Source organism: Hevea brasiliensis, chromosome 17 (genome assembly GCF_030052815.1).
Source record: "Hevea brasiliensis isolate MT/VB/25A 57/8 chromosome 17, ASM3005281v1, whole genome shotgun sequence".
Classification (NCBI taxonomy): Eukaryota; Viridiplantae; Streptophyta; class Magnoliopsida; order Malpighiales; family Euphorbiaceae; genus Hevea; species Hevea brasiliensis.
In genome coordinates, this window is record NC_079509.1 from 14,343,817 (window position 1) to 14,404,764 (window position 60,948).

A 60,948-nucleotide genomic window follows, 5' to 3' on the forward strand; every position below is an offset into this window, starting at 1 on the left:
AAGAAATGAAGAAATAATGGAAATGTAAGCTAAAGGGGTAGAAAAACCCAAAGAAATTGCGTAGGATCTCTGCAGAAAAGTGCGTAAACGTGATCCTTGCTTTCGGAAGAAGATGCAGAAGATGCTCCTCCCTTTCCCTCTTTCTATCTTTCTAAAAATGCCTCCCTTGCTCTCTATGGAAAGAAAGTGATAAAGGGCACTTTATATAGGCAAGGGGACTGTTCTAGAATGGGTAAAAGGGGGAAGGATCCAGAGAAAGTGAGGTAAAAAGGCTGGAGCAACGGAAATGCCACGTCAACAATTTTCCAGTAAAAACGACATAAGCCGAGTCAGTTGTGTCGCGGGTTGTGTCGCCGCCTCGGCGTGAATATTCGACGATCGACACAACCTCGCGACATAAGCTAATCGGTTGTCAGGCCGCAGTTGTGTCGCTTCTACCATTTTTAACTCAACTTCAAAATTTTTGCAATTCGATTTTAATCTCCTCCAAATGGCTACTCTGATCAAAATACATCAAATTTCTCCAAATTTATCCTACAAAACAAATGAATTCCAAAAATTAAACTAAGAAAAGTGAAAATTGCAAAATTGACTAAATATATACTAATATCTAAAATAATAGCTATGAATAAGGGTAAATTATGTGCAAAAATTACTCCTAAATGATGATCTAAAATGCATGCATCAAATTCCCCCATACTCAAACTCTTGCTTGTCCTCAAGCAAAATTTCATTAAAACTCATTTGGAAGGGAATAGAATCAGTCTTTGAAAACACAAAATTCACTAATCCAAACTACCAACTTACCTCTAGCCACCAACATTCCAAATTCCCACCAGCAAAAGCACAAAGAATGAAGCAAGCACTCTCAACTATTACAGAATAGCTAAGAATTAACCAATCAACCCAAGCAACAAATACCAACCAGCTACAAGAGTCAATTGTGCCAAAACAAACCTAAATGAAATAGATAGCCAATGCGTCTCAAATAGATGGTGAGTAATGTATGAAAGATTATATTGCCAAACCCATATGCAAGCATAAAAGATCTAACTCTACTAATGTAACAAGCATTTTTCAAAGAATCATTAGGTCTTTTTAAGGGTTGTAATGGGGTCAAATAGGGTAAGATTGTGGTTAACAAAGAAAGGGAATAAGGTAAACAAAATATGAGAATAATATTAATCATGAAACTCAAAGTGCATCCAATTTTTTCTTTTTTTTTTTTTTTTTTTTTAAATCAAATATTTTTTTATTTTTTTATTTTTTATAATACTAATTTTTTTTATCAAGAGGAAAGAAATTCACAATGAATCTTAAGTGCTAACACAATAAAGGGACTACTTTTATAATATATTTTTTTATTTTGTATGTGTCCCTATTTCACGTCACACCCAAAATTACCTTTGGGATATTTTGGTGACCTTTTCAACTTTTCACAATTACTCTAGCACTTTTCAAGATGTTTCAATCCTCCGAGATTTTTTTTTATTTATTTATTTTATGCACTTAATTGCTAAAATATTATTCTCATAGATAGGTGGTAGTGTTTAGGTTTAATGGCTAGGTAAATGATTTGGGTTCCAAAGAAATTAGGGAATTAAGGTTCAAGGGGGTTTTGCAAGGGTTGAAATGAAATTAAGGTAGGTTAAGGCTAAATGTGAGGTTTAAAATATGAAGGAATGCCTAAATCATATTCTTATCAAATGCAAGTTAAAAATTTCGCTTTGAAAGATCTAAGATGCTTGTTCTAGGAATGGTGAGACGACAATGACCATTTTCTTTCTTAAAGGTTTTATCCAGACACTCAAAACTCAAAATAATTAATCAGAATCTATATACCTAGATGAATGTATTAATTTTCAGCTATTAAGTAAGAGAAAGAATAATGCTTAAGACTTTGTACCCAGCTGGAACTTTCATTCCACTAACCATCTAAAGGCAAGTTGGTTTGCTTGAATAAGTGGCTTATGGAATTCAAAGACTGGTTTAAAAATCCAAAAATTTTAAATGAAATGCATGAGTGTAAATGTCAAGTCAACCTATATGCAACTAAATATGCGTAACTAAGTATATGAGGCTATATGCAAGTGTATGTATGTGAATATGTACAAGTATGAAGTAATGAGTGTGTCGCTATATGCAAATGAAAAAGAAAAATAATTTTTGCAAGGAAAAATAATTTTTGCAAAAAATTTACCCTCTCCCCCATACTCAGAATGAACATTGTCCTCAATGTTAAAAATGTGCAAGGAATGGGATAATTTGGCTATATGTGCATAGAGAAATTATTACCCTGTTGCATAAGCGATAGCACAACTTGTGTTGAAAGTGACACAAGCTGAGATAAGAAGTGTTACCTCATTGAAGTGCAGCCAATTTAATTAGGTAAAATTTGGATTTCACAGCACTCATTGCAAAAGAAATAACAATGGAATCCATTAAATCGATTAATCTCAAAAATTTGGAATAGGGAAGTTAAGCGCAGATAATATAATTATCAAGTGTAAATTTTAAAGCGAGTGAGCAATGTACTAAAAACATAAAAGAAAAATGTATGTTATGAGGAACTAAAAAAACTGAATAAGTAAATGGTTAAAATAAAAACAACACAAGCAAAATATTAACAAGTTCAAAATACTAATTAACGAAATTAAAGACATGAAATGTAAATGGAGAATAAAAGCTGGTCAGTCGGGTATGAGAAGTCCTTTGCCCTTGCCATGTTGTGACGGTGGTGGTGCTTGTGGTGGCTGCTGGCCCATTCCGGTGAAGAGAATTTTTATTCCAAAAGGGTGCCCAGCGAACACAAGCGGCGACACAAGCAAAACCTTGCTATGTTAAAACGCCCAATTTGACTAAATTTCATAGCACCTAAAAAAAATTGAAACAAATTAGATTTCAAATGATTAAACCTTCATAACATGAATTCTAATTGTTCAACCTGTTATGTTTATTAAATACTTACACAAAATAATTTTTCAAAGCACCAATTCACACACCCATTTTCAAATAATTTTCTTGTTAAACCAAGATGTTAAAATTTGGAAAAATTTTCTCTTAAAATTAACCAAAAGGGCAATGAATCCAGCAATATGAACCAGCAAATACTCAACAAAAGAGAGATAAAAATTATAAGTGAACAAATTAAAAACCTAAAATTTAAAGCTAAATAAAATTTTTATTGCTCATTTGCTTGCAATGCATTGCATCCCATCTGCACAAGGAAATTAGAACAATGTTAAATTCAATCTAATATATATAAAAAAAAAAAAAAAAAAAAGAAAAGAAAAAGTTATGCACAAAAATGCTAAGTTTAGGTCTTTAGCTTGACCATACTCACTCAAGATGTTATGGAGAATGAGAGAGATAGCAAGTTGCTATCTTCTCGATTGGCTCACCAACTGAATAGTGCCTCAACCTTTGCCCATTTACCTTGAAATTACAGTTTTTCACCAAAATTTCAACAAGACCATGGGGGAAAACTTTCACAATTTTAAATGGGCCGACCACCTTGATTTTAATTTTCTGGAAAAAATTTCAACCTTGAATTGAATAAGAGAACCAAATCTCCTTTCTTAAAGTCCTTTTTCTTGATATGCTTATCATGCCATTTTTGTTCTTTCTTTATAGATCCTAGCATTTTCATAAGCATCAAGTCTCAATTCTTCTAACTCATCAAGTTGCAAAAGTCTTTTGTGTCCAAAGAAAGCTTGTAAATCAAAATTGATTGCTCTTATGGCCCAATGGCCCAATAAGCTTTATGTTCTAACTCTAGCAAATGGCATGATTTCCAAAACTAACCTATAAGGTGTAGTTCCTATGGGGTTTTAAATGCTGTTCTATATGCCCAAAGAGTGTCATCTAATTTAAGGGACCAATCAATCTTTTCTGGACTTATTGACAGTTTTCTCCAAGATTTGCTTGATTTCTCTATTTGTGATTTCTACTTGGCCATTTGTTTGAGGGTGATATGGTGTGGCAATCCTATGCTTTACCCCATATTTTCTCATCAATTTTTCAAATTGGTGGTTGCAAAATGGCTACCACCATCACTAATTACGTGGGGCACCAAACTGGTCAAAACAAATTTTTCGTAAATTTCACCACAACTTTGCATCATTGGTAGGTGTAGCAATAGCTTCTACCCATTTAGATACATAGTCTACCCTACCAAGATATATTTATTCCCATAAGAAGATGGAAATGGCCCCATGAAATCAATTCCCCACACATCAAATAATTCAACTTCTAATATAGACTGTTGAGGCATCTCATCTCTCTTGGAAATGTTGCCTACCCTTTGGCACCTATCACACCTGCTTACAAAGTCTCTCACATGTTTAAATATTTTAGGCCAATAGAAACCTGATGTTAAGACCTTTTCAACAGTTTTTGAGACACTAAAATGACCACCATATTCAGAGGAATGACAATGGTAAATAACATCATGCATTTCTTCCTCTGGTATACATCTCCTAATTATTCCATCATTACATCTTCTAAACAAAGAGGTTCTTCCAGAATAAAATTTAACATCATGCAAGAATCTTTTCTTTTCTTAAGATAAATCAGTGGCAAGACACCACAAGACAAGAAATTCACAATATCAAAGAAACCATGGAAGTGCAGAATTCAACACATACAATTGCTCATTCATGAAAAACTCATCAATTGGCACAATTTCATCATCTTTATTTTCAGTTTTTATCCTAGAAAGGTGATCAGCCACCACATTCTCAACACCCTTTTTATCTCTTATTTCCAAATCAAATTCTTGAAGTAACAATATCCATCTAATCAACCTAGATTTAGCTTCTTTCTTGCTCATCTTATACTTATACAATAAATTCTCATGTTAAAAATTTTATCATTTACGTGGCAAAGAGACAAATAATGATGAGGAAAAAATACTTTATCAGAATAATACAATGAAATTTATTAAGTTGTGGCATAATTTACTCATTTCGCTTCAAAATTAAATGGCAAGTTCAAAGTATTCACATCAGATGGTGTTTCCAGGCTCTCTTGGATCAAAAAAAATTTATCATTTCAATTGTCAAATAGACACATGCGGGATTTGTTTGTTGATCAACATGGTTTATCAATAAAAACAAAGAAACTCATCAGCAAATCAAAATATTCAAAAATGAAAAAAAAAAATCAAAAAAAATGAATTTGTTAATTTTTAAAGAAAAAAAATGAAATAAATAACAAATTAAGGTAAGATTTTGAAAAAAATCCTGAAACTCCCTTAATGGTTGGAAACTTGATTTTTTACCAATTTTTTTTTTTAGTTTTATTTTTTTAATTCTATTTTTTTCTAGTTCAATTTTCCCTAAATTTGCTTATTAAAAATCTTTCCTCCATTTAATTTCATTATCATTAAAATCACACATCTTTTCACAATTAAATTTAGAACAATCAAGATTCAAATTATATGAATCAAAAAATCAGCAATAAGATCCATATATAAAAATATATGAATGAATCATTGAAAATATAAAATATCCAAAAAAAAAAAATTCCATGATACATTCTGTACATTCAAAATAACACATGTGAATGGCAATGGAACCTCTAAAGAAAATAAAGGTGCCATGATGATGGAAGGTTAGATTTTTGGGATCATCATCAAAGGTTTTTGGTAACAAAGAAAAATACCCATTGAATCTGTAACAAAATATGCTAATAAGGAAAGGTAATTTTTCTTTTTTCTTGTAGCATTAAAAAACTTTCCATAATCTTTGCACAATTTGATCTTGTTCCTACTTATTGATTTCTATATTATCTTTGTCTCATTTCTTATAGTTTCATTATTCTCATTTTTGTATCAATTATCAACCCTACTTTTTATTTTTAACAATTCAGAATTCCTCATTTTTTTCAACTCACCTATTATGTTAAAATTCACCTACCATAAAATGCTTTAAATTTTCAATTTTATTTTTCAAACAATTTTTTTATTCAATCTTCTCATTAGATTTTGAGTCAATCTCTATTTTATCTCAATGTTTCAAAATCTTATAACAATCTCAAAACTCTTCTTATTCCTATATTTTATCAAAATTATAATACAAATTTAATCTAACTATTAAAAAAAAACTCAATTTAAATATCAAAAAATAATTCAAACAATACATAATTATAACTTGGGAAATGAATTTTGGAGATATCCAAAAAGATAGAGGTTGGAAGGAAGCTGAAGAATGATGGGTGTTTGATATCCTCTGCCTTTACTCCTCCAAATGTTGAATTCTTTGATTGGCTTGTGAGCTTTTGGAAGTTTCAAGTGTTGTGGTTTGTGGCTTGCAAAATGTGTGGTTTATCATCAATATTGTTTTCATGGGCTCATCAATAATCAATATCATCTCATGGAATTCTTCATCTTCTGATTTTAATGTGATTTTCTTCTTGTTGCTTTTTCAAAACAAACTTCAAATCAAGTCTCAAGATCTTTTTTTCTTCTTTTTCATCTTCATTCTCTGAATGATATTTGAATATCTGATAAAGATCCTATCCCATTCATTCATCTCAAGTCCTGCCACACACATTAATGCTTCTCTTGACAATGCACCACTCTTCAAGTGATTTTTGTTCTTCTTTAACTCTCAATTAGATTGTTCAAATGACAATTCCCAAAATTGATAGATTTTTCAACCTTTTTATAGGCAATTTACAAGATTGCCTTCACAAGATTTATGAATGTGATCTTTGATGAAAGATACATGTTCATGGGCTTCATCTCTCAATTTGTAACTTCTCATATATTGAAAGAGTTTTGATATTACGAGAGGCATTAGATAATTCTTAGCTCCAAAGGGTTGCCATCACCAATTTGACAAGGGATTAAGGGATGGAAACGAACTGAGTTTTTTTTGCTGCTTTTCAGCAGCAAGGAACTGTAAAAGCAATCATTGCACTCTTTGCTCCTTTTCTCTTCTTAATCTGGTGCCATTCTACTGTATTTGGGATCTTTGGGGAAATCTTGGGCATTTGTATGGCATTTCTTCCTTTGGTTGTATGATGATTCTCCCTTTCATACAACTTCTTTAGCACTTTTTAATTTGTTGAGGAGCTCTTGGTCATTGTATGAGTGAGGGTGCTTGATTCATCTTCTGGTAGTTTTGTAGTTCTCCTGTGGTTTCTCTTTTTTCTTTTTTTCTTTTTCTTTTTTTTTTTTTTTTTTCTTTTTGTTTTTCTTTTTCTCTTTCTCTCTCTTTTTTTTTTTCTTCTTTTTGCTCTCTTGTTGTTTCTCTTCTTTTGCTCCTTACCTGTGTTTTCTTCTTGTTTGTTCTCTTCTTTCATTTGGTATGTTGGTTCTTTGTGATCTACTTTAGTGTTTTTTGTGACATGTCTTTGTGGTTGATGCTTGATGTTGCTCTTCATGTTCTGTGATGCATTTGTGATTCATGTGCTTGTTTGGTTTGTGTCATTTGCTCCTCAATCTGGCTCCTTTTCTTTAATCATCAGGGTGGCTTGTTAATGCTCTCCAAGGGATTGGTTAAGTTCATGTTGTGGAAGGAAGTGGTGAAGGCTTGTGCTGTTGCGTTGTTCTGGTTGGTGAGTTCTGCATTGTGAGAGGTCTGGAATGCTGAAATGGTCTGAGAGCTTTGCGCTGTTGTTTCATGCTGTTTTTTGTGTTGTTGTTGCTTTGTTGAGTTTCATGTTTTTTCCATTCATTGTGTTCATGTTGAGCAATGCACATTAGCATAAGTTAATAATCATCATAACTCAAAATCTCTAAGCAGAGAAGCAAGCTCAAATCAAGCAATCATCACTTGTCTTGTAGTTGTTCCGTCTAGGCAACTTGTTTGCATCTTGTTGGGTTCGTTGGTTTGTAGTTTGTAAAAAAAGTGTGTTCAAATTTTTAAATCAAGTCTCAGCAGTTGTTTTATAGTTTCCAGTCAGATCCTTCCATCTCAGAATTCAACAGTTTCATTAATAGTGTTTCATGCTTTGTTTAGCAAGAGCAGATCATCATTAGTTCATAGCATCATTTATTCTTGCATTCTTCCTTGTTGAATCCCTCATATCTGATCTCTTATTTCTCTTGTTTCAATCTCCCTTTTTTTGAAATCTATCAAATTTATCAATTTGGTAACTCATCCGTAGGATCAAACTTTGGATTCAAGTTCCTAAATTCATCCCAAGTCATCATCCATTTTTTTAGATTAAAACCACAAATAAGCTACCATCAAGTTCTCAATCAGTGGAAAAAATTAAGCAACCATCAAGAAGAATGAAGCCTAAAAATAAGCTATATAGCATTGAAATAGAGTGAAAAAATTATCATACCAATCCAAAATTTAAAAAAAAAAGAATGAGGATAAGAAAGTGTGAATAACAAAATTGACCATTCAAATTGTGTACCACATATCATCAAAAAAATTTCTTCAATCAAGAATGAGGATTTTCAAGTGGCTAATATGCAATTGTCAATAGAAAATTTTTTAAAATTCACAATTTGATTTATTTGATAATTACCTTTTTTATAGTAAATTCCTCAGCTCAAAATTTCACATCTTCCAATTATCTCTTCCAATAGCTCTCTTTTGATTCTATTTAGATTATTTTTAAAGATTCATTTTCTTTTTTGCAATTTCTTTTTATTATCTCTCCAATTTTTCTATTTTGATTCTCCATATTTTCTTTTGTCTCTCCTCCATTACAACTTTCTTCTCTCTTCTTTTTTTTTTGTTTTCTTTTAAACTATTTTGGCTGTCTAATTTTTTTTTTTCATTTTTAAAATTAATTTAAAAACTTTTTGTCTTCGCTTTCTAAAGCTCAATTAAACTTGAAAAAAAAAATCAAAAATAACAAGAACAATAAAAAAAATAAAAAATAAAAATTTTAAAAAAAAAAATTAAAACAAAATAAAAAAAAAAAAAAAAAAAAATAAACAAAAACAATAAAAAAAAAAAAATTAAAAATAAAAACAAAATTAAAGTCCATTTTAAATATTAAAAAAAAAATAAAGATTTAGAAATTGATTTAAATAAAAAAATGTATAAAAGAATTAAAAATGATAAAAATAAAATTATAAAAAAAAAAAAAATTAAAAAAAAAAAAAAAAAAAAAAAAAAAAAAATTTAAAAAAATTAAAAATTAAAAATATTAAAATAAAATTTAATAAAAAACAATTATAAAAAAAAATTAAATTTAAAAGATTATTAAAAATAAATTAAAAAATAAATAAATTAATAATTAAATAAAATTAAAAATAAAAATAAAGTAATTATGAAATTAATTTAAATTAAATTTAAAAAAATTGAGATTTATAAGATTTGGATTAAAAAAAATTTGAAAAATTAATTGATTTAAAGGATTTATGATATTGTTAAATTAAAATAAATCAAATAAAAGATTTAATTCAACATGTTGATTTTGATCAATTAATTAATTTATTTAATTTTTTTTTGAAAAACCAAAAAAATTCTTTTTTTTTTAAATATTTAAGAAAATTACTGTTTTTCAAATCATCAAAAAAAAAATTATCCAATTAATTAATGATTTAATAAATTTAATTAAAGCCAAATATTTCTTTCACCAACAAAAAAAAGTCAATTAAAAGAAATTTATTCCCCATCTGATTATTCCTAAGTCCATTAAATGATTAATAATTAAAATTTAAAAATTATATTATCAAGTCTATCAAAATAACTTAATCAGCAATACCAAAATATATCAAATAAAAACTAAAAATAAGCAAAAAATATTCAAAATCAAAAAAACAGCAAAAAACAAAATAAAAAAATAAAATATCAAAATCTAAAAAAATAAAAATCAAAAGAAAAACCCAAAAAAATAAAATAAAATCCAAATGAAATGATGAAGAAAATCATAAATGATCAAAAAAATGAATAAAACCTAAAACCAGAAATGAATAAAAAAAAAAGATGCTCCAAGATAAATCTTTCTCGCAGAAGAAAAAAAGCCTTGAAGATCTGCTAGAAAAGAAAAAAAAAGTAATTAAAACAAAATTGGAAGAAGGAAAAAAAAGATAGATAAAAGATTTTCTATCTAACTAGTGAAAAAGGTGAATGCTGGTAAGGGGTCAGGTCGATAAGAATAAAGTGCATACAAAATAAAGGCAGGTGGGCGCGCCTTATTTTCCCTAGAAAGGGCATAGTGATAAAAATCTTTTGTCGTTTGTGTCGGCGTTAATACTCAATAAGCCAATAATTGCGAGCATATGCCATAAAATCAAAATACATTAAATTTGTCTGTATCCCTTTTACAAATACAATCAATTCGACACATTTTTTGTTTAATCTAAAATCAATTAATTGATTTAATATAATAAAAAAAAGAAAACCATTTTATTAAAAACAAAAAAAATAAAATAAAAAATTTTAAATAAAAAAAATAAAAAATAAAAAAATCAAAAATTAATATAAATAAAATAATAAAAAATTGATACTTATAAATTAAAAATTAAATTAAAAAATATAAATAATAAAAAATTAAAAATTTAATATTATATATACAAAATAATGAAATTGACTTAAAAAATAATTAATAATTAATAACCAAAAAATGAATCAAAAATATACTAAAATAAAATAAATCTAATAAATGAATAATAAAATGAAAAATGAAATAGTGAAGACAGAATTATAAATAAAAAAAATTCTTAATAAAAGAAGATATCTAAAAAAAAATAAAAAAGTTAAAGAAAATATTGATTAAGATATAAAATAATAGAGAAGTGTGATAAAAGAAAATGAATTTTAATAAAAATAATTATGTCTATATTCTTAAGAAATATATAATAAAAAATAATTAAAGAAGAAAAAATAAAAAAAATTAAAATAATTACAAAAAAATGACGAAATGAAAATGAATAAAAAAATAAATTAAAGAATTTATTTATAAACAAAAAGAAATTAAAAATTAAATAAAAAAAGAGAAAAAAAAAAAATTCAAAAAAAAATTTAAAAATTTATAAATAAAAATTAGTTCAAACATAATAAATGGAAAAATTCAAAATAAATCTCAAAAAAGAAGTTGAAAATTAAAATAAAAATAAAAAAAAAAAATTCAAAAAAAAAAATTCTCACTTAAAAACCATAGTAAGATAAAGATTAAAAGAAAAAAAAGAAAGAAAAAAAAATAAAAATTGAAAGTAAACAAAAAAAATAAATCTCTCTATTCAAATTTTCCACTCAAAAAAAGTTATTGAGTAATTATAACTATAAATAAAATTGAAAAAAATAAATCAAAAAAAAACTTGAAAAATTTTAATTAAAGAAATTTAGGTAGAAGAATTAAGTTGAATTTGTGAATTTATTGAAAGAAAGTTTGTTAATTTATGAATTAAATAGATAAAATAAAAATTAGTAACTTTTAAATGAAAAATTATTAGTTTACACTTTGAATTTTAAAAATAAAAAAAAAAAAATTTGAGTGTGATTTTGGAATGTTAATTGAATTGAAGGTAGAAAAGTGTTGAATTAAATATAGAAATTAGATAAGAGTGTGATAAGTTGTAATTAATAAAAATTAAAGCAAGTTAATTTAAAATTTGGGAAATTTTAGGTTATTACAATTTGGAGTTCTTTTGATTTGAAAAAAAACTAAATTTGAATGGTTAATTGGGATTGAAGACTTTTTGTGGGAATGAAAAATTACAAATAATACACAATTAATTGGTGATGTGAAAATGCAATCAAATAATTGTACAAGACGTGTTGAATTTGAATTAATTTCAAAAATGATGCTAAAATAACTATGATGGCATGACTAAAACTAAAAACCATATTTTCATTTAACATTAAATAACAACCAATAGACAAATAAAATTTGTCTATTCATTAATTTGAAACTTGACAGAAATACAAAATAATTATTCATATAATTTGAATGCCAAGAAATGTTATTTAATAAAATATACCAACTAAAATTAATGAGAATTGTTCACAAAGATTTTGATATAAAATTCATATATGTTCAAATAGCTATAATCAAAACACAACTACAATCAAGAAATATGAAAAAAGATTAAAATCTAATGCATAACATAATATTACATGAACCCTTGGAATTTAAGCCAAAATTTGAAAAAAATAAAAGCAAACTAAAAAATTGAAAAATAAATTTACAAACGCATAAGATAATTAAAAACAAAATTGAAATCCTAATTATAAAAAAATTGTACAAAAAGACCAAAAAGAAAAAACAAAAAGGAATAGAAATTGAAAATTAAAATAGCCAAATTTTAAGAAATACAAATTTAGAACAGGTTGAAATAAAATAATGCAAATTTTGAAAAAATTGAAAAATTAAAAAATGATAAGAATAAAAATTGAAATTATTTTTTATATGAAACAAAATAAAAAAGATTATAAAAAAAATAATTATTTTATAAGTGAATATGAAAATTAATTAAGAAATTGAAAAAAATTAGTATTTTTGAAATTTAAAAATTTATTGATTAATTTAAAAAATTTTAAAATAATTATTAAAAATTTAGAAATAAAATTTTAATAATTATGATATAAAAAATATATGTGTTTATTTATTGAATTTAAAATAAATTTTTTTTAAATTTTTATTTAAATGAATAATTTTAAATTATGGTACTAAAATTGATGATTAAATGAATTTTTTGTGTAAATATGAAATTTAATGAATACTGAATGATTTGTTTTAATTTAATTAATAAAATTTAAATATTTTTGATGTTGTTTTAATTGTATGAAATTTTTTGAAGTGTAACTTAATGTGTGTTATGAGGAATTGTTTTTGTTTAAAATTGAATTGTTTAAATTTATTTTGAAGAAGAAATGTTTGAATACAGCTGTGTAATAAATAGATTCTGATAATAGATATTGATCTGTATTTATTTGAGTTTTTTTTTTGATGTTTTGTTGAACTTAGAAATGAATAAAGTTTAATAAAAATTGTTTTTACCATTGTTGTATAGGTGATGAGCATACTAATTCAAATGTGATGTTTTTCCATTCTGAATTGGATTTTTGACTTGATTTTATGATTTTGTTTTATTATCGTGTTTTTTTAATATAATTTTTTTAGTTGATATGAATTTGTTTTTTGATGTTGTTGAATAGAATGAGCTAGACGATTAATTTTGATTCTTTCTTGAGTAATTTTTTTTTGTATAATTTGTTTGGATTGTATTAGATTGTATAATTTTTAATTTTTTTAGATTGTTGTTTATTTTGGTTTAGTGAAATGGATGTAATTTTGTAAATTACATTTATTTTATGTTCAGTTTAGTGTAATATTATTTTTTTGATTTTGATTTGTAAGTTCATGTTTAATTTATGAATTATTTTGTATTCTTGTTTAATTGAATTTAATGGATTTTTTTTATTTATGAATGTAATTAAATTGTTTTGTGATTGTTTTAATATATTTTGAAAATAAATTGTTTTAATTTGATTTAGAATTGGAGTTTCTATAAAATTATTATTTTTTTTTAAAATTAATGGATTGAATTATTATTGATTTTAAAAAAAAATAAAGTTTTCAATGAAATTTAAAATTATTAATTGGAAAAATTTTTATAAATAATTTGTAAATTAATTTATTTTGATAATTAATTTTTTATGAAATTATGTAAGAAATTTTTGTTTTTTAATTTTTTATTGGAAAAAGTGAAATTTTTTTCTAAACAAATAGCAAAAAATTATTATTCCTTCAAAAATATGAGAAAATTTTAATGTAAAAATTTTATCTTTCAAAAAGTAAGAAAATTGTTTTAAAATCTCTTGTAGTATATTTAATGGATTATCGGTAGACGGAGTCGATAATTCATTAGGTATACTACGAGATCATGTTATGCCTTACAGAGGGGTAAGGTGTAACATGTTTTAGTGGTATCAAAGCAAATTTTTAAAGTATGTTTTGACTTATGAATTTGTATTTTTTCTTTGATAAGTACAATTGCTCAATGTCCTTATTTGATACATACAGTGCATTACATTATAAATATGAACTAACGGAGAGAAATCTCATTGTGTTATTTGTCTAGAAGATATCCTACCCCCAATTTGAAATGGAAGAAGGGGACCGCTCAGTTGAGCAATCTGTAGAGGCTGAGGCACGAGAGGAAGCCCCAGCTCTTCAAAATGTAAGTGGTTCAGTGGCACCGGCCCCACAAATGCTGCAGTTTCCTGCACAATTTGCCCAGCAGATGGTGGCTATGTTCCAACAGATGGCTAGAAGTGTGCCTGCTCAAGCTCCACTTCAGTCACCTGCGGTGCAACCTCAGGCTCCAGTCAGACAATATGACAAGCTATTGAAATATGGGGCTATAGAATTCAAGGGTACAGTAGACCCTCTAGAGGCAAGGCAATGGCTAGAGAGAATGGACAGAGTATTTAAGAAACTGCACTGTCCAGATGAATTGAAGTTTGAGTATTCATTGTCTTTGCTGCAAGGGGATGCCTCTGATTGGTGGAAGACCATCCCCCATAGCTTGGTGTAACCTCCAGTACTGACCTGGGACGACTTCATCATAGAGTTTAGACAGAAATATGTCCCAAATGCATATGTAGATCAGAAATTGCAAGAATTTTTAAGTCTGAAGCAAGGCAATAAATCAGTGACAGAGTATGAAAGGGAGTTCTCTCGCTTAAGCCACTATGTAGGGGGTCTCTTATCTGCCAGTAGAGAAAGATATAAAAGTTTTGAAGCCGGCTTGAAACCCAGTCTGAAGATGCAAGTGGTTGGATTCAAACATAATAACTTCTTTGAGCTCATCTCTCAAGCACTTGAGTTAGAAAGAATTGAGTCAGAAGGGGCACCAGTGAAAGAGAAAACAAAAAAGATAGAGAAATCAGAAAAAGAAAAAAGTGGAAAGGCAGTGGATTAAAGTTCCAGTGGCAATACTGGAAAAAGAAAGAAATTTGGGGGATCAAGCAGAGGTGGAAGGTCTGGTAGAGATAGATTTTCTGGACAAAGACCCCCTTGGTCCAGTCAGTAGACGTCTAGGAGTTCTCACCCTCCCTGCCCTTGTGAGACATGTAGCAAGACCCATAGTGGTGTTTGTTATTAGGCTATAGGAGCTTGTTTTAACTGTGGAGGCACGGGCCATCTTGCTAAGGACTGCACCAGTGCCCGTAGATTTGGGCCAGCTCCTACCACTGCAGAAGGATCCATTTAGAGTTCTGCTACCAGAGGTTCACAACCAGTTAGCAGAGGAAGAGGCAGAGGTAGAGGTAATGCTTTTGGCAGTTAGGGTACCATTAACCAATCAGAACAAGGGAGTGCTCCGGCCAGAGTTTACACAATGAGACAGCTGGAAGAAGCTGAGACTTTCGATATTGTAGCTGGTACTTTCTCTATCTCTGATCAGGATGTCTTTGTGTTGTTTGATCCGAGTCCAACCCATTCGTATGTTAGTGCTAGCATTGTCAGTTCTCTTGCTGTTCGGTGTGCCAAAATGGGTTTTAAGGTGCTAGTAACAATTCCGTTAGGACAAGAGGACAGAGTCAACAAAATGTATAGAGATTGTCCTTTGGTGAACCAATGACATATTTTTCTATCAGATTTGATTGAAATGCCCTTCAGAGATTATAATATCATCTTGGGCATGGATTGGTTAGCCAAGCATCATGCAATGATTGACTGTAGACTGAAGATAGTCATTTTTGTCTCCCTCTGTACGATGATGTGGCAATACACGGAGAGAGACAGTTATTGCCATCAAACATCATTTTGGCTACACTAGCTAAGAAGATGATCAGAAAAGAGTGTGAAACATACTTAGCACATGTGATAGACATCCAAGTGGGGAGTCCAGCATTGAGGGACATCCCTACAGTATGTGACTTTCCGGATGTGTTTCCTGATGAGTTGCCAGGATTACCTCTGGAAAGAGAGGTGCAGTTTGAGATTGATGTCATGCCTGGTATGGATGCAATCTCCATAACACCATACAGAATGGCACCAGCAGAATTGAAATAGTTGAAAGTGTATTTGCAAGAGTTGCTTGATAAGAGTATTATCCGCCCTAGTGTGTCATCTTAGGGAGCGCCAGTGTTGTTTGTTAAGAAGAAGGATGGCACTCTCCGCTTATGTATTGACTACCGGCAGTTGAATAAGGTGACAATAAAAAACAGATATCCATTGCCCCACATTGATGACTTGTTTGATCAATTGAGGGGTACAGCTGTGTTCTCCAAAATTAACCTGAGATCGGGTTATTATTAGTTGAAGGTGCAAGAGCAGAGTATCCCTAAAACTGCCTTTAGAACTCGATATGGCCATTATGAGTTCTTAGTCATGCCATTCGGATTAACTAATACTCCAGCTACATTTATGGATCCGATGAACACTATCTTCAGACCATACCTCGATCAGTTTGTGGTGGTATTCATAGATGATCGAGGAGCACAGAGGAGCATGATAGACATCTGCGGATTGTACTGCAGACTTTGAGGGAGAAATAGCTATATGCAAAATTGTCAAAGTGTGAATTTTGGCTAAAGGAAATTTCCTTCTTGGGGCACATAGTATCGGCAGAAGGCATTAAGGTAGATCCCAGCAAGATAGAAGCTGTCCTTAATTGGAAGCCACCCAGAAATGTTACAGAAATTCGCAGTTTTCTGGGTTTAGCTGAATACTACCGTCGATTTGTGAAGGGGTTCTCTATGTTAACTTCTCCATTGATCAAACTACTTCGGAAAAAAGTGAAATTTCAGTGGACATATCAATGTCAGCAGAGTTTTGATGAGTTGAAGAGGTGTTTGACTGAAGCTCCAGTCTTTACTTTACCTATCCTAAGTAAAGAATACATAGTTTACAGTGATGCTTCTCACAATGGGTTAGGCTGTGTATTGATGCAAGATCGGAATGTTATTGCCTATGCATCACACCAACTGAAATCGCATGAGAGGAATTATCCGACACACAACTTAGAGCTAGCAGCTATTGTTTTTACTCTTAAGATCTGGAGACACTATTTGTATAGGGAAAAGTGTTACATCTACACAGATTATAAGAGTTTGAAGTATTTAGGCACCTAGAAGGAGTTGAATTTGAGACAGAGGAGATGGTTAGAGTTGATAAAAGACTATGATTGTCTGATAGACTATCAGCCAGGGAAAGCTAATGTGGTGGCTGACGCCTTAAGTCGCAAGACTATGACAAGTCTAAGAGTTTCTCCTTTGTCTATGGTACATGAGTTGAGAGCATTGCATGCCAGCTTGGAGATTAATGATGAGAGGCAGACAGCAGTTGCATGGCATGTACAACCAGTGTTGATTAATCATATCAGAATGGCTACTCATAATGATCAGAAAAATCAAAAGCTATTAGAAAAAGTCATATAGGGCCAGAAACCAGAATTCTCAGTAAGAAATGATGGTCTACTGCTACACCAGGACAGAACATGCATTCCTAATGACGTTGACTTGAGACAGATTATTATGAAGGAAGCACATGAATCTCCTTTTGTTATGCACCCTGGTGGTACTAAAATGTACAGAGGGCTGAAGGAGCATTACTGGTGGATGGGTATGAAAAGGGATGTAGCAGAATTTGTTTCCAAATACCTAACTTGTCAACAAGTGAAGGCAGAGCATCAAGTACCAGCTGGTTTATTACATCCATTACCAGTACCGGAATGGAAATGGGAACGACTAATGATGGATTTTGTGATGGGACTTCCGAGGACACAGAAGAGCCATGATGCAGTATGGGTTATAGTTGACAGATTGACCAAGTCTGCTCATTTTCTGCCAGTCCAAATGTACTATAGCCTGGAAAGATTGGCCAAGCTATACATTGATGAGATAGTGAGATTGCACAGAGTGCCAGTATCAATTGTATTAGACAGAGACCCTAGGTTCACTTCTAGATTCTGGGGTAGTCTACAGAGAGCCCTAGGAATCAGATTGAACTTCAGTATGACATTCCACCCACAGACAGATGGCCAGTCTGAGAGGGTAATTCAGATCTTGGAGGACATGCTACGGGCTTGTGTGATTGAGTTTAAGGGCAATTGGGGCACAAACTTGCCTCTGATTGAGTCTGCTTATAACAACAGCTACCAATCAAGCATTGGGATGCCTCCATATGAAGCTTTGTATGATAGAAAATGTAGAACCCCATTGTGTTGGGATGAAGTGGGTGAAAGAAAGATGATTGGGCCCGAAATTATTCAGCAGACTGAGGAGAAAATCAAATTGATCAGAGATCGACTTAAGGCTATATCAGACTGTCAGAAGTCCTATATTGATCTGAAGAGAAGGGATATTGAGTATACAGTAGGTGAGAAAGTATTTCTCAAGGTTTCCCCTTGGAAAAAAATTATGAGATTTGGCAGAAAGAGGAAACTAAGTCGTCGTTTCATCAGGCCATATGAGGTTCTGGAAAGAGTGGCTCCTTTGGCATACCGTTTGGCACTACCTCCAGAGTTAGAGAAGATACATAACGTCTTCCATGTGTCCATGTTGAGGAGGTACAGATCTGACCCATCTCATGTGTTACCAGTGGAAGAAACTGAAGTAAATTCAGACCTCACATATGAAGAAGAACCCATAGAGATTCTGGTTTATGAGGTAAAGCAGCTACAGAACAAGCAAATACCATTGGTAAAAGTGCTGTGGAACCATCATTCGGGCCAAAAAGCTACTTGGGAACGAGAGGAGGATATGAGGAGACAACACCTACAACTGTTCAGAGACTAATACCAGGTAAAATTTTGAGACGAAATTTATTTTAAGGGGGGGAGAATTGTAATACCCCTATTTGCATAGCCTGGTATATTTCACTGTCCAGTGAACGGTGTTGGTCAGGACAATTAAGGGGATTAGAATCACATCTAAGATACCTAGATAAGCCCTGAATACAAATAATTAGTAATTGTCAGATAGTTAAGTATAAATAAGAAAAACAGAACACAAAATGTTAAATGAGCCGGGAGTCACAGCGATGGGTGACCTTCCAGTTAAGTGACTATGAGGTCAGTCTTAACCTGAATTCTGAACCGGAAAATGTGATGCTGCGGTCCTTAAGACTATTGCGAACCTAGTGGAAAAGAGAAAATCATAGAAAAGAATTGTTAACCAGGTCAAATAATTAGGTCAGGGATTCGGAAGAAATATTGAATAACTAACAAACCGAGTCAGACTGGCGAATGGCAAATTGGTCAATTCACCCCTAGAGGTGACTCCTGACCTAACTGTCTAATAAAATCAGAGAAATGAAAATTTCAAAATATAGAATTAAATTAAAGAACTATGGAAAAATAAAGGAAAAAGGAAAGGATTTATGACCTCATTGTGGTAACATCATATATGATGTCAAAAATCAATTTAATTTCTTTAATTTTTGACTAAGTCAAAAAGCTAGATAATTATGCAAAATCAAATAAAAAAAAAAGACAAAAAGTGTGTCTTCCTCACCCATTTGCCGTCCCTCATCTATCTCTCTCATATTCTCACCATGGAAGCTTGATTTTCAAGCTCTCTAAACCCCCAAATTAGCCATAAATCCCCCAAAATCTCCACTAAAACCTTGTTATTACAAGTAGACAAGAAGATTGAAGAAGAAAAAGAAAGGAGAAATTGAAAGAATTGGTGAATTATAAATCAAAGAACTGAGGTTAGTGTTCTTTCTTCACTCTCTCTTTGAATTTATGTTAAGTAGCTAAGTTACACTTGGAATTAACAAATAATTGAAACAAATCAAGTGTGTGGGATTCTTGTGAATTTTGGCCAGCATATAGGAGGAGTGAAATTTCTTGAACTTGATGAAATTGAAGGGTTAAGTGAGTTGAATTAAGTATATAGATTAAAAATATACACTTTGATTTCATTAAAGTGAATAAAAATTAGAATTAGGGTTCTTGAGTGTTGAAATTGGGAGAAAAATTACAAGAAATGGTTAATTGGTGCAATTGACCCTAATTGAAGTGAGAAATGGTCAATTGGGACCATTTGTGATATGTTTGAATAGCTAGAAACCAAGTGCAATTCAGATTGATTAGGGTCACTATTCTGACAGCTTGACCTAGGTCTCTTTCAGGGACTAAAACTAAAAATTTACCAACCCAATTGGTGTGAGGCCAATTGGGAATAAAAATAGACACATAATGGCACATTTTTCATTCAGGAACCATGCCCAAAAAATGACATTAACATAGTAAATAATTAGGTCAAACCCGGGTATAGTGCACTGTCACTGTACCAAAATGACCAAATGAATGTTTATTCATTTGGCCATAACTTGGGCTATACAGTGGCATTGGAAAGGTATGATCTAGCACTACAACTTTCATGAAGAACACCAACCCAAATTCTGCCCATAACCCAATCATTTTGCCACTTAAATTCAGTGGTCCAAAATTGCCAGAACCAAATTAGATGCCTAGAAATCTAAGTTAGACTAATCTGGCCAGCCATGTCCAAATGGCCATATCTTTCACCACAAAACTTCAAATGTAGTAATTCGAAAAGGGAATTAAAGATAAGACAATAAGGAACAACTTTTATGAAGAACACTTAGCTAAATTCCCATAAAAACTTGACTAATGGAACAGTGCAAAATAGGACACTAAATCTGAAAATTTGAAATTGTACTTAGGAGACCTAAAAATTGAAGGAGCAACTAAAACCAACAAATTTGGTAATCAAAATGTGGTATGTGGGTAAAATTGAAATTCTCATACCTATTAAGCATAAAGAAAGTCAACGTTTTGACTTGAATAGTAACCCCGAAATGTAAATTTTAAAGAACATTAAATTAAGCGTATTAGAGCTAGAAATAAATAGATGTGAATTTGTTATTGGATTTATTATAAGTTGTGATACTGAAACACTGTGAAATTTTATGTTTCAATTGAAAAGAATATCGGAAAATAACCCGAGACATCGAGTCAAGGCCTAGAGGCAACTCGCACGAGGTTTGTGCACAACATAAAATTTTTCTATAAATTCTCTTTGACAATTTGTTTTGATGAATAAATTATGATTTATCTTTATTGCAAATTTATGACTGAAATGAATATTATGCTTTTGACCTAAATTATTAGAAATTTAATTGTATGTGTTTGAATTGTCAATAAATGTTTAGTAAAATGTTAATATAGTTTTGAAACCACAGTGTCATGACCATATATCTGAATGCCTCACTAGCATGCCTAGTGGGAGGAATTAATTTTGAATTTTGATTCTCTCTCTGGCTGAAGTGTTGAGGTGTGTGCCAGTAGAGGAAGAAATTGAATGGAAACCCATAGATTGAGCTAGCTAGCCTTGAGATTCCTCATAAGCCTCTGGCTATTGAGATGAACATTGTACTGATGGCATGATATAACTGTGTATTTTTATGAAATTATTTTGTGACTTCCGAAATTAGAAGGTTTGACTAAAAGTATAAATTGTGTTTTGTATCTATTTTTCCTTTTCAGTACCATAATTGAATAAATGTGATTTGATTTACACATAAAATTGTATTTCTGTTATGTTGTGCACCACTGAGTCATTATACTCAGCGATAGCTTTTCATTACTGTCGCAGATAGAGAGACTAGTAGAGCAACGGAGTGAGCTGCTGAGGATTTCAGAGTTACTTCTGGACCTTTTGTCGGGTATAATTTTATACCCTGATTGTACATGTTTATTTTGATGTAATTGACTGTATGTACATTTGTAAATTGGTCATGAGCAGTTGTACAGATTTTGTAATAATATTATTTTGGATTTTTTTATGTAATTTAGACTGATGAATGTAAATTAATGTTTCTTGAATGGAATGTAAATGAAAACTATTCAGTATTATTTTTGAAATATTTGAATTGGAAATTGATTTAAATTGTGGAGATTGGGGAAAATTATGTTGACTTGAGTTTTAATGGTGGTTGAGATTAGTTGAAGTGATATATTTGAAAGTATTTTCTACAGGTAAAATTTTTTGTTTTTCTCAATTACTGACGGCACTCTGCCGAAATTTTCTAAAAATTGCGAAAAAATAAAAATGAACAAAAACTTTATCAAATTTTTAAACTTCAATTAAATGTTTTTAATGCCTGCTAGAAAAGCTCGCCACTTTCAAAAAGTAAGAAAATTATTTTTAAAATCTCTTGTAGTATATTTAATGGGTTATCGGTAGATGGAGTCGGTAATTCATTAGGTATACTACAGGATCATGTTATGCCTTACAAAGGGGTAAGGTGTGACATGATTAATATAAAATTTTATGTAGAAATTAAAGTATGAGATAGCCTATATCTCTTCTAATTTTTATATTAAAAAATAATATTAAAAGCTATGTGCTATGTCTTTTTTTTTTTTTAATGATATGTTAGGAGCTAAGAAGTAATCTTGGTCGAGTATATAAGATTAAAATTGAGATTCTAATGTTTCTTTTTCTTTTGAAAATTTTTTATCTATATAAAAAAAAATTGATGCTAGCATATATTCTACTTTAGAACTTTATTGGGCAAGTTGAATTCGTAATGGATAAATTAGATGTGGGAAATATAATTAAAGAACCCTTTTAGTTCATTATGATTGCAGAATTATTAGAATGAAAACTTCTCTAAATACACGATATAATTTTCACTTTTATAATTTGGATTCACCTTATTACATCCTTAATTAATTTTGTTGTAGATAAACCCATGTTTCAAGTATAATTTTAGAATCCATTAATATTACTTACAATGTTCAAGACTGCTGAATTTTTTTTGTTTATACTGTGGTGTATGTGGACTGATATATTTAGAAGGTATTTGATATACTTATCGAATGCAGTTAATAGCCGATAGATATTCAAATTAGGGGTGTTCGGTTCCAATTCAATTTAGAATTTGTCTAGGAATCGGAACTGAACCGAAATTTCAAAATTTCGGTACAATTCCAGTTCGGTTCTTCATTGTTTCGGTTTCAGTTCGGTACAGTTCTCGATTCTTAAAACAATTTTATGTAATTATTTCCTTAAAAAGTCATATTTGAATTAGCATTTAAGTTTTGAATTGAGCTATTAATACATAATATATCATATAATATATCTTTTAGCTATACCTAAATTATATAGTATTTAATTATAAGGTGCATATATAACTTCAGATTAAATGCATTATATAATATAATAGTATATCATATAATATACATTTTAACTATTTATTAATCATTTATTATTTAACTATAAGATACAAATATAATTAAGAATTAATATATATATATAAGACAATAGTATATTTATAATTAAGAATGATAAGGTAATTTAATGTATTTATAACTAAAATTATTAAGAAAATATAGAAAAATTAAGTGTAATATTAAGTTTTATTTAGTTCATAATTATATATACATACATAAGTATATATAATTATATTGAAAGTATATAATACATCTTCAAAAAATATAAAAAAGCATATATATAAATTTAGTTCTGGTTCGGTACTGTTTTAATATAAGATAATAGTATATTTATAATTAAGAATGATAAGGTAATTTAACGTATTTATAACTAAAATTATTAAAAAAATATAGAAAAATGAAGTGTAATATTAAGTTTTATTTAGTTCATAATTATATATACATACATAAGTATATATAATTATATTAAAAGTACATAATACATCTTAAAAAAATATAAAAATATATATATATATATATATATAAATTTGGTTCTGGTTTGGTACTGTTTCAGTTCAGTTTCGATACAATTCTGGCTCGGTTCTTAGTGAAGAATAAGAACCGAATCAAAGTATCAAAATAAATTCGATTCAGTACGGTTCCTGTCGGTTAGGTACGGTTCTTCGGTTCGTTTCGATTCCCCCAAGAACTGTGCACAGCCCTAATCTAAACAAGTGAATTAGAGTGTTTGGTAATGTTAAAAAAATAAAGCTGATAGTTGATAAGTAACTGATATAATACTCATCAGCTGTAGTTTGTATCACCTCTATTTTTAAAATTATTTCTCATCAGCTGATAGCTGATTTGATTTTTTATTTTAACCATGTTATCCTTTTTCATATAATTTGAAACTTAATATTATTAATACTTTTATCTTTTTTATTTATAATTTTAACATCATAATTAATGCATTTTAATTTTGTTAAAATATTTTTTTATTGACAATGTAAAATATAAAATATTTATTTACATCTAAAATCTTAAAATTAATTATAAATTTTTCCTTTATCAATAATAATAATACTTTATTATTTTATCTATATTTTTAAAGTTATTTAATTATTTTTTTAAAAAATTTAATTATTTTTTATTTCAATAATAAAATAAAAGATATAATATAATAGATTAATAATTATTTATTTATTTTAATAATATAATAAATAATATAATATATTAATTTAATAATTATATAAAATAAATTTATATTTATTTTAATAATAAAATAAATTATATGATATATATCTTTTTTTTAATCATTTTATATATTAACTGTAATAATTAAATATAATTTTATTAAATATTTAATATAAATGAATTATTATTAATTATCAATTATCAACTAATAATCATAATTATTAATTAATCATCATCAACTGAATTAAACGGTTAAATTATGTATCTCTTAATATTGAATAGTCTTAATTTGAATATGATAAGTAGTTGTGAGTTGCATCTAGGCTTGATTAACGGAGAATATGAAAGCTGTAGAGAAGATAACCCTAACCCAATCCAAGATTGATTGATTGATTGCTGTAAAGGACGAATTTGAGGCTGATATGACTGTGAATAGATATCAACATCATCCACAAGCATGCTAGGAAATGCATCACCACGTGTAAATTATTCAAACTCGCACTATTTTTTTTCTAAATCATAGTCTTTTTCTCACTCAAATTTGATTAAATCCACTCTATATTTGTATTTATATATTGACAAAATCAACAATCTGATGCATTCTTTTAAAGAACAAGCTAATTATATAACATTTCTAGGAACATATAATTATATAAATTATTCAATGAAAAATAACAATAATGTCAAAGTGTCGTCATTTCGAAGTAAATGTATTTAAAAAAAAAAAAAATTTGGATGCAATGATATATTGAAAAGTCTGCTGAATTGAATTTACATAATATTATACAAAACATCCGATCCTTTTATATAATTCAAAGGATACTCTCAGGATTTATATATATAATTGCAATCCACCCATTTGGAAAAGTGAGAATTGAAAGCTTGTTTGTCTCAGTATCAAGATTATCATGCCAATTACTGTGATATAAGTTGACAAGTGAAAATATGCATCCAACAGAACCATCCACTGTTACTTCAACTAATACGATAAAATTATTGCTATTCAAGGAAAGATTGTCGGTTTTAATTGCACTCAGCTCCAGCTGTGGCTAAAATATATCCTTTGACTAGTAGGGTTAAGGCTACAACATTGAAAATTATTAGGTAAGATATGATGTGATTTCTTACGCAATAACTAGACTTCACTATGAGAAAATGATGTCTCTTGTACAGTTTGCACCGAAATTTATAAAAACACAATAAAAGAAGACATTTTTGTTCCTAATCATGGTGTGCAGGTAAGGATCTAGGGAGGATAAAAAATATAGAGAATAATTAAAGATTAAAATTAATGATGCAATCAATCATACACATCAACTGTTGCATCAATTTACGGAATTTTTTTCCTTTAAATTATGTTTTTTTTTTAATTATATGCATTAGGAGCTGTGATAATCCTTATGATTAAGATAAGAGAACTAGAACGCAAGTCTTGAAATTGAAAAATTATTACATGGGTCTAAACTTGGAGAGCTGGGTTTTTTTGTTAAGGTCTTGCTTGATTCTGATAAAGAGGGTCCATACCAAAAAGAAGAAAAGGGGGGCTTCTGCTTGTGTCATGTTATAAGTGTAGCCAATGATCTGGGGAGGGAAAGTAGAGAGAATAAAATGGTTAAAAGGGATTTAATGTTGCAATCATATGATCTTATGCTAGCATATCAAGTTGAAGGAAGAATTATATGTATGGTTCCGAGCACTATATCAGCATCCCATTCTAAGATTTCTCTTATTATTCTTCATCTTTATTGATCTTCCGAAGACTCCCAAGTAAAGATTAGCTATCCCTGGAAAAGAAAAGATGCACATCATTTGAGCTTAGGAATTTGCTTAGATACTTATCCTTTCAAATTTCTATCAAATCACCCTTTCACTATCACACATAAAGCGTGAAGAGACTAAACTCTCATGATAGGGGCCTTTGTTTCCAAGAGTGGCAAAGCGTTACTGACCTCCCTTATTGATCCTTAAAGTCCCCTCCTTCAAATTTTCTACAACCCAAAATTTTTAGAAAGAAAATTTCCTAGATTGTGGTGCATGAACTAAGGCCCTTCTCAATGATGGTAGGTCCAATGAAGTGAAAGCCATCTTCTTGCTCGCCAAGGCAACGATTTGTCCTCTAATGATCCCTTCTTCAGATAGCTGTTCAGGAGGGATGGATAAGAATATTGTCACCAAAATTTTAACTATCTTCATCTTTATGTCCCCTAAAGGGCTAATCAATCAAGATGTGAAATTATCTACTTACTTACCTTACCTCCCTTTCATGCAATAATAATAATAATATATAGTGATTTATTTTAATTTGGGCAAAGATGGACTAAAAATTTATCAAGCACCATTTCCATGACTCGATTGGTATCGATTATATAATATTTAGCCACTGGCACTACATTCGCATAAACAAGTGAGAGGCATCTGCCACCCAGCTCTGGCTGGCCACCACTTCAGAACGATTGTTTAATGAAGAAAAATCTTCAATAGAATCACCTTCACAATTAATCCATTTAAAGATCTGCCCTTAGACTTTGGGCCACATACCTTAATTTAGCATAGGTTGATTTCAATCAGGGAAAGAAAACCAGAATGCTATTCCTAAGTAAAACTGATCAAATGCATCACCTCACAAAAATACGTCAAGGCATTTCATTTGTTTATTTAAAAAAAAAAAAAAAAAAGAGAGGAAAATAAGACCGAATAATCCTCCATATGTCATTGAATTGGGATTATGAGATGTTGCTAGGAAAAAGTTCTTAACGCCGTGAGAAGATAATTGCTATATCACAAGGAAAACAATAAACTTATGGCAGATGACCAGGCCAGAGTTGCTCTAGTTTGCACCGCAGATGAACCATCAAGGTATAGTAAAACTTCAATTCACATATTCATTAAATTTTAATATTGCAATGATCTCACTAACCATGAAAAAATTGTATACATGGATTCTTGTAAACTGCTAATTCATTTACACACGTATGCAATATAAATAACAGTCTGCCCTAAAACTGCTCATCCCATTTGGATTCTGTTTTCGTGGACGAACAACCTACTTTCCACTCTTACCATAGCCGTCTCGTAGAGTCACAGTGCGATTAAAGACGAGCTTATCAGGTGTGGAATCCTTGTCAACGACAAAATAGCCTGGGTTGCATAAAAAGAAATGGATTATCAGATGGCGCAGGAAAAATATGTCACGTGTAGAAAGAAAATTGTCTTTTTTTTTTTTACTGCAACAACAGCAAAAACCAGCAAGCATTGGTTCTGACAATAAGAGGTTCGCCAACTTGACCATTCAACAACAATGAATAGCCAAAAGATGTAAGAACTAAGAATTATAGTTCCCAACAGTAGGATTTAAACATCAACATGAACAGAAGATAGAACTTGATGCATCACTGGAATCAACATTCCACTTTTTAAGTGACATGTATCCAAAACATTCAGACAAAAAGAGGGTTCTGAAATTTTACCAAGGCGCTCGAACTGGAATCTTTCCCCAGCAGCAGCATTTTTAAGTGATGGTACAGCATATGCATTGGACATTACCACCTTGGACCGTGGGTTCAGATCAGAAAGCCAATCATCAAGTTCAGCAGGATTCTGATGCAATCAATGATTGGAGAAGTTATCAAACATCACATTTGAAAGTGTGAAAAAAGAATGTCAAAAAGTCCCACATAAATTAAAAAATTGCCAACCTCTGAATTAAACAGTTTGTCAAACAATCTGACTTCCACCTTTAGTGGATCAACACCTGGGGAAGGTTCAGCAACCCAGTGCAGAACCCCCTGCACAAATACAAATGAGATTATAATAAATTAGCAACAAGCAGAAATACCAACTCTCAAAAGAATGATCACTGGATGAAGTCTCATTTTGCAAGTATAATCGCAGGGATGAGAGAGAAAAGAAACATAAAAATACCTTAGGTTTCGTCTTCTTGGTAGGATCATATTCAGCCCGAATCTCAATAATAGTCTCGTTATCATCAGCTAGGACCACTTCCGTACACTTTATAGGGAAAGCATACCTGCACAATAGTAGTATCCTCTAATGTTGATGCAACTTCCTAATAACTGGATTGTCATTCTGAGATCAAATCTACTCTAATGTTGTGCTTGGATGGGGACTCAAATGAAGGGATCTTTTATATGAATTTTCAATTAAATTTGTATAATGAAGTTCAATTCACTTTTTAATTGATTATAATCACACGTGGACGATAACTTATTTGATCGGATTTCAAATCATCTTTTATAGATATTTCAAATCCAACCTCAAATAGGTTTTCTTAATCCACATTAATAACGTAACTTCTATTCATGATTCATGAACCTAATCAATAAAAAAAAAATAGAAGGAAAAAAAAATCTATTTTACAATAAAAAATCCAAATCTAATTTCAAATCTCTCCATCCAAACACAAAATACATGTATTTGAATCAGTATACCTGAGTAGGACAGATTTACCGGGTGCAAGCCCATAGTAATCCTTTGAATCTTTCATCCGGAAATCAGACTGTTCAATGTATACAACATTGGAAAATGGAACCTGAAGGGCAGTTGAAGAAAAAATGCAACTGATCACAAAGATTAAAATTAAGGTACAAGTGTCAGACCAGAAGCAGTTTGCAACTCAGGTACGTTATCTAAGCTCATGCCAGGCCACCAAAAGCCAGATCAGACAGTTAAAAGGGGGAACAGGGTTAATGTGGCTAAAGATTTTTAGTTTCAAGCTGCAATGCACTCTTCGAAAGAAATATTATCTTAAAAAAAAAGCTGTGCCTAACTTTCAATCCTCACATTTAGCAAGTTTGAACTGGCTTTAGAAAAGACCTAGATTGTAAGCCCAGTCTCAATGATATGGGATCAGAGCTATTAGCTTATCCAAAGCAAAAAATCAAATGTTTACATTTGTAAATAGTTGAAATATGAATACTTGTGCTCTAATTGCGTTAGCACTTAGCGCAGGCTAAAACTTGCACTAGGATACGTCAGGGCCCTAACTAGGCAGAGTTGCAACCCTATCAACAACAGCTGTTAAGAAGCAAGATATGTTGTGGAGACGTTTCAAAATTGGACAAAACTATTGCCTAATAGAAATCTGAAACTGTGGCTTGAACCAGAATTATATATTCACCTTGTAAAAAGCAGTAGTATCATCAGTTTGAGCATCGGGCCATTTCTTTGCTTCAAGATCCATAATGGAACCAGATTCTAGGTTGTTAATGACCACCTAAGAACACAGAAAAGTTGAATTGAAAACCAAAAAACAATGATCATAAAAAAAAATAATAAAACAAAGGTAAGATGCAGACCTTTAGGGGATGCAGGACAACCATTGTACGAGAGGCTGTTTTGTTCAATTCTTCTCTTATGTGATACTCAAGGCGATCCAAGCGTATCAAACTACCATCACTGTAGCACAACGCACAGAAAAGATATATGAAACAGAGTACAACAGATACATCTAGTTATTAAAAAATAATTAAATATGATAGCTATAGCTCTAATAAATTCAAAGATATGTAAAAACCTTCTAGTGATTCCAATTCCTCGGACAAAAGCATTTATCGCAGTTGAAGTTACACCCCTTCGCCTTAAACCAGCTAGTGTCATAAGTCGGGGATCATCCCAACCATCCACATATTTCTTTGTCACCAAGAAATTTAACTGCAACAGCAAGCATACACAACAATAATTAGATTTATCACAAAATGGCAGGATAAGATCAAAATTTCAAACTTTCAAAGAAATGTTGCTCACTTTACGCTTTGACATAACAGTATTTGTAACATTCAACCGTGAATATTCCCACACATAAGGCTGATAAATGCCTAATGCATGTAACAACCAATAATAAGAAGCACGTCGTGTCTCAAATTCCAATGTACACAGCTGCACAGAATTAAAAAAAAATGAAACAGAACCACAGATAACACTAAACGCAAATACATAGAAATCAACTTATTGCCAAGGTTGAAATTTTGGAAGCAGAACTCAGAAATAGAACTTCATAGAGCACATGAGAATTCAAGCTAACTTAGTATTGAAATTGGAAGTCTAATCATGTGCATAACGACTTCGGTTTATTTTAAGTTAGGCAATATTATTATCTATAAATTATTTGCAAGCCAAAGCCACTAAGTTATGCCAAATGCACTGAGTTTTGCCATATCTTCTCTACAAATCTACTAAGCTACATGACAGACAATTATAAGCCAGGAATTAATTTAAAAAAAAAAAGAACTTCTCAATTAGGCAACCACAAACTATCTTGGAGTGTCTTGAAAACTCAGTCCCTCAAAAATATATAAACAAATCAAGCACAAGTTAATACCAAGTTCCAGTCCTAAGCTCATACCATTAACAGAAAGAGGGGAAAAATCAAGCTAGCGCATAACTTTCTAGCATTTCAAATTTGACATCTAAGAGGATGAATTGACCATTTATATTATTCTCAAATGACAACACAAGTTCCTAACAGAAAAAGTTACAAACTGAGTATTTTCAAATCCTAAAAGCTGCAAACATAATCCATTGTTAAATCTCAATAAATTCTCAAGTTGAGAGAGAATGAAGATGCTTTGGAATTGCTAAGAGAATTTATTGAGATTGAAAATGTTTACAGCTGGAAATTGGAATGCAACTTTTAAGGCCACATCGCCTGAGAAGCATAGGACAAGATATAAAAGAGAACTTGCGCTCATTTTCCCTATAGAAATTGCTTATAAATTGTTACCAAAGTACCTGCCATTATTCAAGGAGAAAGGTTGGATGTTTGATGATGCAAGTCAGCACAATTTTTTGTGGAAAAATAAAAATTCTCCATTCTTTCAACATTGGAAATCAATTAGAGGGTTCAACAGTCAAAGGGGAGAATCCAGGTACTGTTAGAAGAATAGTCATTGAGAAAGATAGCAATTATGGAGGAAAAAAAAAAAAAAGAAGCTAAATAGATGATATGGCTGAGGATGGGAGTAGGGGTAGTGCTGGTTCAGGTCTATGATTTTGGTTCAGGTTCAATGAAATCATAGACCTGAACCAAACCGCAGTGAGACAGTTCCCGAACTCCGGTTCAGATTTGAGCCCTGGTTTAAAACGGTTTGAAGGGTAATTTGAAGAAGGACAGTTCAAGACGGTTTGAAGGGCGGCTTGGAGGCAGTTTTAGATAAAAAAAAAAAAAAAGAAAAAAAAAGAAAATTTTATTGATTTGGAATTAAGTTATATTTTTAAAAATATGTTAATTTTTCTTAGAAATATTTCAATCAAAATAGAATAAAAAAAACAATAAAATTAATTTATCTTTAAGAAAAATTTAAGAAGAAAAGACTTGGAACTTAATTAAAAAAAATTAGAGATGAAATTAATTTTTTCTTAAACAAATTAAAAACAAAAGTGCATGAACTGAATTTGCCTATGTATTCTCTTGGGATTTAAAGAAATCAAAGTTTCTAGTTCTATTACTTTCCCTTTTTCTAAAAATCATACGATAAAATTTGATAATTAAAAAAAACATAAAAGAGGAAAAAAATTAAAATAGAGGGTATTGAAAATTTTATTGAGGATATAAAATAATAACAGAGTAATTGAGATAGTATTGAAAATTTCAGTGAATGTATAAAAAATAACATAGGAAAATTGAGAGAGTTATTGGGAATTAAAAGGAGTGTAGAAAATAATTTAGAGAAATTAAGAGAGTATTAAGCATTAAAGACTATAGAAAATAATTGTGTAGAGAATTTGAGATTTATATAAATGAATTAGGAGTAGAGTGAGGTATTTATTGAGTTCTTTCGTCGGTTCACAATTTCTAAAAATATGAACCCGAACCAAACCACAGAAGAGCAGTTTTGGTCTAGTTCAAAACCGATCCCGGTTTTGACCGAGCCGGTTCAAGTTTGATTCTGGTTCAAAACCGAACCATGGCCACCCCAAGATGGGAGTTTCTTCAAGCAAATTCTCTGTCCTTATGATGGCTCAGCTGTATTTTTCTCTTGCAACATGTGTCAATGTTGGGCAAAGACCTTTTTCTTCTTTTTTTTTTTTTTTTGCTTATCCTTGTAACAAAAGCTCTTTGGTTAATGCGGTTTGTGAGGGAGAAGTATACAGAGTTGGGAGATTCCACATGTTTCTCACCTACCTTTTTGAAGTCTAAAAATTCTATCATCTAGGTTACTGATGCTGAGAATTTTAGGTTTTTTCAATGTCAAGATATGAGTCGATTTAGAGAATAATATTATCTTCTTTTAAGGTGAGCAAAGAAATTTCCATTTAATTCTGGAATGATCATTGATGCAGAAATCACCTCTTTAACCAATTCCAGGTGCTATTATTGAAGCGTTCAGATTGGGATCTTCCATTAGCAATTACTTATTATGATAACCAGGTGACAGGGGCATGGCAGTAGGAACCCAAGACAGTAATATGAAGATGGTCTTGGATTTTAAGAAAACCTTTTCAAACCAAAGTGCCGTAAGGAAAGGAGGATAAAACAAGATATAGATAGGTGTCAACAAAGAAGAGGGATTATGATGTAAAATCCTTTTAGAACAATATATTAGAGAGGTGAAGTGCAAGAACAGTTTTCTTTTCCATGGAGCCCTATTTAGAGAATGAAAGTGCCTACAAAATATCCTTCTTCACTTGGGAAAGCTATCTGGGAAAATTTTCACAGTTGAAAAATTGATGAACACATCTAGTAAATGTATTCTTGCATCGTAAAAAGCAAGGTAAGTCAGAAAAATTGCTTCTTCATTCAGATTGAGTGGGCCAGCTTACTCCTAAGCATATCAGCAGTATTCCCCCTTTGATGTTCTTATTAACATGGCTTTTAGTTTCAAAAATAGTTACATAATGTTAAAATAAAAGCATGTAAAAAACCTGAAGAACAAACACAATTTACCGAATGAGTAATATTCTCAAGAGAATCCACAATGCAGTGAGCATAATCATAACTTGGATAGATGCACCACTTGTCTCCTGAATGTGGATGGGGAGTAAACTGAACAAAACAAAGTGAAACAATTAATATATGAAGAAAAGCAAAAGTTCACACAGTCAATGATGTTTATTTGATAACACTTGCCTTGATTCTATAAGCAATGAGATCATACATATTAAAATTATCACTTTGCATGTCTTGCTTCATTCTGAGCGTTGCCTTTCCTTCTTCAATCATGCCTCGTCTCATTTCATCAAAAAGTTTCAAAGACTCTGCAATAGGTCTATCCCTCCAAGGACTGTTCATCTTCTTTTCTCTGTATTCCTTGATCTCATCAGGCGTCTAGGACCAGCATTAACTTAATTAATCCTTCTGAATTCAACGTTAATCAACTCAAAATAAAATGGCATGAATGCAAATTTTCAGTTCATGCAGATCACTTTCATTCACATACGAACTTGCCAACAACAAAACTCATGCAACTAGAAAATATCTAGAAAAAGCCAGCCAGCCAACATAGCATGAAGTTGCTCAATGAATGGGGCCACTGGATTTTTTTTTGTGCGTGTTGGGGGTGGAGGGAGTTGGGGTCTTTGAGTCTCCAGCAGACACCTTAACACACTCAAAATTACACTATATTAATTTCCAAACTATTATTGTTTGGTCTCTACCTGGTGATCAACATATGCATGACCCCTTCGTATCAGCTCAACAGCTAAATCATGGAGATCTTGGAAATAATCACTGGTGTAAGTGATCTACAAAAGGAATATAGAAGTCAGAAAAGGCACATCCACACATTACACATTCCAATCAAATAGAGTAACAATATCACCTTGAAAGGTTTCCAACCCATCCACTCGACAATCTCTTCAATGTGATCAATATACTCTTTCTTTTCAGCCTCAGGGTTTGTATCATCATACCTAAAAGTGTCAAAGATCAGGGATTAAGACTAAGAAATAATGGATGGTGAAACCTCCGTGAATCATTTCCTATCACAAGAATCCAAATCAAGTTCAAGCAACTATTTATTGTTATCTGGCAGATTCTAGGCTTTATGGGATCCTCCAGTCTCATATGTAAGCATTTTTAACAATATCTAACTTCCAGAAGGCACAGCCAATGCTTAGCAAGTACAAAAATGATAACAAAAGAGTCTAGAAAGGAAATCAATTGACTACGTAAAACATATACAACCAATCATAAGATAAACTTGCTTTAGTAAACTGTGAACATTTCAATCTTTTTCACAATCATAAGGATTTCCTTGTGAATTGACTTTTCATTCTTAGTCTTGTAAACAAAACATCTAGATAACTACTCCATTCACTTAGTTTTTTTTTTCCTGTTCTTCAATGTGAATTGAGTCATATATCCTTCCTACTTGCACGAATGCACATCACATTGGCACATTGACACAACTACAACACATTACGGACACATGTTACAATATATACAAGACACTAAATATTCACGATAATCTGAATTAATCTAATTTAAAATGCAAAAATTCATAGATCAAGTATAGCAGTCTATTAATATAACACTTCAATTCAAGCACCATAAGTCAAACTATCCATGCAAATGCGATAGTTTATAGCAAAAGAAAAAAGGAAACATGTTAATTTGCAAAACCTATCTATAAGGCATGTTTTTAGAGTAATAATTTTATTCCTAAAATAATATATTAATACATTACCCTAAAATAGGAAACAAAAATTTGCCCACCAAACATCAGCTAAATCAAACTTCATAACATCTTGTCTGACTCATTAGTTCACTCTTCATCATCGAACAAAACACCCTCCCACACCAGCTCATCATATGGATACATGGATGTCATAGTCCCATAATATCTTAACTTAAAATAATAAATAATAATCCATAAACACCTTGGATACTGTCAAAAGCGTGTCCAAGAAGAATATGTGCTCAAAAAGTGTCCAGCAGGAACATGGCTGCAAAATAAGCAGGTTTGAACTTCATAGGTGCATCTTTTGCCCTTTTTTTAGCAAATTGTTGCACAAAGATATAAATTATTGTGATTTATTACAGAATATATATTATTAATTAAAAAACTCAAGCCAAATTGAATTTAGCAAAAGGTCAAAAAGAAAACACTAAATTTTAGCACAAAGCGTCCTTGCAAATCGAAAAGAAAGAATAGCAATCTTCACCTAAGGTAGCAGCATCCATCTTGCTCTTTTGCCAAACCAAAGCTAACAAACATTGCCTGAGAAACATTTTTCAAAATGAGGAATAACTATGAATAAGGCAAATGATAAATCTTAAAGATTATTTTTCTTCCCCTTTTTATGAATAATCTCAAACATCAACATAATAATAAATGATACCTTTGCATGACCAATGTGTAGATAACCATTTGGCTCAGGGGGAAAGCGAGTAAAGACTTTCCCCTTTGTTGCTTTCAGGTGTTTATCAAGCATTTCCTTTGTGTTGCAACATCTCAAAACAGAGTTATCACTGAAGAATATTTCAGTATGCACCTGAAAATCCACAAGAGATAACATCATATGAGCAATAACATAATGAAAACCTTCACTGCATGAGAGATAATGTGAAACAGTTAGTATGGATATTTAATAAGCATATCACATCATTCTGCACACCTCATGTTTAATTTGCAAATTAAAATTTGTAAAAATCTTTGAACTCTGACAGACGCACAGACAATCATACAGCAATTATTGGCAATAAATCATGTCACCACACTCTAGTAATCAAGTACCTTGAAATTTTCATCAGGATTGGGAAATATCAGAAATGGATTAAGATCTTCCTCAGCCGGCTGCACTGGATTATCATCAGCAACTTTTTTATCCTGTGCAATTTCAACACAGGCAAAACAGAATGAGAAAAGTAATTAAAACTCTTTTGTCTTTACTCAACAAATGTGGCTGCAAGCAAGACTGCTCACCTCAACTTTAGCAGGCTTTTCCTTCTTCTGCTTCGAGGGCTTCTCATTATCAGCTGCAGTCCTTTCACCAAGTAATTCAAATAATTTTGCATCTATGAGTTGCTAACAAACAACAAGACATGGAAATTAGAAAAAGTCAACAAATAAAACATGACATGTAAATTCTTACTGTTGACAAATTCTTTGTAAAAACATAATCAACATTCACCTTGACAATCTTTGGATCAGCCCACGGAAGTCTCTTGCGAACATGCGCAAATAGATCGCCCACTTGTAACAAATCATAGAAAGCCAAAATTATTATTATCAGCAAGAGGCAGTAAACCATCATCATGCATGTGTCAATGTGCATACATGTAACAACAGACACAGAAAAGCAAAGTAATTGCGTGGTTCTCTCTCTTTTCTATCGCTCGCCCCTCTCCGCAGCCGAGCGCCTCCCCCCCCCCTCCCCCCCCCCCAAAAAAAAAAAAAAAAACTAAAAAAGACCATCTGTTATTTTATTTCCTAAAGGGCACGTTGCAACGTATTCGAGCACTCTTTCCGACTTTCACTCTCTTCCATGTGGGCCCTATGCCCAAATAAGTTTGTATTGGGAAAAAAAAACAAATTATTGGTCTTCAAAATGCACTTATAAACAAAGCAAGCAGTAAAGAATTACAAACACTGACCCAATGCCCCCATCCAAGGTGAAGCATATAATTATAAAACTAAATATATATATATATATATATAAAATAAGCAATAAATTTAGAATTAATACCAACCATTTGTTCTATAACGTAGCTCCAAAATTGATTCCTTATTCTGTTCAAAAACTTCATTAACAGTCTGCTCAATATCTTCTACAGAGACCTCAACACCTGCTTAGAAGTACAAAGTTATCAACATCTACTCTCTTGAATGGAATGTTACCAATCAAAGAAATCTAATACCCAGAACAAATAGTAAAGTTATTTAAAATAATTATGAAAGAAAAGAGATTCAAAAAAACTAGAAAAAGTCAACAACAAGATGATAAAAAATAAAACCTACCAACACCACATGCTTCTTCAAATTCATTCAACTTAAAACGCTCTGAAGCAGTTTTTGATAAAAATGAAAATGCAGCTTCTAGCTGGGCTGGGGTTTTAATCTGTGAAATTTCAACCGAGTAAGAATCCATCCAAAAGTTTCCTCAGGACTATAGTTCTCATTTAAATTCTAAAAAGAGACTTTTGCAAGTAGAAGGAAAAAAAGAAATATGTCAAAACCTTCAAGGAGACAATATATCCCAGCAAAGTAGGTCGATGGATGAGGGCATTAGCTGGGTACTTTGTAGCAACCTGTGAAACATATAACAAACACCAGGTTTACAGATGATGCACATAATGAAAGCACCTCAATGGAAAATTCACAGAGTAGATAGAAAAGCATGCATTAACAAAAACAAAAATCATAAGTATCACCAAGTTGGAAAACATAAATTAATAGAATATTTGTAAACAAATGACCATATTTAGTGAATTATCTTACCGTGTAAAGGAGGTTTCCAATTGTTCTATTGCATCCCTCAGTGACACCCGCCTGAAGGAAATAATACCACAGGATACATATACATGAAATCAAAGTTTCCAGGATTACAAAGCTGAAAATACCAAATGCTACACTGAACTGAATGAAACACAAACACTCCTCTATTTTTCATTTTGGAATTAAAGCATGCGAACTTTTGAAATAATAACAAAAGAAGAAGAATTCAAGAAATCCACTTTCCATTATTTGTCCATCAGTTTCTCAGCAAGGAAACTGCAATTGACGAATCAGCAGGCTGTAGAAATAAAAAAAAAAATCCGAAAATGGTAAAATAAAAATGTAAGCAGAATACCTCGTGAATGACGGCTGTGAGATTGGTTGTGACCTTGTTGTTGGCGATGGTGTTCTGCGCGGTTCTTTCATCGAGACCGATCTTCAAAAACAGCTCCAATGGCGTCTCCGAGCTCCCTTCCTTCACCACCATTGTTAGAGAGAGAGAGAGAAAGAGAGGATGGCTAGGAAGAAGATGATGAAACCCTAATTAAGCCTCCAAGTGAAGCCAAGCTGGAATGAATGATGAATCCGTTATCGTTTTTAAGATATTTAAGAGATTCTTTTTGAAATTTTGGAATCTTTTGGACAACAACGTGATTTTTCCTAATTTCGATTTTTTTTTGAAGGACATCTCTCTTTTTAATTTTTATTTTCATAAATTAATTAAAAATATCTATGACTTTTGAAAGAAAGAAGTCAGTCAGCAATTTTGACGGATCGCACACGGCAGAATGGGTTTCCAGGGACGGAAGGCTTTAGAATGGGCCCACTGGTCAATGCCGATGGATTTGACACTGCTTCCCACAACCGCTCTGCAATATTATTTCTTCTTTCCCCATTCTGCTTCAGCTCAAAATGCAGTAAAAGGCCATGCTTTTTTAAAACCCAACAAGGAAATACCAAGGAAAATCACAGATCATCGTCAAAAACCAATTTAAAAAATAACATGAACATTGATTCGAGGCGTAAAGATATTAGTGGGGCAAATATATCTATTCCTTTTTAAAAAATAACAACAGTCAATTCTTAATTCCAAACTAATTAACATTGGTATCAAGAAACAATCACTAATCATGGTATGGTAAAGAATCTGCTGTTCACTCCAGCTCTATACAAGTGCAACTCAGTTGATTCAGCTGTTATCCTTATCTCTGTATGAGCAGGCACAAAGAGAACTTCACCCTCTTCAACATTATCATTTTCAGAAATTCCTGCAGTAATTGCTCCTTTCCCCTTAATGAACAAAAAAAGAGATGGTCCTGGGACTGAGGGAAAGACTACTGATGTTGCCTGTGGAAGAATAGAGAGGTCAATTTCAAATTCATCCAGGGGTGGGAGATACCTTGTTGTGTATGGATTCAATGAAACACCTCGCAATATTTCAGGAAAACCCTGCAATAAAAGTAGAAAACATATTACACCTTTCTGGAATGAAACATCTGAAAAGTTCTATGTGTTCTATGGTAGGGTCAAAAGAATTTCAGAAAACAATCAATGTCACATACTGGGAGAGAGATGGGAGATTGAATACAAGAAGCACTAAAAATGATCAAGGATGTGATATCAAAGTTAGAAAGAGAGAGCGAGAGAGAGAGAGAGATAAAAAAACTGCCAATGACATCAATATGAAACTGCCAATGACATCAATATGATCTTAAAGGCATCTATCACTTGATGGCTTGACACAAAGAAAAAATTACCAAAATATGTGCATTACACTGATACATCAGAGAGAGAGAGAGAGATGATGTATCAGAGTTCCATTCACCCAGTGAGCAAATTGTCCAAGTGATAGATCTTTGATCAGTCCAAGATGCATTAATTCCATCCAAAGAAAAGGTTGGAACAGCTATATCATAGATAATTTGTGAATATGTTTTCCTTAACAGCAGCTTTTGCTGTCATGAGGCATTCTCCACTATCACACAATTTCAGGTATCTTTATTATACTTTGCAAAACAAGAAACATGAAAAGGCCTTGTTTATACAATCAAGTCAAGCATGAACATCTAATTTCATACAAAATAGAAGGTGAAAATGGGGCAATCCATCCAATAAAACAAGAGGAACCAATATATACCAGTAAGCTAAGAGTGAAATATTATGTAGTAGTTCAGAAGAGAGAGAGTATTACCTGTGTATATTTGAGCATAGAAAGAAGTGTTTGGATATCCCTGTGTTTGGAGGTAAGGCCAGCACGAACAACATTATCTGAATTTGCCATACACTCGATATATTCACCACAAATATATGCATGAGGTTCATTTCCCCCTAGATACAATGCTTCACCATGGTTCAGCTTCACATAGCTCAATAGAAATGCAGCAATCACACCTGCATCAGCAGGGCATTGACTCTCTAGTCTCAGCACCAACTGCTCTTTATCTGTCAACTTCCTTTTCTGATCCAGTGAAGCAAACACATCATCATTAAAATGTATCATAAATTTTATGTGTCAAGCTACCGAATTCAAGAAAATGCTAATTTGTTACAAGGTGTCAACTGCTTTTAACTTTTGTTTAAAACAATGTTAAGAGAACCATAAGTTGTTGGAGTGATTGCCAACAAGGTAAAACTTTTTCATTACTTTGCTTCCTCTTATATCTGGCAATGACTACAATGCCCTATATTTTATCTATTCTCCACAGAACCAACACTTTTCCTCAAAGAAATATTATTCCTTATCAGATATTTTTATTTAGATTTATATTAAAAATTCTTCACAAAGCATCAGAAAAGGTTTTTCCTGTTAAAAGAAATAAATTTTACAAATGCATGGGATGAGTCAAAAAAGCAACACAATTTTGTAATATTAGTAAATAGTAAATGATTAAAAGTCACAAGAGGAGAGGGCGGGTTGGGGGGAAGAATTGAATGGATACTAAAGAAGCAGAGGGGCATATCTGCTGCTTATTTTAGGAGCTTCAGTTACCCATCTATGTATGAAGCTGATTCTATTGCTTGTGCGCATTGCTTATTCTTCTGCTTGTGAAGTACTCCTTCAAAGCTTGGCACACATGAAAAGGTTCAAACATGAACGAGAGAAGATAACTGCGTTGCTCAATTTGTTTAAATCAAGCAATGATGCAGCACAAAGCCAACGAAGAACAAAAATAAAGTACCATTACTTTCTATTAATTTCTAATGCCAGGGTAGAATACCAAATGGTTTCTAGTTTACAGTGATTCTAATTTCTAATTTGCAATAAGGTGAGAGATCATTTCAACACATTTAAACCTCACAAGTTTCTCAAATTCTTACAACTAATGAGGAACAAGTGATTGTGATTATATGGAATAATATCAATTTGTATTGTAGATCCAAGAAAATAATTAGAAATTACCTGCATTTCCAGAAGCAAACGGCTTTTTATGTTAGAGATCATTGCACCAATTTTATCTCTACTTGCCAACACAAGTTGACTGAAAATGGATTGCAGAACTGCTTTTGCGTTCTTATCCCTGTCTTGCTCATTGACAAGCAAAAACTGCTTTGCATTTCCACTCCCAATCAATTCTACTATCTCAGGAACACTACATAGCACATCCATAAGCTCCTGCGAAATGTAAGTACTAACAAATCTTATGGTGCATAAAAATCAGAGGATTTTGAAAATAAATTTCTTCTCTTTTTTCCTTGTCATCATCTGCTACTTATGTTATTACCATTCTCTATATTTGTTTTCTAAATTGCATGGTGCATCTGAGGATTAAGTTGCAAGAATCTCGTCCATTTCTATGGTCTAAGCCTAACAATGGCCTGTTTTATATTTTCTGTGGAAACCAGCAGAAGCTTAGAAGTTGAAAGCTCTCTCCTTTTCATTCACTCTGGGGTCCCAACTCTCAATTCCAAATTAAAAGTTCCTTCCGGCAAGCAATATTCATGATCATACACAGTGTCTATATTACATTTTTCATCCTCCTTTTCTGATGATTTAGCAAAATGGTTATAACTTGCACTCAAATCAATTGGCATAATCTAGTATGATGATAAATACTGCATAGCTTTTGTAATTCAAAATACGGACATAAGCCCATTTCAACTATCCACTAGGGTGCCAAGTAATCCAGTCCATCACATGGCATTGACTAAAATCAAGAGGAACCGATATTTGACAATTCTACACTAGTGAACTTGATAATCATTCATCATTAAGCCACACCACCACAATGTGCACGGAGTTCAGATCATATTACCTTTACACTGATAAACCCAAGGAGAGCCTCAAATTCAGTGAGTGCCAATGCCATTTCAGGCTTGTGATTATCATCCCTGTAGACACTTGATTGGGAGTTGTGGAGAACCATTGCCAGATCTTTATCTGGATGGGCTTGTATGGATAACGCTTTCTCTGCCGAGAGTACCTGAAGTCCCAAAATGGATTAAAAAATGTCTGAATTTTGGCAAAACAATTACAAAACCATATGCAATATCGCAACTTATAATAAAAAACAACAACAACAACAACAACAAGACAGAAGACTAAACAAATAAATGCCACAGCCATTTATCATAAGAAGAAAATAAAAACTGCGAACCTTCAACAAGAAAGGAAGATCACCGCCCCACTTCTTAATAACCGTTCTCCAAGAACTAAATTGGGGTTATCCGAGATCCACGTTTTCAAACTCAATGACTCCAATCTTCCATTGCCATGATCCACGAACGACGGCCCAGATTCGTGGGTTCCAATCCAGAGCTCCGCATAAGGCTTATAAGGGTCTATATCAGAGCCAGAATTGAGGGCGAAGAGCCTTGCCACCTGAGAATTGTTGCCAACAATGCCCCAATCGTAATTGTGCACCGAGCATTTCAATCTAGATAGCTTCTTGTTCTGTTTTGTTAGGCTCCCCCTTAGATGCTTATCAGTGTCATCATTCGGGTGCCCCATGGGGTCAGAGCTACAGCAGCTTCAAACAGAACAAGAAACCATGGAGGCTCAGGCTCCGAGGAAGGTCTTGTCAGTCAGATGCAAACAACAAAACAGTTATAAAAGTCCGTTTTTGAATAAATGGTCGGTAAAAGGCAAAGGACGCAATCCATGGGTTTTCTCCGCTAAAATGGTTCGTGGGCTTTAGCATCCATCCAACCGGCCCAACAAAGCCCATTTGCTATCATTCTTTATAAAAAAAAAAAAAAATCTTTCTTATATACCATGTAAACTTTAGGATATCTTATGATTAAGTTTGGATTTATTTCATAATCGAAATTTAATTCAATTTTTAGTATGATTTTGATATTTCAATTATATTTTTTTATTATTTTTAAAATTATTTCTTAATTATAAAATTTTTAACTATAAAATATATACGTAACTACAAATTAAACATATTATATATAATAAATCAATACACTTATATTTTGATGATTTAAGATATTATAATTAAAATTATTAAGAAAAATAAAAAAAATAAAAGATGATAATAAAATAAAATGATTGTGTTTATGATGTATTAAACATGAATTCTTCAATTACTAAGAACTGTAGAAGCCTCTGCTTATGATTTATGCGATTTTTCTGACTGGTGATGCCAATCAAATCACAGAAAATAATGGGAATCTCATCTTATTTATGACGTCATTTTATTTTATATTTTTTATACAACATATGAAGAATTGACAGAATTTTTTTTAGCGAAATAACACTTTTTTAATAAAAAAAAAAGTCTCATCTCTTTTTCATTTGACAAAATTTCTCATCGATTGTGATTTAATTAAGTGACTTTTTCTGAAAAAGATGTAAATTTATTCATTGAAATTTGATTAAATTTGTATTAGTAAAAATTAAAATTTTTGAATAAATTTTTCCGTAAGTAAAGACGTAAATTAAAATTTTACTATAAATTTTTCTTATAAAATTATTTGATGTGAATTAAATTATCCTATATAAAATGTATTAAATTTATTTTTAATTTTATATTAAATAAAATTAATTGAATATTTTTTAATTATATAATATTAATAATTTTAAGAAAATTTTAAATAATTTGTAAAAATAAATATATTTTATTTAATTTCTCTAATATTATTTAATAATTTACTTGTAGAATAACCTAATGAAAGCTAAAATTTTATTTTAAAAATTAAAATATAATTAAATTTATTTATTCATATTAATAAATGTGATATAATTATATAAGTGACATATTGACATGGTCCCTCAGTCCGATCAAGGATTGGACTGAATTTAATAATTATGAGTGGCCAATCTATTTTAATTTTAAATTCACATTTTCAATTTTGATTCCATTTTGTTTAAATCAAAATGATTATATAAAAAAAAATTAGAATTATTCAAAATTAATTTTGATTAATATGATTTTAATTTTTAAAAGATTTAATTTCGCCTATGTATTTATTGAGAAAATTCAATTTTGTTTATTTTTAACTTTTTATTCATATTAACTTAGAAATTTTAATTTAAACTCAATCTAACCTCAAAATTAAAATTTATATGTAAAATTTCTTGATTTTCTTAATTTAAATTAAAAATTAATTTTTTTTAAAAATTTTTGAACTAAATTTTTTGATTTAAGCTAAAAATTAAAAAGTTTAATTTTTTTATTGTCACGACCCAACCTATGGGCCGGACCGGCACTAGGACCTGGGCCAGCCTAAAGCCCCCGAGGCCCGTAGTAAGCCTAACTGTTCATTTACCCAATTCTAAGGCCCATTTGGGCCCAATATCAAGAAATCAAATGGACAGAGTCCGGCCATAAAATGGACTTTCCAACGGGGAGTTTTCGACTCACCCGACCTTTAAACACAATAAATACTCAATTGGGGAGCTCAGCTCACCCTCCACATACTCATCAGCATAAAAATAAATGGGAGCTCAGCTCCCTCATCCAATCCATCAAACATGCATAGAATATTAAGTTTACAGGTCCAAAATAATAATTTAGTTTACAGACCCAAATCAAATAAACATTTCTAACACATGCGGAAATTCTAAGATTTAACAAGTTTATACAAACATTAATAATCGACCTGCGAGGGAGAAAGCAGGTTAACCTCAAAAATATCCTCCTGTGGCCTGGAAAAATTTTTGAACAGGAGTGAGCGTTCGACTCAGAGAGTAAAATATCAATTTTAACCATAATCTCTATAACTATCTAAAACTAATGCATCATGTAGAGTGAAATGCAACATCAACAATATTTTCACATCATAACATCAAAAAGGTAATTTCGAGCACTCACGCACCCTGTAGCATCAATCATAATATATGGGAGCTGATCCCCTATACAGCTCTCTTAAATCCAACCTGGTGCCAGCGAAGAACTCAAGCCGGACTTTCGCTTAATAACCAAATCGAGGGTCCCAGCGAAGAACTCAAGCCGTGACTACCCCTCGAAGGATCGGGTCCCAGCGAAGAACTCAAGCCGTGACTACCCATCCTATCCATAGTCCACACCACATCACACGCACGCCAACGCACGCATACTGCTCCAAATTACCACAACAACATCCATGGCACTTTAACAGTTATCAATGCAACATAAATCGTGCCTAGAGTTTAACTACATAAATATATGCATATAAGTGATGCATGGGCATACTTGAACATATAATAATAGTGAAATTACAATTAAAATTAATATTTTACTCACAGACTTGACGACAATCACTGTGGCGGCTGGGCGGAGGAAGAAGGCTGTCCCGGCTCACCTGACAATTATATTACAATTATTTAATACAATTGACTCAATATAAACAAAGAAAAAGACCAATACGTCCTAAGTCGTGCCGAAAATCCGGCAGAGTTTCCCCTATACCTAGGACCTACCCAACCTGCAAAAGGGCTCAAAACACACTTCTATATTCACAATCCATATGTCCACAACTCAATCACATCACACAGCCCCTCCTGGGCCCACCAAATCAATCATCCATCACAACATGTAAAATTTCAATTTAGTCCCTATAATTGACCATTTTTGCAAAAACTGCCCAAATAAGCTCTAAAAATTCTAAAACTTTGCCCCGCGGTCCTTAGCAATATTACTAAGCTATTGCAAAAAGAATCATAATTTTCTAAGCTACCACGAATATTTTATGGATTTTTAATCCTATTTAAGCACTAGAAAATTACGAAAAAGCAAGGTTCGGGTTTACCTTTGCCAATTCCGACTTCGGGAACGCGCTCGGGACGTCTGACAATGGGGGGCTAGCCAAAATCTCGGTCCAATTCGGAGACTTTTCCGGTAACGGGTCTGTCTGGCCGGAATTTCGCAGACCCGGTCAACTGTCGAATTTCCTCGAATCGAGGATACCTACACGAAGCCCATAACACGGGGGTTAGTACATAAATTTTTCAGAATTTTCTAAGCTCATTAAATGCTCGGAAAAACACTGCGAAGTTCCGTGGGACCCACCGAAAAATGGTGTCGGAAAAATTTGAAATTTATGTCGCCGCGAAGCTCTCGACGAGTGGAGCGTGCTGGTACCCTCGGTTTTCTCGTGGGATTCATGGTTTTCGAGAAATCTAGCCCAAAAGTCGAAATGGGCTAAAAACTTCCCGAGCAAAAATTGGACAAACCGCTCGATGGATTTCGGCGTTCTTGGTGTCTATGGAAAGCTCTCGCCGAGTAGATAATTTTAGATATAAGACCCGGTCCAATTGGTGGCCGGATCGGCCGGATTTTGGCCGGAGAAGTCGAAACACCGCGCGCGCGAGGGAGAGAGTTCGCGCATTTTTCGTAGTTTGGGGCGTGGTAGTGGAGAGGTGGGAGGCGCCGGTCGGTGGGGAGTGGGAGGTGGCTAGCCTGGCCGGCGAGCGGAGGAGAGAAAAGAGAGAGAGAAGGAAGAGAGGTCGACGCGCGCGGGGAAGGAAAGAAGAAAAAAGAAAAGGCTGGTCCGATTCGACCGGTCCGATTCGGCTGGTCTGATTCAAGATACAAAATTTTGAATTTTTACTCTTCCTCGGGACCGAAAACGAGGTTCAAAAATTCAGAAAAAATTTCAGAAAACTCAGAAAAATACGTAGACTCCAAATATATTTTTAGTTTTGCCACGTGGTCTTTAAATTAATTTTTAAAAATCATCAAAGTTTATATTTTCGGAAAATCGAACCTGATTTTTAAAATCCGAAAAATCTCAAAAAAATTCCTAAAATTTAAATAAAATTAAAATACCAAAAATGCTCATAAAATTTAAAATTTTGGGGTGTTACATTCTTCCCCCCTTACAGAAAATTCGTCCTCGAATTTTTACACAAGGCAGAATAAAGCACATGATTATACATTGAACAAATAAGGGTACTTGCTACGCATGTCCCGTTCTGACTCCCAGGTGCACTCTTCCACTGACTGACTCCTCCACAAAACCTTAACCATAGGGATCTGTTTGGATCTCAGCTGTCTCACTTGGTAGTCCACTATGGCTACAGGCTGCTCCTCAAATATCAAGTTCTCTTTTAGCTCTATCACATCCGGCTGTAGTACATGAGAAGGATCTGGAATGTATTTCCTGAGCATGGAGATGTGAAACACGGGATGAACGTGAGAAAGGTTGGGTGGTAGCTCCAACCGATAGGCAACTGCTCCAACTCTATCCGTAACCTCAAAAGGTCCGATATACCGAGGTAACAACTTGCCCTTCTTTCCAAATCTCATGACTCCCTTCATTGGAGAAACCTTCAGGAATACATAGTCGCCTACTGCAAATTCCACATCCCTCCGTCTGGGGTCTGCATAACTCTTCTGCCTACTGAAAGCTGTTTTCAATCGTTCCCTGATTAAGGGAACCATCTCTGATGTGTACTGCACTAGGTCTACATCATGCACCTTCGCTTCCCCCATTTCCGTCCAACACAGAGGAGACCTACACTTTCTTCCATATAGTGCCTCATAGGGTGCCATCCCTATGCTGGAATGGTAACTATTGTTGTAGGCAAACTCCACCAAAGCTAGCTGATCATCCCATTGACCTCCAAAATCCAAAACACTCATGCGAAGCATGTCTTCTAGTGTTTGGATTGTTCTTTCGGACTGTCCGTCTGTCTGAGGGTGGAAAGCCGTACTGAAGTTCAACTGTGTGCCAAGTGCCTCCTGCAACTTTCTCCAAAATCGAGAAGTGAACTGGGGCCCTCTGTCAGATATTATGGAAGCTGGAACTCCATGCAATCTGACTATTTCTCGAATGTAGAGCCGGGTGTACTGTGCCACAGAATATGTAGTATTCACAGGTAAGAAGTGAACTGATTTAGTCAAGCGGTCTACAATTACCCATATCGAATCATATCCTCGCGTGGTACGAGGCAACCCAGTCACAAAATCCATAGTGATCATTTCCCACTTCCATTCTGGGATAGGGAGCTCTTGCAGCTTCCCTGACGGTCTCTGGTGTTCAAACTTCACCTTCTGACAAGTCAAGCACTTGGACACAAAGTCTGCTATGTCTCTCTTCATGCCATTCCACCAGTAGCTATCTTTCACATCATGGTACATTTTGGTGGAGCCTGGGTGGACACTGTACAGTGTATAGTGTGCCTCTCGCATGATTTCATCTTTGAGATTGTCCACATCGGGCACACATATCCTAGAACCTTGCACTAGGGCGCCATCATTGGCAAATCCAAACTCACCACCTTCACCTTGCTGTACTCTTTCTATGATTCTCATCAGTTGTTGGTCTCTGTCTTTGGGAAACTCTAACTCTGTCTCTCAAGTCGGCCTCACCAAAAATGAGCCAGCAATACCCCTCATCTGAAAGATCTAGGATTAAACCTTGATCCATCAACTCATGTACCTCTGAATCAACGGTCTCTTCTCTCTGTGAAATGTGCGCCAAACTACCAGAAGATTTTCTGCTCAAAGCATCTGCCACTACATTGGCTTTCCCAGGGTGGTACTGGATGGTGCAATCATAGTCTTTCAGAAGCTCCATCCATCTCCTCTGTCTCAAGTTTAAGTCCCTCTGTTGGAAGATGTACTTCAAACTCTTGTGATCGGTGTATATCTCGCACACTTCACCATACAGGTAGTGTCTCCAGATTTTTAGTGCAAAGATTACAGCCGCCATTTCCAAATCATGGGTGGGGTAGTTCTGCTCATGCCTCTTCAGCTGTCTTGAAGCATAAGCCACTACATTTCCATTCTGCATCAAAACACACCCTAAGCCAACTCTGGAGGCGTCACAATACACGGTGTATCCTTCACCACTCTTAGGTAGTGTCAACACAGGGGCAGTGGTTAGACACTCCTTAAGCTTTTGGAAACTCTCCTCACAGTCATCTGTAGTTCTGTTCCTGCCTGTCTGCAGGAATCTAAAAACCGATATGCATCGTCTGACACATCATAAGTACCAGGCACCAACTTCTTGAAATTTATGATCTGTTTGTAAGGTTCCCCTCTTGGTGCGGTGGACTGCTGCTGCTGTGGAGGGTGGACCATATACTGCGCCATCATGTCGATGGTCCTCTGCAACCCAGCTAGAGTAGCTGCCATGGGGTCCATGGGACCCTGTGCCATAAAGGACTGATCCTGTACTGGGGGTGGCTGCTCCTCTACTTGAGCAGCTCTAGGCCTCCTACCCCGCCTCCTCGGGGCAGGCGCCTCATCCTGTGCCGACACCTCGTCAGGCACATCTGTTACAGTGCGATGGCGGCTCTCACCTTCTACGCATTTTCTTGAAATTCAGCAGCATTAGCCCACAAAAATTCAAAACTGCTCATTACACAGCTCTATAGACTCATATTTATACATAATATATGGAGCAGAAACTAGAAGCAAAGATGACAATGCAAGACGAATGTGAACCCTATTTTCCGCATGTGACTCCTAGTAGACTCTTCCCAACATTTTAGATGAACATTCCCTAAGAATCTGGAGCCTAAGCTCTGATACCACATTTGTCACGACCCAACCTATGGGCCCAGGTCCTAGTGCCGGTCCGGCCCATAGGTTGGGTCGTGACATTTATTTTATTTATTTTTAAGCTAAATTAAATTTAAATTAAAGTTTTTAAATTAATTTAAATAAAAAATTAAAAATTAATTAAATTAAACTTTCTCAATAGATGAAATTAAGATTTAAATCAATTTTTAATTGATTTTAAATTTATGTTAAATCAATCAATTGGGTTCAACTCTAACTATGATTGGATTCTTAGATGCTCAATTTCTTACATATGGTCCCTTCAAAATTCTTAAAATCTCATCTTATTTAATCTTTTTAGATTATTTTTAAAAGCAATATTGTGAGATTTAGGGGATATGAAAGAAGTTCAATAGTATAATCCATATAGAGTACTAAGTACACAAATTAATCGATTCATGAGCAGCATTTTGTTTTTAAAACAAAGTTAAGAAGGAAGACTCAAATTGGAATGAGCCTAGGAAAAGTCACTCCAGTAAAATCATGAAACATTAAACAACCAATCCCATAAGGACGTTGAAGCAGCAGTAAACAGACCAACAGAAAAGTTGCTGCCTGTATTTCCTCTGGGAAACAATAATCCTCCATATCAATCTAGAAGGCAGCGCCAATAAGAATAGTGCCATGCTCTGACATATCTCTAAATGAAAAACTAAGTTCGGATTTGTTATGAATTTAAAATATAAATATACGTATCTCATTTAGTTATAATTAATTCATGAATTCATAATCAACGTGCAAACACACTTCATTATACAATCATCCGCCTCAACATCTAATCCACGAACTTCATTACCAATAAGGCATTGGTCTCCTAATGGGACACTGTGATAAGATCGGACATGTAACATGTAACGAAGAATGAATGAGTACTAGATAGACAGACACGACCCACCCTCTGGATCTTATGCATTGCCACCTTCCATTTGTTTTATACATATATGTGTGTGTGTGTGTGTGTGTGTGTGTGTGTGTGTGTGTGTGTGTGTGTGTGTGTGTTACTCAATTAAATGTTAATTTAAACACATTTCGCTGTCTAACCTGATTTGATCTAGCAACAAAATACATATACTCACCTAAAAAATCTAGATTTGAGTCTTCAGGCTAAATAATATGCCCTCACCTAAAATATTTATATTTGAGTCTCCATTTATAATTTCTCTATAAAAATATTTAAAACTTATTTAAAAAACAAATAAGATAACTAATGAGGTTGGTATGTGTAACACCTCAAATTTTAAATAATTATTTTATATAAAAATTATAATATTTTATTATATTAAATATTATGAAAATTTACTTGAAATTTTCTAAATATTTAAAATCGGATTTGATTTTTTTAAGACAATAAATTTTATCTATTTTTAAAAAATTAATTTAAAGACCACATGGTAAATCTAAAAGTATATTCGGACTTTACAAATTTTTTTTTCATTTTTCTATAATTTTTTTGAAATTTTTTGGTCTCGTTTTGGGTCTCAGGACATAATAAAAATTCAATTTTGGTACCCTGAATAGAACTGGCCGAATCAAATCGAATCGAATCGAGTCTGACTAGTCGAATCGGACCGATATTTTCCTTCTTCATCTCCTCTCCTTTTCGCATGACAGACACCTCCTTTTCCTCTCTCATTTTCTCTCTCGTCTCTCCTCCCCCTTGCCGGCTAGTCACCCAAACCCCTCCTCCTCTCGTCGACGACCATCCAGCCACCTTCCCCATCTCCGACTGCCACCCCAAGACGGCAAAAAATGCACCAAAAGTCCATTCACGCACTCACATGACCCATCAACTTTTCAGTCAATTCGGCACCAATTGGATCGAGTCCAATCCCAGTCACCTTTTACACTTCGAGAGCTTTTCAAATACACAAAGAACACGAATTTTATCAAGCGGTTTGTCCGATTTAAGCCTGAAAAGTTTTAGCCCATTTCGATTTTTAAGGGTAAATTTCTCCCAAACCCGGAATCCCACGGAAATTTCGAGAGTATTGTCGTGCTCAACTCTGCAAGAACTTCGCGATGATATAAATTTTAAAATTTTTTGACACTAAAAATCTGGTGGGTCCCATGGACTTCACAGTGTTTTTTCGAGCTTTAAATGAGCCTATTTAATTTCATAAAAATTATATTATTATTTATAGTGTTGTGGGCTTCGCGTAGGTACCTTCATTTCACAGAAATTTTACCGGCGATCGGATTTGCATTTTTTGGCCGAACAGATGAGTTGCCAGAGCCTCTTCAAAAACGGGTCAAAGTTACAGTCCTCGCCACTATTTTCAGATGCCCTAGACGTATTCTTAGCATCAGAATTGGCGTAGGTAAACCCGAACTTTGAGTTGTTCATTTTTGCCTAATATTGAATTTAGAATAAAATCTATAAAATATTCGTGGGTGACTAGAAAATTATAATTCTTTTTGCAATAATCTTATAACATTGTTAAGGACCACGGGGTAAAATTTTAGAATTTTTAGAGCTCGTTTGAATGATTTTTGGGGAATGATAGTTTTAGGGGCTACAACTGAATTTTCTGATTTTGTGAGTTTTGCATGGTTTGAAGGGCCCAGAAGAGGTCATATGATGTTGATGAGAATGGATATGGGATTTGTGACTTTAAAAGTGTAATTTAAACCACTTTACAGGCTGAGTAGGTTCCAGGTATAGGAAAAATTCTATCAAATTTTTAGCATAAATTATGATGTCTTTTAACTCTCTAAGTTTTTATTTTGTATTAGAGCCGATAAATTCATTAATTTAATTGTTTATGTGAGCAGGGACAGTCATCTTCCTCCACTTAGCCGCCTCAATAGTCTCCGATGTACTGTAAGTAGATATTAATTTTATTTATAATTTCAATATTATTATACATACAAGGCATGCTCATGCATTCACTTATAATTATATGTATACAGCTATTATAGGCACGCTTTGTGTTGCATTATCATTATTTGATGAAGTTGATGTGGGTGCCACCTGAGGGTAATTTGGAGTTGTGTGCGTGTGTCAAGGTGCATGAGGTGTAGTACTGGATATAGGTAGGACGGGCAGATTAGCTTGAGCTAGTCTCGTTTGGGACCTAGTCCTTTTTGTGATAAGTCAGGGTGAGTACAGCTTTGAGTAGATCTCGCTGACCCTCGTATTTGAATTATTAAGAGAAAGTCTAGCTCAAGTTAATCTCGCTGGCAGAGGTTAGAATTAAGAGAGTTGTGTAGAGGATCAGTTTCTGTATATATATTTGATTGATATGACACACGCGTGTGTGAATGCTCTAAATTATTCTTTATACAAATATTATTTGAACTTAGTTGAATGTGTTGATATATGCTGCATTTCATTCTTAGGGATGCATTAGCCCTAGATAGTTATAGAAATTGTATATAAAATTAATATCTTACTCTAAGAGTCGAACGCTCACTCATGTTCACTCTATTTTTTTCTAGGTTATAAGAGGTTCTTTTTCTTTGTAATTAATCTACTTCCTTTCTCACACGTCTGCTTCCTTTCTCGTAATTTTACTAGCAGCAAATATCCGTATTTTATAGTATTGATTAAAAATCTAGACTCCGTATGTGCTAAGAATATTATATTTGGCATGAGACTGTAAAAGATTATTTGTTTTAAAATTGTAAACGTATATTTATGCATGTGTAATTGAATGGGATGAATATATACCTTGGATGATGGCGCTGAGCTCCCATTTGATATAATTATTATGATGAGGATTGTGAGGGTGAGCAGAGCTATCCAAATTTACATATTTTGTGATCACAGGTCGGGTGAGCTAAAACTCCCCGTTGGGTAATCTAGTCTATGACCGAACTTTGTCCAACTGATTTCTTAAAAATAGACTCTAAATATGGACTTTATGGTTAGGTTAGAAGGTAACAAACTAACAGAAAAGTTGTTGCCTGTATCTTGAATCAATTTCCTCTAGGAAACAATAATCCTCCACATCAACCCAAAAGGCAGTGCCAATAAGAATAGTGCCATGCACCGACATATCTCGAAATGAAAAACTAACTTTGGATTTGTTATTAATTTAAAATATAAATATACGTATCTCATTTAGTTTATATTTGATTCATGAATTCATAATCAACGTGCAAACACACTTCATTATACAATCATCTACCTCAACATCTAATCCACGAACTTCATTACCAAGAAGACATTGGTCTCCTAATGGGACACTGTAATAAGATCGGACACATAACATGTGAAGAATAATGATGTCACGACCCAACCTATGGGCCGGACCGGCACTAGGACCTGGGCCAGCTTAAAGCCCCCGAGGCCCGTAGTAAGCCTAACTTTTCCTCAAATCCATAACCAGGCCCACAATTTAAGCCCAATATGCACATAAAATAATTTAAATTACACTGTTAAAATTATATTCGGGCCAACTTAACCCAGAAATTATCTGAAACAAAAATTAGGGGAGCCCAGCTCAACCCTGTTACCTCATTTATAACCATTTAAAACTCATAAAATTGTTCCTTTCATTTATTAATACAAAAACTTGAATTCATACAGTCCCTGACAGGCTTAATGCTACTACTAGCACATGCGGAGTCCTAAATTACAAATTTAGATAATAATAATACAATTAAATAATCGACGTTAAACCTGCGAGGAAGAAAACAGGTTGCTCTGTAAAATAACTCCTCCTGTGGCCTGGAAAAATATTGAACAGGAGTGAGCGTTCGACTCAGAGAGTAAAATATCAATTTTAACCATAATCTCTATAACTATCTAAAACTAATGCACCCTGTAGAGTGAAATGCAACATCAACAACATTTTCACATCATAACATCAAAAAGGTAATTTGGAGCACTCACGCACCCTGTAATATCAATCATAATATATGGGAGCTGATCCCCTATACAGCTCTCTTAAATCCAACCTGGTACCAGCGAAGAACTCAAGCCGGACTTTCGCTTTATAAACCAAATCGGGGGTCCCAGCGAAGAACTCAAGCCATGACTACCCCCCGAAGGATCGGGTCCCAGCGAAGAACTCAAGCCGTGACTACCTGTCCTATCCATAGTCCACACCACATCACACGCACGCCAACGCACGCACACTGCTCCAAATTACCACAACAACATCCATGGCACTTTAACAGTTATGAATGCAACATAAATCGTGCCTAGAGTTTAACTACATAAATATATGCATATAAGTGATGCATGGACATGCTTGAACATATAATAATATCGAAATTACAATTAAAATTAATATTTTACTCACAGTACACCGATGACTATTGTGGCTGCTGGATGCAGAAAAATAGCTGCCTTCGATCACCTAATAATTAAATTATAACTTTATTAGTACTAAGTTAAGATAAAACTCTAAAGAGGCAATAGACAGCCTAATTCATGCCGGAAATCCGACAGAGTTTCCCCTATACCTGGAACCTAGCCAACCTGTAAAAAGACTCAAATAGCACTTCTAAATTCTCAATTTCCACAACCACATCTCATCAATATCACATGGCCCCTCCTGGGCCCTCCAAATCAGACAATACTCAAAATCTCAAAAGTTACGTTTTAGTCCCTATAATTGACATTTTTCAAAAATCCACTTAAACAAGCTCAAAAAAATTCTAAAATTTTGCCCCGCGGTCCTTAATAATATTATAAGGCTATTGCAAAATGAATTGTAATTTTTTAATCACCCATGAATATTTTATTCAAGAATTTTACTCGATTCCATAAGATTCCAACATCTAACATATTCTTAATTCAACCTAATTAAATATTTACATATTTAAACCTCCATCCTCAAGCTTCAACCAATTATATAAAATTTAATTATCTTAATTTCAAATAATCTTATATGCCCATATGCTAAAAATCTAACTAAAATCCATCTATATTTTTCAAAAATATTCTACAATCACTCAAAAATTCAACAAACACCATAGAATATCTCCAAATAATTTTACTTTCATCATATATTTTTCTTAGAATTTTTCTCCAATTTTTCCTGTTTAAGAAACACTGTATTTATGCTCCACAGACAGAGAAACAATAGAAACTGTCTTACCCGAAGTTTGTCTGTGTCTCAAAAATTCCAAAAATTTACGAGGAAGCCTCTGGAAGTTGAATCATCTCCATAGCCCACCGGAACCACCGCGCACGGTGGCCGGTCGCCGGTCGCCGGCGACATTTGCCGGATCTGATCATACCACCATGTTCCTCTCCTCTTCCTTAGTCCATAGGTGGTCTCGGATCGTCGATCCAACGGTCGGATCGTCGTAGATCTGACGAAAAAGCTTGAAAAACCCGAAACTTCTCTCCTCCATATCTCACTCATCCGACCTCCATTTGCTTCAAAATTGGTATCAAAAGAAAGCTCTCGGAACAAGCTTTCCAACGCCACCAGAATCGCCTCGATCGGACGTCGGACGAAGCCGGAATCGCGCCGGAAAGCCGCTGCCCACTGTGCGCGCGTTTTCTCTCTCTTCTCCCTCTCTTGCCGCCGTTTCTGGTGGTCTGGCCGTCGCTGAACGGTCGCCGGCCGGGTGGGGAACTGCTTGGGACGTCGCCGGCCGGTCGCCGGAGAAAGGAAGAGGAAGAAGAGAGGGAAGGAGAGGAGGGAAAAGAGAAAGGGGGGGGGGGGGAGTTCCTCCTCCCGTTTTTGAACCATTTTTTTTTTTTTTAAGTTGGCAGTGTGACAGTGGAAATCCACTGTCACATGCCAAGGTCAATTCAATTTTTTTTTTTTTTGTGGTTGTTACATTCTTCCCCCCTTAAAAAAAATTCGTCCTCGAATTTTCGAATAAATAAAGAAATAAGGAAAAGAAGATTATTAGAACAAGTGCAATCATTACTCCTTCAGCTATGCAGAGATTGGTAAGACATTTATTCTTCAAACTCTTCGTATATTATATATGATATTCTACCGCTCTCTGATTCTACTATAGTATCCTATTTGTCATCATCTCTTTCTAAAGATGCTCTTATCTCTTGGCTATTCACTGATCACTCTTCTAACATCTCAAGTATTCATTATAACTCTATTACTCTCGACTTAATCTCTGATAACTTTAATTAACTTTGGCGCTTACCTCACTTTTATTACGCCCTAACGTGTCTCTTAGTGACTTCAGTCCTCATCTCTTTTTTTCAATAATCTCTGTTTCCCCAAAACATGACTTATGTTCCTTATCTTAAGGCATCCTATGAGTAGCTTTCCTGTAGCACCTAATCTAGGCATCTTGTTCGAGATCTTCACTCTTCTTATGACCTCAGTGTTCAATACCTATAAATCTTCTCACTCCCATGATACTTCAAAATTTTTAATCTCTTTTGTGTCATTACTAAGGTACTTAGACTAACCTCTATCCATCTTATGTAACTAGTCAGGTGGAGTCTCCTCCAAGGGCCAAGTGTATCATTTATCAATATTGAAAAGTGAACTGGGTCTCTCCTTCTAGGTAACAAAAGTGTTTATATTCCCTGACAACTCAATCCATGCGACTTTATCAATTCTCACTCCTCCTCTGGAATGAGAATATCTAGTCTTTTTCCTAAAGCTTCTTAGTACGTGGCCTACTTCTGACACATTGGCACTCAGATCGGGGCTCTACTAATCCTTTAATCTATCATCTCATAATAACTTGTTTTAAACATCTCTTAGTGTGTTCCTAGTATACCTATTCCTCCTTATCCTCCTCATTATAACTAGCTATACTGTGTTTTCTTCCTATCCTTTGGATCTCATCCACTTCCTTTTCCTATTTCTGCTATTGTTGATATCCTTTCAACCTACTGTACTTATTCCTCAATCTTAATCCTATTTCACCCTTACACCTTTTTCCTTCAAGGATGTTCCTCCCATCATCAACTTTAACTTTCATCTTATTTCTGAGTCTTATCTTGATTACTAGTTCTATTACTCCAGAAATTCTAACCTTACGATTTACTCCTACCAGCACATTCTTCACCTTATGTAACACTTGTAGTTAACCATAGAAATTTCTTTTTGTATCCCCTTTTTCCAACTTAACTATCAGAACATTATCATTCCCTACCAGCCTTAGTAGGAAATTGCTTATCCTTGATGGATATGAGCCCCAGAAACTATAAGTTCCATCTGAACTAACACGGCTATGGAAAATGTGTGCCATGCCTTATTTCTAAACAAGATACTTCACATGTTCATTCTCCTTAATATAATCACATATACTGCCCATAGCTTTCCAAACTTCAGCCTCATCTTTTCCTATTAGCAACAATCTCATTCGGTGTAACTCATTCACAATTAGTATTCTCTCCAGCTCATAATTTATAATAGTCACAAGCCTTAGTAGCTAACTCAATTTGACTCCTGTTATTACTCTGATCGTCCTTTCATACTTAACACTAGGTATGCACTTACAGTCATTCTCATATCACGAAATTGTATATGAATTGGTGCCTACCAAACTCTCAAATAACTAGGTTTCCTTAACTCAGTCTCTGTTCCTTATGTAACATTCTAGAACCAAAAGCACAAGCTAAACTTGAAAAGAAAGAAAAATATCCTCTTATATTCAACTACGCCCGATTGTCCATATAATAACATTTAACCTATGTTTCTTAGTCTTTCTCTTCAAATTTCATCATCTCCCAGCACAATTGTGCTCTACCCATAATGCATCATCTACATGAACCCTTTACCGTACCATTGTCCTTCCTGATATAATATTTTATAATTTATTAACTTTACTTATACTCGACCTATGATTCATATCTATCATCATTTATATTGTGCCCTTAACTTTTGTTGATTCCTGAAAGAATTCTCTCACTAATAAATTCTTCCAACACTAATCCCACCCTTATCTATGATCATTAATTTGATCCTTGAACTTTCTAGTGATTTATAACTACCTAGACTCGTCACTTTTCATTCTACCCCTACTGTTGTCATGTCGTTATTGCTTCACTACAAAGTGATTCTGTTGATCACACTAAAAATGTTTGCCTGACATTCATAATGAACCTCTAACTACCTTGTCACTATCTCAAAAGTCTAACTTAAAGCCTTTGTGTCATTATCTATCATTCTTTTCCTCTCATCATACCTTTTTGATCCCTTAGATTAACTTTTATTCAACTTACTGCTTACTAACTTCTTTTTCTCCGCCTCCTTAAATAGTCCGCAATACCATCGTACACTTTCTAGCTTTTACTCATTATTATTGTATTCCATACCTCCATCACTGTTCTCACTAATATGGTCCCATTTTGGGTTCTCCATCCTTATCATTCACCTTATCAATAATAACACATAGCCTACCCTATATCTTAACTTTGTTCCTTTTATTATGCACTCTTTATATTGTCCTTTCATTTATTTCCTTTGTCTTACCCAAAATAGAACTTGACTATTCTATCCCTGGTTCCATTCTTCTTCCTAACATGACAGCTGTACTTGCTAACAATATCTTTCAGAGTCTCTACCATGTTATCACATATCTGTGCTATTCAGATTTGGTCCTTTGACCACCCTAGCTAGTACTTCCACTGGCATTTAGAATATATTGCATCTGCAATCAATTGTCCAAACCTTCATTCTGCACTTTCTCTATCCATTGGCCTTCTATAATTTATCTTTGCTAATTTATTTCTCTTAACACTATTATAATTAGATTATACTATTGTTTTAAACAATATGAAGTTAGAAAGGAACTCAGGAAATTACAGTCATACCTTCATTGTATGATCTCTATTCTTATCCTTTAGCTTACATGATATCCTTACTACCTCGAGAACTGATTCTGCAGTAATTTTATTTATTTGTTATTATTATTATCATTATTATTATTTATTTATTTTATTATTATTATTATTATTATTATTATTATTATTATTATTATTATTATTATTATTATTATTATTGTCGACACCATATTTTGGCCGATCCCTAGAATCAATAAAAATTCTTCTTTGAACAGCTAATCTCGTTTCCGATCCCTCTTTAGGCGGTCACATTTCCGATCTCTCCTCACAAAAATTGAATTAATACTGAGTCCTCATATTCATTAAGCCTCGCCGATCTCTCAAATCATTTACCGACCTCTCAAACCCGTTGTCGAATTTCCTGACTCAAGTATATTTCGATCTCTGTTGATAAATAAAATGAATCGCACTAGATCTTTTCCTAACGATTTTATTGCCGACCTCCTTTTCTAAGATTAAGAGCTAAAGTTTGGGTACGGTTTAACGAGGGTTCCGATCTTAAGTGTTCAAGTTAAATTTTCAATTTTAACCAAGTCCCGTTCAGCATTTCTCCCCCACCGATCTCATGCTTATTGTGCTTTCCGATCTTTTATACTTAGATTAATAATGGGATTTAGTTCATGTTTCGCTAGGCTCATACAATTAAATACTTAGGCAAATTCGAAGATTTTCCAATCACATGGATTCATTGAACAAAAGAGATATTCCATTTCATTTCATAATTTGTACAAGTTATTCGGTGGGGATCACCCACTGATTTACATTCTGCTCACTCTCTCTCTCTCCCTCGCCCTCCTCCTCACTCTCTTCACCATCGCCCCCGGGAGCCAGGTCGTCCATCCAGGAGAAGTCCTCCTCAGGGTAGCGCTTTTGGAGTTCGGCCAAGAGGTCCTTGTGAGCATTCATATAGGCCCCGCCTATCCCTGTCACCATCTCTTCATCTTTTGCCTTAAGCTCCTCGTCTTTCTCCTTAAGCTTTTCGATGAGTTGGGCGACCTGAGCGGCTTCGTTGGCATGAAGTGCCTGGACTTCTCTGAGAGCCCGTTCTCTTTCAGCCAGGTCACGAGACCTTTCGGCCGGTGGTCTTCATGGTACTTCGCCCGTCCCTCGACTTGAGATATATAATCCCGGCGGATGAGAGTTGGGATCGGAGGAAGTCAATTCTGATTTTTCTTCCCAACCTCCTTACCTGCACGAATCTTTTCCCGAATCATGGTCCGGTTCACGGCACTCCACATTCAAGCTCATGGTTCGAGTCAAGATATCATCGAGACCATTCAGGATAGCTGTCCGATCCTCTTGAAAGAAGATGGTAGATCCTGTGACTTTGGCAAAATCGGGGTTCTCCCTAACGATCAGGTTATTCTTCAAGCGATCGGTCAAGATTCGGCGCCACGAGAAGAGGTCCTCCCGAGAAGATTGAGAAGGCTCCTTTCCGTGCTTGGAATAATCGAGAGAGGCGGGGTGCTCTTCCGATCTAGGAGGAGATCTCGACCTCAATGGTCGGCGGACCAAGGTTGAGGCGGGTCTCTTTGTATCTCCCGTGTTCGTGGCCGGTGTTTGAAGACGCTCGACGCTTCATCTCCTTTACCTTCCGAGATCTCTCTTTCCTTCTTCCGCTTCCTAGAACCCTCACCA

General features: G+C 33.4%; 1 protein-coding gene, 1 long non-coding RNA gene and 1 pseudogene across 3 annotated transcripts; all 3 read right to left on the reverse strand.

Annotated features, from left to right (window-relative positions):
- Positions 1 to 27,104: 27,104 nt before the first annotated feature.
- Positions 27,105 to 38,490, reverse strand: LOC110658105 (glutamine--tRNA ligase). Its single transcript, XM_021815594.2, has 23 exons — positions 37,997 to 38,490; positions 37,645 to 37,695; positions 37,383 to 37,454; positions 37,165 to 37,264; positions 36,897 to 36,992; positions 36,338 to 36,399; positions 36,130 to 36,231; positions 35,941 to 36,033; positions 35,546 to 35,698; positions 35,369 to 35,424; positions 34,024 to 34,114; positions 33,860 to 33,946; positions 33,333 to 33,530; positions 33,150 to 33,248; positions 30,011 to 30,142; positions 29,781 to 29,917; positions 29,563 to 29,662; positions 29,385 to 29,480; positions 28,696 to 28,796; positions 28,169 to 28,274; positions 27,943 to 28,032; positions 27,715 to 27,844; positions 27,105 to 27,385 (listed from the first exon to the last, which is right to left on the reverse strand). The coding sequence occupies exons 1-23, from the start codon at positions 38,126 to 38,128 to the stop codon at positions 27,291 to 27,293; spliced, it is 2,379 nt and encodes a 792-aa protein (XP_021671286.2). The 5' UTR covers positions 38,129 to 38,490; the 3' UTR covers positions 27,105 to 27,290.
- Positions 38,491 to 38,672: 182 nt separating this feature from the next.
- Positions 38,673 to 42,691, reverse strand: LOC110658112 (mannose-6-phosphate isomerase 2-like; annotated as a pseudogene).
- Positions 42,692 to 53,929: 11,238 nt separating this feature from the next.
- Positions 53,930 to 59,424, reverse strand: LOC131175511 (uncharacterized). 2 transcript variants are annotated; one of them, XR_009145694.1, is made up of 3 exons: positions 55,628 to 59,424; positions 54,827 to 54,883; positions 53,930 to 54,249 (listed from the first exon to the last, which is right to left on the reverse strand). It is a non-coding gene; the product is annotated as an uncharacterized LOC131175511 (long non-coding RNA). The 2 variants fall into 2 exon arrangements; XR_009145693.1 differs by having other exon boundaries at positions 53,930 to 54,883.
- Positions 59,425 to 60,948: the final 1,524 nt, after the last annotated feature.

Bases quoted from the DNA above. Each gene is read 5' to 3' on its own strand.
- LOC110658105 (XM_021815594.2), bottom strand. From the start codon at position 38,128: ATGGTGGTGAAGGAAGGGAGCTCGGAGACGCCATTGGAGCTGTTTTTG. The intron at 35,699-35,940 runs GTACTTGATTAC...GTGGATTTTCAG, and splicing joins ATCCTGATGAAAATTTCAAG to GTGCATACTGAAATATTCTT. The intron at 34,115-35,368 runs GTGAAGATTGCT...TGACACTTTTAG, and splicing joins GATGGATGCTGCTACCTTAG to GTATGATGATACAAACCCTG.